Consider the following 63,813-nt stretch of genomic DNA (forward strand, 5'->3'; position numbering starts at 1 on the left):
CTACCGTTCAACTGGTTTCTCATGGTAGCTACACAATGACAATAAGAAGAGGACAATAAAGATATCTCCCTGCCTCTCTTTCTTTCTCTGCTTATTGTTTAAAGCCAAGGGCATTGCACTCTCCTAAAAACAAACACACACACACACTGGTGAAATCAATGGAATTTCTATGAAATGCTGTATGAAAGAATATCAGAGGTGGAGAAAGAGAAAATACAGACCTGAAAGTGCCTTTAACGCGCTGACACTGGGCCCACGCACCTCCTCCCTTCTCCTTTCCCTAGAGGGGTGAAGGGTGGTTGGGGAGGGAGGGTTACACACTTGGGTATCTACAGCAAAATCAGTCCCTAGTGGGCAATTATTAATGTGCAAGAAGTGTACGGGTGCTTTCTGTGGGTGGCAGAGCACTGGGTAAACGCTATCTCTCTGAGGGAGCAGCACTCCATTAGAAGTGAATCCATCACCTGCAATGACCACTTTACAAAAGAGAGACCAGCGAGGCTATCACTGTCAATATCACATCTCTCCCAGCACACAACAAGCGCAACAGTAGACATGTGGTCTCCAGGGGCTCTTGTTTGGTGCTCTTCTAGCTTTCTTTCTTTCTCTGCTCTACAGTGGGTTCATCTAAAAGCAAAAATGTATCCATGGATCAGGTTTTGCCTACACCTAAGGGATCAAAAGACCTATTAAGGACAGTAAAACCTGAAATCACTAGGGTCAACAGACCCTACCAATAAAAATGTTTAATGAACATGCTAATCAATTTCTTAATGTAGTAATGCAAAAAATAAATAAAAATGAATACAAGTGGGAGGCATAGGAGTACTGAATAGAAAATATCATTATGAAAGCAACAAAAGTCAATGAAGTCACTGCTGCTGAAAATGACTACACAAATAAATGTTTTTTTTTTTTGTTTAAATTTATATATATATATATATATATATATATATATATATATATATATATATATATATATATATATATATATATATATATATATTAGGGCTGTCAAATGATTTAAATTTTTAATCAAATTAATCAGAATTTTCAGTGGATTAATCAGGATTCATCACTATTTGCAGTTACACCTGAATCCTAACCATTTTTTCTTTCTGAAATGCATACCAAAAGATAAATAACAGGACACAGATACATAATTTTCATGTATTGATTCATCAATATGTGTTTTCTGAATTTCAAAAGTTTAACATTTACTTAATCAAATTTACCTGAGCACTATATCAAACCATGCCATTTAACTACAGATAGTGTAAGAGTTTTAGGTGAACCAGTGGTTAAATATAGCCACATATCTATTGAATTATGCATAGAGAAACTCGAAAGAATGAACTCAGAAACACAAACATTCGCCCTCTGCACTCTGGGCACTCTTGTTTTTGGGAGGTGTTCATTTGCTCTGGCACAATACTTTAGGATCGATATTTTCACGTTCTGAAGGCTTCAAGCGACAGTAAAAATGCATATGCTTTTCAAACCGCGGTAATCTTCGCTGCATTGCATGTAGGCGTTCTGCGCATGCGCAATGTGAAACACAGGACACATATATGCAAGAAGTGCATGTATATATATATATATATATATATATATATATATATATATATATATATATATATATATATATATATATATATATATATATATATATAATAAACATGATTAGGTGCCTGCAACATATTTTTCACAATGTATTTTCTTTTTGTACTCATTTTCAGTTTGCTTTTTCATTTTAATTACAGTTTTCTATATAGTTTTTTTTTCCAGTTTAAGTAATTTAGTACTTCAGCTAAACTTATTTCAGTTCGTTGCCCAGTTTTTATTGCTAAAGTTACAACTTTTTATATTTTATATAGTTTAAAATTTATTCCAAATACCAAAAATAATGGTAACACTTTACATTAAGGCTCCCTTTATAAAGTGTTTATAAAGGTGTTCATAAAGACTAATAACTAACAATAATAATTTACAAATACATTATAAATCATTGATAAGCATGTAGATTGTAGACTTGGAAGTACATGCCCACTGCTATGATTGGCTAACAGTTGTGTATGTTTGACAGCTGACATCCTTCAAAGATAGAGTGATGCATGTTAAAAATACATAAATACTCAATGCATATCAAACGATCTGTAGTAACAGACAAAGCAATTGTGACCACATAACAAAAACAGTTACTAACATTTGTTTGGTGCGACATTACTGTTGGATTCAATTTATTTGACACAACATCGTTTTTCAATCTTTCTGAAAATCCTGTGTTGAATTGTGCCTTCTTTGTAAAAGAATCCATGGTAAAATGAAGAGAACAAAGGACCATGTTCTTATTGGCATGATCTGAAACTTCATTAAAAATAAAATTAATTTCAAAGACTGTGTTTTTCTACAACTTGGCACTGCACACTGTCTTCTTGTTATTGGAGCATCTTTATCTTTTGGTTTCAGCATAGACCAGTGGGCGGGGCTAAACAGGCAGTGCTGTAGAAGCAGGAGGTGATGTTATTCTGCAGAGGCAGGGTTTAGCAACACTATTACATCATAACGTGGCGCACTGCACAACCTGTGTTATATAACCTCAACATAAGCTGTTTTCAGACTAATGAGAAAGTTTTGAGTTCTGAAACTTACAGGATGTTTTTATAGTACAATGACCTCTTACATGTCAAAAGATCAAGGGAATTTTGATTTCTCAGTTCATGACCCCTTTAAAAGCTAAACCCACACACTTTCAGACATTACTTAAAAAAACTGCCTTTTTTCTAATGTATGCTATGTGTACGTTAGCAGCTACCTGACCTAAGTGCTATTTTGTGTTTATTGGGAGAAAGTCGAGCCAAGGACTGTCAGAGAAGTGAGCTCTCCTCATGAACATTTCAGAAGCCTTCAGTGCCTTTGAAACAGTTCTCTCCGAGGCAGAGGGGCATGGATGTATCCATATTTTATTCCAGAGCCTTGGTTCTGTCAGTCACGTAGACTAAGGCGAGAGCATCTGTCCACCTCTGTTCTGTTCTGTGGAGATTTGCAGGGCAGAAGCCACCATAATATGCATTAAACTAATTAAATGTCTAAATTAAATCATTAGTCTGAGGTCCTCTTTTATCCCCGCGCCTGAGGTAAAACTAGTTAATTTCTCACTGTGTCGCACACCTGACTAGACCGCTTTGTTTCATAACCTAATGCTATGAAAGACATTGGCACTCCACCAACACTGCTTTTCTCTGCCACTTGACGCACTGAGCCATTTGTATATAACACTGGCACTTGCACAAACAATCCTGCAGTTTGATTCTGTGTGGTCTCCTTCCAATCGCTTGCATCCAGCAGAGACTATGAGCTCTTTTTATACCATATAATTAAAACTGTGGCAAAGCTACACATGTGTAGGAGTAAAAAAAAAAAAAACAACCGCCTGAGTAACACGGGATGTAAGAGCAACATCTGGTTACATCCGCTTCAGTTTTGTGTGTCTTGGTCCGTGGGTGTGTTTGAGTGTGTGTGTAATGAAGGGCAGAGGGCATTTAGGAGTGTGTGTGTGTGCTTGCCCTATATACTGCATTATAGTGGGGCACATCTGCCACTGCTGTTCCTGCCGTGCCTGGTGTCTACTCTCCAGGGAGGCTTATTTTGCCGACTTGACGTGTTCTCAGCTGGAGCAGCTCTCATCTTTGTGCTCTGACAGAAATCCTCTTTACTCTTTTGAGTCGTAAAACACACGCACCACACATACTCAATTCAAAACAGAATAATAACGCAGCCATATGATTTTGCCTTAGGTATCACTTGTGTGGTTTGAATGTGCCGCATTGTGAATCTGAAAACCGTTTTCTGCCGCTTGGTTGAATTATTTTGAGCAATGTCGAGTTCATGTGTCACGGATGGATGATGCTCTCATCATTTAATGAGAGTTAAAGAAAGGGGAGAGTCAAGGAAGAAGGGGAGACGGGAGAAAAATGTAAATTAGTATGCAAATTCATGCAAGCGACTCCTTCAGAAATCCAATCAGGCTGTCACCTCAGCAGGGGGTGTTATTATGAAGTCCCTGTGAAGTGTGGCTTGTGAGTTGCCATGCAAAATAAGCCATGTCCACAGACGAGCAGACACAGTGGGACTGGCACTGGATCTGCTGGCTGACACCAGTCACAAACACATGCACACACATTCATGTTTTCTATGATAAGAGCCATGTTGAGGAACACACTGTGTGTAGGACTGTGTGTCGTAGCCTTTGATGGAGCTCCTGTTTGCCGAAAACAACAGGCCATGAACTCCCTGTGCAAAATAGTGTAATGCTGACATTAAAATGCATGGAGAGAGTGTGAGAGCGACGTGGCATTAGTTTCTTAATGGCCCATGATTCTTGATTTACCCCAGAAAATCTGATAATACTTACAGTAAATGGGAGCTACAGTGATACAAGCCTAGGTAAATTTGATCCAACATGGTTTAGTTACCATTATTATTCTTTATTAGACTTTTTATTAGGCAAGACTTCAAATAAAAATTCATAATTTTTTATTGCTTTTATTGGAAGTACCCTTTGGAGGATTTTGTTGTTGTTGTTGTTAACTGAAAATATGTCAAAAAAATATTTGGATATTGAATATGAAATTAATTTCATTGGTATTTTTTATTGTAAATACAATAGTACTAAATAGTGTTGGGGTATAAGTATATTTCATGTATGAAGTAAACACACACACACATATAAATATACCCATATACACAAATGATCGGTTGCCTTAATCAAATTCTGTAATTTATTAGTTGATTTTTTTTTGTCAAATATAAAACTGAACAGTACTCAAGTTTTTTTTATAATAAAACTAAATAAATTATTCTTTAAAAAAAAATCATATAAATAGCACAATTAAGATGCACAATTAAAAAAAAATATTAATTATATTAAAGACTACTTGGTTAGTCACTGCATTAACTGCAAGACATTCCCTGTTCAAATCATTGCTTATTTAATAGTGGTTGTATTATATTTGGGAATGACATAGAATTGAGTAACTTATTAAATCTGAACTATGCCAGACAAAACAAACGATTAAATAAGCATGTGTAGTCCTGCAAATTATTGACACGCACTGCAGAAAAGAGTCCAAAGTTATTAATTCTGTTTGAAGTCAGACTTCCCTCTTTTTACAAACAGACTGTGAAGCATATTGTCCATACAAATCATCTGTTCTTTATATTCAAACAATAAGCCAACAGGATGTGAGAATAAAAGGCCACGGCTATAATTAAAAGATTGTGAGGTATATACAAACCTGTTTGACTGAATCACCATGAACACATTCTGGCATTCTGTATTGTATAAAATGAATCAACTTGTGATGAAAGCTGCAGTAAAATATTGGCTCATCTTGAGTTGCCGGAGCTGCTGGTCTAAAACCCAAACCTTTTACTCAGTATACTGCTGCTATACAGTATATTCAGAATTTGTAGTATCAGATATACTAATATAAGAATAACCATTAATATGAATATCTACTGGGCCACAGTTAAATATGTACAACATCACACTTACTCCCTTCATTCCCTATTATCACAAGTTATGACAACTAGTCCAGTTCAGCATGTCTACTAGCAGAAAAATATTATCACCTCACAGTAAGGCTTTTTTTTTTTTTTTTTTTGAGATCCCAACCAGATGAGACCAGATAAGAGGGGAGAGGTGAGGAATCTGCTCCACCCTCTCCCAATGGAGCAAAACAGTATGAAGTCAGTCACTCAGAGGAAGAGTAAAGGCAACAGATCCTACCTAGAAGGACATGATGTTTGCATAGAAACAAATGTTGCAAGGAGAAATGAAACAACACTATTGTTTAGATACTGTCAGGATCTTCTCACAAAATGAGTAGTTGATTAATAACATTTTTTTTTTTTTTTTTACCAGACTCCAGATTTTGAATGAGGGAACACGTAGCCTACTTTATTTCTGTGTTAATCTTCACTATATTTAATAACTTTTTTGTCCCAATATTCCATTTAATTAATATATGAAGACACCAAAAATGTCATGCGTGAAAAAAGAGGTTTTGTTTACAGTTGTTATAAATGGAGTATGGCATGTTATGTTGCTGGACATGGCAGATTCACAAAAATATTTCATGCCATCCATGTATGTTTGTAAATTTACAGGCTAATGTATTGGTTATAGAAACACAATGTGCTTTCACACATATACTTATGTTCTTTATAATGGCTTTAAAAGGAATACCACAGCTCCCCCTAGTGGACAGTATAAAAGCCCATGCTTTTGTTGTCTGACATTGGCACCTATTCTACATCCATCCAGTATTTTAAGTCATATTTAGTTACAATCACCAAGGCAACAAAGTCAGTCGGACCTTTCCTGTGAACTTTATTTCTATTTCAACAGCTCATCATTAATACAGCATATTTCTCCATCTATTTCCACATGAAAGAAGCCAAAGCTTTTTCTTCCTCTGTCTGTTTTTCTGTGTTTTTCTTCAATATCTTTCCTGACCATTTCAGCCAGGTCTTCTTCTTTCTTGTTTTTCCCTTTCTCTCTCACTTTCTTTCTTGGTGTGGTGATGTCTTTAGGATATTGCGGTTACAAAACCTAGTGAGCTCCCTGTCGAGGCTGTATTTTAAGGTATCATTGCACCTGATAGAAAAACTGTTACAAACATCAGAAAACATAATTATACTGCCTTCTAAGATACATTATTTTTTATCAAATTCCAAGGGATCAACACATGCATCTTTAGAAGAGAAGACACAGCTAGAGGGAAACTTTTACTACATTCTGGGATTTTAAAAATTCCAATAAATCCAAGATGGTGGTCAATGCAATAGAATTGCTGACTATCATTTAGTCATATAATATACACTATATATTTCATTATAGTAATTGGTTACCGTATTTTATGGAATATATTACATTTTTTATTATCTGAAATGTGCTGCGATGCATTTGGATTTGTGACAAATGAGAGAGTTACTGTATGTGAAAACAAAATATCAAAACAAAGCCACAAAATCAGCTCATTACAGACACCCTAAATGGGTTTGTGCACACCAGAGTGTGTTAATAATGCAGGAGGATGCCATGGTTTTAAGCCAACGAGAACTATATTAAAATTTGTACTACAAAAGGACCCCCTCAACATCTGGCAACACACGGGCTTCCAACGACAGTGACTGGAGTTTGGACCTTCCCACTAAGGTATGCCTTGTTTTTTATGCTGTGGTATTTTGAAGGTTGTATCAAAAAGTCATTGGTCTATAAATAGCTGTATTCTGTACAATTGACTCGTGTAAAATAATATTCTTCCAAATATGATTATTTTGAGCTTCTGGTACGATACTTGGACTTTTCCAATCTGGCAACACTGAGCAGGCAGCACACTAGGTTAAGTATCAGAGCTCATGTGTGACAGAGCGGCCTAACAGTTTTTCCACAGGTTCAGTGGGAGTGAGTACAGCTGTGAACCACATTGTCTTGCATACATGGAGAAGCGTGCCACTCGCCGCCCTGTGTTTCACTCCCTGGTGGAGAGGAAATATAATACTGGATTAATATTATTACTTCTCCAGGTTGCACTTTACAATGGCTACATTGTTAGATAGTTCTCCCTTCTCTAACAGAGCAGCCATTGAGGTTCATGCTAGGCTCACAGTAGGAGAGTATATATTCCAGATATTATGTGTACAGGGTGTGCAGAACCTTTAAATTATTTAGCATCTACATAGCTCATTCGGTTTCAAACACTGTATAGCATGATGTAGCTGCGTGAAAACGTCAAAAGATGCCAGGAAATGTGTGTGTTAAACATTCTTCTCTGTTTTTCTGAGGTTGGTGGTAGAGATGGACCTCCTGCTGTGCCCTCATCTTCCTCACTAAGCGGAGGAAGTGGGCCGGAAATGCCTTAGAGAATCACATATTACTGACCTCCTTCAAGAAATGTTCAGCTCCTAACCTGTCACATTAATCAATCCCGCGCCATTCAGTGCATCCTGGTATAAGAAAGATCAAGATCATAGGTCAAGGGCCAGGCACACAGGACATTGTGCTCCATTTATTTCCATTGACATGGTAAAAAGAAACACAAGCACATGTAAATTAAAGCTGCGGTAGGGAACTTTTGACGCTCTAGCGGTTAATAAACAGAACTGCTTGCGTCTTGCGGAAGAACATTGTAGCCGGAACTACTTTCTCTCTGTTTATGTCTATGAAGAATCACAAAGGTACTGGGTTACTCCGCCGCGGTATCCCCGAAGCAATCTAAAATAGTCCGAACATAAACACTTATTATAGGTGCACCCAAGTGATTCAGGACAAGCCAAAAACACGGTTTGGAAAATGGATTCATGGTGTACTCGCTTATTATATACATTTTTCTACATTTTGAACACAAACAAAGTTACGGACCGCAGCTCTGATTGGTTATTTTTTACGGGGAGCGATGGAGTTTCTGCAAATGGCAATAGGACCACTGGGAGGAGCCAGAGGAGCTTGATTTTTTCACAGATTATCTGTCTCATATTCTACTGTCAGGACAGAATGACAGGTTTAATAAATATGTAAAAAATATTTTTTTACAAAAGTTCCCTACAGCACCTTTAATGAATTCTTTTTTTTTTTCTTCTTCTTCTTTTTTTTTTAAGACAAAAATAATTTTGGTGAGCTCTGACTTTTGATTCAGAATTTGATCATAAGAAAAATAGCAAATTCAATTTGTTACTTATTAATTATTAACAGAAGCCCAAGAGTGACATCATGTCCTGTTGTCGACATTGGCAGTGGAGTCTGTACTTTCACATATTTAAGTAAAGTTTATTGGTACTAAAACAGCCAACCTGATCTTGTGAGAAAATATAACCATTAGTGAGGCTTAAGCAGACTGTATATAAAAATGTGAAAATGGGAATGTTCAAGTTTATAAAAATTTACCAACAACACAAAATGCAAAATAGTTATGAATTGCCATAAGAGTGTGTTAAGAACAAATGGTTTTGTAAAGGTCAGTCCTTAGTACATGCACGTCTTTGCCACTGTATAAAAACTAAAACCCCAAAAAGTATCACTGCGTAATCTCAACAAGCTGCAGCACACCATTAAATTATCTATTTAAATGAACCACATAATAAAGCACATAAACTTGCAGTGAAATCCGATTGTCTGTACGTTCTTCCCAGACAGACTATGCTGCGGTGGAGAAACCCTCCCAAATGCCTCAGCTTCTGTTGCTGCTCTAGTGCCCCTGAATCACTGCCAGCGTTTTGTTGGCCTTGCTCATAAAGCACAAGGCAAACAGGATCTTCTCAATGGCAGCTTCACTACACACAAAATCCAAACAAGCCTGTATAATGCATTCGCTGCATGGCTAAAATGAAATTAAGAAGCTGTTGTGTCTCTCTCTCCACTGTCATTACTATTTTACAAGCAGCAGCTTCATTACCAAACCATATGCTTGGTAATCATGAAAGCTGTGGGTGCATCCCTTATATGATGTGGGACGCCTAAATTATTAAACGTGCTGTGCTGGCAAGGCCCGATTCAGATGTGGCAGCGAGCCCAGTCTCTTCTCTCACACACACATACACACGTGTACACACACACACTCATGAAGGGAGATGAGGCACTAGGAGGGCAAAAAAAACTTCAAACACCTTTCCTGTGCATTTAGTGTAATTAACAATGTCTTAATTGAGATTGCCTAATTACCCAATTTAAAGATAATTAATATGATACTAATTAGCATATGTAAATGACATATTGCATAATTGAGGATCCCCAATTTCGAATTAGATGGCTCTCCAATGAACCTGCACATAAAAAAGAAGAAAGAAAGAGGAAAGATACAAAGAAGCCATTGACGTAGCTATACAACCGTCAATCACTCCTATGGAATGTTGCAGATGCTCAAGCGCATTATCAAATCCAGGCAAGTTAAGTTATGTTATCATGCATAAAAGTCTGCTGATTTAGAGTAATTAAACTACTTATGCGGTAATTACCAATGCAGGTTTTTTCAAGGTATCTTCCTGTGCAAATTTGAATGCTTTGTTCAGTATAGTGTAAATTACTAGGTAAAAGGTTTTTCTTTTCCTTCTTTATAAACCCACGTTTCACACCACACACGAAAGCAGTTTTTTTTAGTTTCCATGTTAGGTTACAGTATTTATTCTGTACTGATTTAATATCGTAAGGTTTGGTTATACAGTAGAATATTGTGATATCTTTTTCTAGATAATAAAAAATCTAGACCTCTAAACTTGTAGGCTGTCCAGTTAGCAGTTAACCAAGGTCCACCCCAAACCTAACTGTCAGTGCAAAATGTATGAATGCAACTGTACAAATTCATACTAATTAACCACTGATTTGCCTAAACATAAATAATTATGAATTTCCATAAGAAATTAAGCTGTATAAATCATGTGATTCAAGTGCATCAAGTGATTTTGTTCCATTTCCGTTTCATTCATTAACAATAATTAACATGAACATCATTTATTAATCTAAGGAAATATACATTTCACCTTTACTAATATATTTATTAAAATCAAGTTGTATCTGTCAAAATGAGTTAATTCACTGTAATCAAATAATAATATTTTTATTAACTAACATTAAAAAAAGATTAAGAAATGCCAAATGTATTTTTTGACAGGAATGAAAACAAGGCTGTGAGGGATAAGTGGATTGTACTGATGTTCAGTTGTGAGTTTTGAAAATTCTGTGATCTAGCAGCTTTATACAGTGTGTGCTATTGTAAAGACTGCAAGTCTATCCCTTACAACTTCGTTTTCATCCATTATTAATTCATTACGGTGCCTGCCCTGACTAAAGTCTAATAATATGAATGGGAGTGAATTTTGCACACCATTAACTGGCCTTAAATCGTTTCATTTTAGCTGTTCAAATGCAACTAAATCTGCTGAAATCCAGAAGCATATTTAAGAAATATGATGCCACTGTGTTGACTGAATTTCCAGTCTATTTGTCAGGTCAACAGATATTGAAGTTGATGAGACGATTAGTGTTTATGTATTGATAATCCATGAGAGCCTCTTGACTAGGTGCCGCCTGCGGGGTTGTAGAGAGCAGGGCCAAAGCGAGAGAGCCATGTGGCACCTGGGTCATACAGCTGCAGACCTCCTGAGCCCCAGACATGCACACTCACAACACTGCTAACACTCCTGTACTCCAATGGGCCTGTTTGCATTCACACATAATTCCTCGTCCATGCTCATAAGCAAGTATGCAGTGTGTCAATGTACTTGAAACAAACCCTCTCAAATGATCATGTACCCAATAGAGATAAATAAGACACAGTCCGTCAGGCACATGCAGGGCCAGATTAACACTTTGTTGTACCCTGGGCAACAATATTCAAGGGTCCCACCAATCACGACCCCAGGATCACCATAATATGGTCATATACAGAATATATTACTGTAATATACAGTAAATATACTCAATACTTCAAATTCTAACTGTCATCAGGTGTATTTTGATTTACAAATATTTAAATGCTCATAGAACTACAAATGCACTACTATGTCCCCTATCAAAGACATTCACTCACACACATATGATGCTATGAAAACAAAACACACCAGCATTTGTATAATCTGGTAAAATTGACCCACTACATTGAGGGAAATATCCTCCATTTTCACAAAAATGAATAAATAAGCAACCACTTTCAAACCATTGTTTATTTAACAACATTTATTCCCAATAGAAATGTATTGAATTGATAGTGCTATAACAGAAGACCACAGACAACACATCAAGAAACATTTTAAGCAGAAATCACCCTGACAGGGTGACCCTGTTTCCTCAGAATTCAACAAGGCAATCAAGTTATTAGTCCAACACAAACAATTTGAAATCTGCCAGTTATCCCTCCACAACAATTCGTGGCCTAATAGAGGCCTACCAATCGAAAGGTTTTGAGTTCGAGTCTCGGGCTGGCAGGAATTGTGGGTGAGGGGAGTGCATGTACAGTGCTCTCTCCACCTTCAATACCACGACTTAGGTGCCCTTGAGCAAGGCACTGAACCCAACTGCTCTACCAGATACAGTATTTTGCTCGTGCCCTTGCTGCCCTGGGCCCTTTAGAGGTCTTGGGCCCCTGGGCAATTGCCCAGTTGCCCGTATGGTTAATCCGGCCCTGGGCACATGCAATGAAATAAAACCTTTAAAATAGTGTGTGTACTTTATTCTGTTTGTCATACAGTGACCCAATGTATCTTGACACTGAAAGACATTGCGTGCAAAACAAACATCACAAGTGGCATTTTTTTTAAGTCAGCATGAATATAAATTCATCCTATAAATCCTTTCTTTCTTTCTTTCTTTTTTTAAGAAGTGTCTTATGCTTCCGTTATGATCTACAGAGCCCAAAACATAAACATGCAGGGGGAAAAAGGTAAATCGTTTACTAATTTGTTACCTCATTTTAAGTAAATCTTGTGACAAAGTGTCTCTGTCTATAACATACTGTAACATAACAGAAGCGTCAGGTTTATGAGAATGAGGACAGGAAGTAGAACAAACTATTATATTGTGTGCACGATTTATACTTAAAGAGGGAACAAATTATTATATCTAATGCATGATTTAATTTAAATGAAGGAATGAATTAGTAAATTGTGCACAAAATTTAAACCAAGGGTCATTAAATTAAATTAATTAAAGTCACGTTAATCATGTGCATGATTGACTTTTTTTTTTCTACATGTTATGTGCAGGGCTCCGTACTCTTCAGGGCTCACCAAGAATGCATTTATTTGATCAAAATACAATAAAAAACAATATTGTAAAATATTATTTACAATTTTATATAAATGCTTTGTTTTTTAATATATTTGAAAGTTTTCTTTGTCCATATTTCAATGCCCAGTGTCACATGATCCTTTAGAAATCATTATAATATGCTTATTTGCTGCTCAAGAAACAATTCTTATAATTATCCATGTTGAAAACAATTGTGCTGCTCAGTATTTTCTGGAAATTGTGATACATTTTTTTGTCAGGATTATTTGATGATTAGAAATAAATAAACAGATAAATAAAATAAAAATTTAAACAGGATTTATTTTAAATACAGATCTTTGAAAGGTCTTTACTGTAACTTCTGACCAATGTAACACATCCTTGCATAAAAGTGTTAAATTAAACCAAAACCAAAAATGCAAATGCAACTATTGCAAATATGGCTAGAAAACTGAAAAAAGCCCTGGCATCATTTGTTTGCAGATATCATTTGGTTTGACATTTTATACCTAATGCAATGAAATTACATTTCCAAGAGTTGCTGAATATTTTTAGAGACTGCTGAACAGTATGTCACATCCACTAAGTAAATATCCTCATTTTCTCTTGTCTCTAACAGCATTTGTCTTGTCATCTGGTCTGTCCTCCCTCTCTTTCCACTCTGCTGGCACCTGTCACTGTTTGGCATCTCTGTGTTGGATGCAATCAGATCTGGTGTCAGTCAGTGGCCCCTGTCTGGCCTTCAGCCCCAGTCTATCTGCCCTTCACTGTAGGAGGAAGCATTCTGTCTCACTGTCTCTCCTGCCTGCTGCCTTATCCTCTCATGCTCCCTCCTTCTTGCCACTCCAAACCCAGCCCTGGCAGGTGCCATATGGCGTCTTCTACCACCCCCCCCCCCCCCTCCGAGGTGCACCGAGACAAATTTCTCACCCCCTGAGCCACACTGTCTCACAAACCTCTGTTCTCTTTATCCTGCCATTCTCCCTTCCTCTGCACCTCTAGATCTTAGCATACTGCTATCTTCCCTCTAGGTTCACACAGGTGTTGTGTTAGTCCCTGTATGTATGTATGTATATATATATTGAATTTTCATCATCATTTCTCCAGTCTTCAGTGTCACATGATCATTCAGAAATCATTCGGATAACCAGATTGGATGTTCAAGAAACTATTATTATTAGATATAATTATTATTTTTCATGCTGCTCTTTTACATAAAATAAAAAGTGACTGGGGACAGATGCTGTCAAGCTCCAAATATCACAACAAAGCATTCTAGTAATCGTCTTTGAAAGTGATGCACTTGCTTGAATATGCAGTGTGAATTTCACCAAGATTTGACAACTATGGGGTGTGGAAGGAAGATGATGAGTTAATGATGACAGAATGGTAATTTTTGTCTGAACTGTTCATATACTTTGCAAATATCAGAAAGATTGTGTGCCTGAGATATAAATATGAGCATTTACTCCATTTCAAATAGAAAGCAATGTGCTTATTTTGTCAAATGAAAACAGCAACCATTGTGAAAACCACTGAAAGCAGTCTGCGCATGTTCTCCCTCAGAGATTCATCACTGCAAGGGTTCAGCCTGTCAGTCAGCCCTGAATGCTCGGGTCTATGCCACAAACACATCGCTATCATTAACGTCTCCGGGGTGTATTCCAATTTTTTCCGTGAAATATCTGCTTAGTTTTACTCTTACAAATACACACATATTCTCTGGCACACGGGCCACTATTTCATCTGAAGATTTATGAGTGTGTCGAATAGGAGTGTGGATCTCTGTCACAGTCCCACCGGTGGGCAGAAGTCAGCACAGGAGCCATAAACACCACTGGGGCAACCTGTAATGAAGGGTGAGACAGGGCCAGAGACCTCCCCAATCACTCACTCGCTCACTCACACAAACATATAAAGAGTAGAGCTCTGGCTCTATAAAAATATTATGACATCCGGTACTGGAGGCAGTTAAATGATGATCATTCAGTCATCTTGAATTTTTCCCATTGCAATTCATTTGGCTTCTTCACACACATAGACACACCTAGAAATACTCTCAAATTGACACACTAACAAGCTGTCCCATGACCGTTTCAGTAGCCTCACTTATCTGTATGTAACGGTAAAAGCCAGCAGCTCTGAAATGCATGTCATGTGTGCATGTGTGGAACTGTCACATATAATCAGAGCAGATCAGAGCTGTGCCTTAATCTGAAGGCTGGACAGCAGAACGCTTGAGAAGAAATGGCCTGATCAGAGTGATTTAGGGGACTCAAAGAATGACAGACTGAAGACCGCAGCAAATAAGCTTTGTCCCAACAGTGATTTTAAGCGTAAACTTCACAAAATCTATAAACTGGTTCTTCAAATCTGATTGGTTAATCACAATGTTGTTCCAGGGTCAATAAAGATGTTGTCCCAGGAACATGTCTTACTTGGTAAAATCAGGTTCTGCAATCCTAACAGGGGCAGAAGGGCAGTTTTAAGCATATTCCATAAATGAATTGTATACTGAAGCAAAGTATAAAAAAAACTAAATTAGAGATTTGAAAAAGAACTCCGATCAAAATTACAGAACACTATCTGGCACCTGGTGCTAATTTCCTTAATGACAAACCCTGTTTAACTGACAGCATTCCTCTAATTTTCACTAAGATTGCAAGGGGACAGGCCGACCTAAGGTGACTGAAACCCTGCAACAAGAGGTTTTCCAGATGAAGGACAAATGGATGACACTTTGAGTGATTGCAAGAGAAGCTGGTCATTCCAAATCAGTGATTTCTCAAAACTGCAGTCCCCCAAAAAGACTGGTCATTGAAGTAAGACAAATGCATGTGAAGACAAGATGCAGAAATTCACAATGGGGAATTGGTTCAACACTGCAACACTGTTTTATGCAGCAAGAGTTGGGACTCTTAGGCCCCGTCCACACGGAGACGCGTTTTGGTGTATACAAATACATTTTGTATCGTATACTGTAGGTGTTTCGTCCATACAGATCCGGCGTTTTAGGAGAGTGAAACCGCTATTTTTTTAAACCGAGTTCCAGAGTGGATAAATTTGAAAACGCCGCCTTTGCGGTGTGCCCCGAGTCAGACACCACTACGTCACGTAATTGCAACAAAAAACATGAACAGACACTGAACGATTTTATTTTTATTAAATAACATTAACACAGATTAATAAATGGGTTGTTCATTGTTTGTTTGTATACATCGCGCAAGGTTTATGCACATAGTCCAAGTCTTGTTCTCTGTTTTTAGTGTATCTCTGTGGCAGAATTAAAGCACCACATAGCCTGTACTAGTCGTTTTTGTGGTTTCATGTGGACGCAGATATTTCTTGAGACGAGGAAAAAAGATTGGATAGGGGAAGCTCTGGCTTCTTGTGGACGTAGCCTTATACAGATACATGGCAGGTGAATGCAAATGTTTATCAGAAACTAATTCAGCAACATATAGTTCCTTCCCTGCAAGCATCTCCCAATCAGCCTGAAATGTTCAAGCAAGAAATGTCCCCATCACACTGCAAAGCAGTTCTTTGAAGCTAAGAACACTGAAACCTGATCTAAACCTGAAAATCTCCGGAAAATTCTTGGCTACAATGTTATGGATAATAAACTCACCACAGTTACCGAACTATGGAGAAGACTGAAGAAGAGTAGATTAAGATCACAGATCTGCAGATGTGCTGAAGTCATTGAAAGCAAGATATTTGCTAAATCCAAATATTTTCTTCTTTCGTGATACAGTGGTTACTGTTCTCTACATCTGATCATTGTGTTTTCCACAAAATAAAGGATTTTTTTGAAATGCCTTGGATAATTTGTCAAACATGTTAGTAGGACAGTTGTTATTCCTTCAAATTTTTAGTTATGAAGATTAACCCTGGAGAACCCAAGAACCTTTTTCTTCTTTGGAAAATTATTAACTATGCATTAAGGTTATTTTATACTGGTGGTTATATTTTGTCTGACTTTTGCATTTAATTTGACAAATTATCCACAATTTACAAACTTCTACAGAAAAACAAAAATGGAAAAACTTACAATAAAGAAAAAAGACAATTGAAAAAATACAGTACCGTTCAAAATGTTGAAAGACATTTGCAATATTATGAAGTATTATTAAAATTTAAAATATTTGTTCATATATATTATGATATATTTTCAAATGTTTTTTATTATGGCAAACTGAATGTTCTTTTTTTACATTTTGAATGTTTACCATCACTTTACTGCCTCACTGGATAAAATTATTTATTTATTTTAATAAAATTCTTACTTACTTCTAAATTCTTACTGACCCCAAAAATGTGCAAACAAAGTGTACAAAACATTTTGACATTTTCTACATTACATTCTCAATATCAATTGTACAGTTGTAGCTACCAATCACAATATCAGCTGCCAATCAAACTTGATTAACATCTATAACATCTTTTCTTTTTTATATTCCATGTTCATCTACACAAAATCTGGTAATCTAGAGCTGTGTTTACCTTTTTTAATCCATAAAAATCTACATAAAATAAACGTTGAAATCCACGGTTAGCACTAATAAGCATTATTTCTTGTAAACATTACTGAAGATTGCATCTACAGTGTTGCATTTGTAGAACAAAGACACAGAGGAGCGGTTCAGTATATTAAGTCTAATGCACATGTGCACACACATATTTACACGCTTATTTACATTTTTCATATTCATTTATGTGATTGTGTTTACACTCCATCTAGCCTCTCTGAGACATTTTTTATTATGCCATATTTAAACATTCCCCATACTTTTGATGATACCAGAATAGCTGTAAATTCACAAGGCATCACCAAAACAGCCCCTCAAGTAATTAAAATTCCTAATTTCTCAGAAGAGAGATGAGGCCAGTACCAAAATCAAAGATTCCTTTCTTTCAGGTCTTTAATATGTTGTATGATCAACAAAGGGTGGTGGAGGAGCTCAGCCTCAGGCACCAAGCATGCCTTTACACACTTTCGCTGGATGACATATAACGCCAAGCCCTGTGTAAATTATGAATGAAGCAGTTACCAATTACCATCAACTCTTCTGTTTGATGCCATAGCATTTGATGAAAACACATCTAGGCAGGTTTGTTACCTACGAGTGTTGTCTAGATGGTGCGGCATTGTGTGTTCTTTTTTTTTTTGTTTGTTTTTTGGTGTATGGTGAGCTTTACCTCCAGACAGCTTAAACTTACCTTGCATTCGTGTCGTGGTACCTGAAGACTGAAATGAGAGCTCAGGGACCCCATCTGTTCCACTGTAATGACTGTGCTATTTGAAGGCAGGAAAGGTTCATCCGGAGCAGCTGGTATCTTTCCCCGTGACCTTTTAGCATTCCTTCCCTCGTCATCTGACAGATGTGTCAACTCGATTATTTCAAAAGAGCCCTGAATAAATAACCAATTGTGAGCACGGACTAATATGAAGCAATAGCGAAATGTGGCCGCCGCTTACTTTTACACAATAAAACACCTAAAAATGCACGCAAACGACCAGATGACTGTGTCAAAATGCTTCGGCAGACCACTACGAGAGTCGCAAAATGCACTTACCTTCGGTTCCTTGCCATGGTTTTTGACCAAATGGCATTTTTGGAATGGTTACTGGTGGGCCTCCTCTACAGGAGTGAAGGAGGACAATGGGGTGAATTGAACGCTATTGTGCACTGTTTGCCCTTGGAGACAAACTATTAGCCAGTATAAGGGGGCGGGCGAGTGAGAAGAGAGCCGGGGGTGGAGGGGTGGGGGGGGGGTGCTCAGGTGTTGCTCGGTGGCACTGAATGGATTCCCTCTCAGGCTGTAAGCACACTGCTGATGAGGGCTGCTGTCGAGGGCGGGGGCTAATTGACTCACTGAGTGATTGAAGGACTGTGAAGAGGCGACCGCAATCAGACCTGCTCTGATAGAGTTTGATGCCTCTCTAAATAGTTTTCAAATAGAGAAGCAGGTGCTGTTTTCAAGCAATCCAAATACTTGTGTGTGTGTGTGTGTGTGTGTGTGTGTGTGTGTGTGTGTGTGTGTGTGTGCCTTCATTCCCACACTGAAGGTGAAAGTGCTCACGTGGATCTAAGTCCTTGGATGCTTTGATGTTGATAGTGGTCCGAGGTGGGATAAGCCCATCCCATATATCATCCATCTGTCCTTTATTCCTGACTTTGATTCAATCTTGAGGTTTTAAAGCTGTGTAAACCCACATGTCTGCAGGACCTGCACCATGATAGGTGCTTTAACGCTGTTTTGTCAATCACAATTGCTTTGATGTATAGGAGTAAAGCTCCTCATCAATGCAGAGCACCTTCGGGGGTATTAGGGGCTCTGTCATGGCATGCGGCTTTACGGAGGCATGCACAGACAAATCCGGCTGTGATGAGAAGACTGGAATGTAATACGGTTATTCCCTGGAGACTGCACATGATGGAGCTGCACAAATAAAGCAGTTGTTTCCAGCTATAAAAGATAAACCAATCCTGCATTGTTTCTATTACCATTTCAACATTGAAATGATCTATATAACGTTTTTTCATTGATATTCACCCTGCTGTCTGTGTCTCTCAATAACATATGGATATAATGACACACAACACAACGACCTAGAAACTTGTTTTTCACTTCTGTGTCTAGTTTGGCCTTTAACAGCTTATTGTAGCTTGAGATAAAACAATACTTCCAGACATTATTTGTTTGATTAAATATGTGACACTTTACAATAAGGTTCCACTGGTTAATATTATTTTACATGATCAAACAATGACAAATCCTTCACTGAAGCATGTATTAATCTTTAAATTCATGTTAATTTAAACAATTTACATAATATACAATTTTATATATATATATATATATATATATATATATATATATATATATAATTACTGTTTTAAACATTTAATTTACAGTTTTTTTCTTCAATTCAATTCGCATATAGCACTTTTTATGATGTACATTCACAAGAGTTGTATTCAAGATACATATTCATTGTATTCATGATACATATTTTTTTTTTTTTCAGCTCTTAATTTCCCTGGGAATAAATCTCATGACATTTGCATTGTTGGCACAATGCCAAATAAAAAGAAAATTCCCATCCTTATGACATAAATGTGCCTGTATTTGATTAAACACCTTAACAAAAACACACAGTCAACCAGAACTTAATTTGCTTTGACACTGAATTACCCCAAATCATCAACACTAAACTCATTACTCTGAACTAAGTCATAATGCCTCGAGAGTTCAGCAGGTCTGAGGACCCAGGAGGAATGCAGTGATGTTGACCTGCTCTAACACGAGATCCACCCCTGAAGATCCAGAGAGCTCTGCCCAGCACTACGCCCTCTGCGCTTGTCAGCAGGGCTTCTGGTCCTCGTTTGTCATTTCTATTGATGCAGGGGAATGACAGATGGTGATTATGGGAGCCTGAGACAGATTGCCTTTATGAGAGTGGCTCACAAGCCAGCCATCTCTGCTGCCGTCTGTGCGAGGCATATGACTAGCAATCATACTGTGCATGCCCAGCACTAGGGCAAAGGCATGGTGTGACATTCTGTCATTAAGATCTACAGTCAGGCGCACACCACAACTCCTTTCCTTCTCTGCCTTTCTGCCAGCAGTAAAAGGGTCTGCTTGTACGTATTGGATGTTGATGAGTTACCTACAGTATTTCTTCTATTAAGGATTTGTCAGCAAGCACTTGTGCAATTGAATGTATTCACTGTAAATTGTTTTTATGATCATTCATCCACTGTGCCACAGTATATTCTTTTACTTTTCCTCTGCCAAAAATCGCATGAAAATGTGGGTCAGATTTTCACTCATGAAATTTATCCAGACATTGTCCAGCTGTGGGCTCTGTTAGCTAGCACTTAGCATCCTAAAAGCTATTTGTCAGACTGTATGTAATGCATATTAGATGGGCACCCAGCACATACATATTTCACAAACTTTAATCCATGAAAGATGAATTGAGTTTTACTGCAACAACAGGACCACTGGAGGTAAGATTCCTGGCTTCCAGATGGGTTAAGGAGTCCAAAAATGGGAATGAGATTTATAAAAATTGTGATAGATGCAATATTTTGTCATTCCCCCCTAAAATGTTTGCTGCATAGTTACAAAAACAAGCAATTTTCTTGCCATCTACTTCTGAATTATCATATTCAAACTGAAAATGTTTTAGAAAAGCCTTAAGCTCAAAGCATTTTCCAAACCATACAGAGAAATGGATTCACAAAGGATCATCCCTAATTATGGCCCCAATTCATCTTCTCTGATGAACCACAGTCACTGTGGTTTATTGATGAGAGAGCATATCAAAACACCCTGACAGTAAAAATGAGCTCAGTGTCACTCCAGTGTAATATACACTTGCAATTATAATGTAGTTCAATTCTAATTCCATAATAGTCTTATAGGCCAGGTTCAAATATTGATTTTTATGATTAATTGTGATCTCTGTTTTGAACAATTCCAATAGAGATGTTTAAAATCCAAAGACTGATCATTTAGCATTCACTATGTTTAAGCGGGCCGATTTAGAAATTAGATGGCAATATCACAAAGCGTTATGAAAAAATCTGAATCTGGTAAATCTGTATCTATTTTTAAGCACAGAACTTTACAATGAGGCAAAAACCCTGTCATGACCACAAAAAAAGAAACACAGTAATTTATGTTTATGATACAGCACACTGACCATAAGAACTTCTCACTGCCACCTCAATCTCATGCGCATTGTGATGTAAATGTGCTCATAAAACTGCTGAGGAAATGGGGAGCTAGTGGCTTAATTGGGTTTTATTGAGCCTTCTGGTTCATCTGAAGATGGGAGTTAAATTGTCTTGATACCTCAGACCTGCCATGTTCCCTCTGCCACCAGTCAATATAAACAATCCATCATTACCATTAATGTCCATTTAACCATATTTATTGTCTTCACACCTTTATCTTCACACTTGTAATATGGACATTCATCTGAACAGCACTGAGGATCATACGCAAGGAGAACACATTTTAAATACACACTAATAATTAGCAGAGGTGGGTAGTAACGAGTTACATTTACTTCGTTACATTTACTTGAGTAATTTTTCGGGGTAACGAATACTTTTCGGAGTATATTTAAAGATGGGTACTTTATACTCTTACTTGAGTACATTTTTTGGGAAAAATCTGTACTTTTACTTCGTTACTGTGGGCGACGCCCCTCTCGTTACTTTATCTTAATGCAATAAATGCTTCAGTTTATTCCAAACGCGCCGTCTACTTTTCTCTGGACAATGAGCGATGCCCATTCGCGAATGATTCATTCTTTTGAGTCAACTCTGTTCAAAGGCTTGATCAAACCAATTGGCAAACGAGTGAATTGGTTCATGAATCAGTTTGATTGAGTCGTTCAGTTCCATGCTGCACGCGCTGAGCTCTGAAGCGGTTCACTCAGAGTTGTAACGTTTAAGAATATTAGCAGCGTTGAAAACGGGGCTATGGAACTGCACTGAATTGAAAGCTAATCTGCAAAGGCTATTATTTGCTTGCGATGGAGATCCTTATTAGATGAACGCGTGTGCTGTCTACTGTTTAACAGGTAATAACTTGGGCTACATTCGATTACAGTACACGATACCACTGTGACATTAGTTTGTTGTACGTGTGTGGCTTATAACAGGTTGAATGCAGCTTCCAAAAGACAAAGAATAGCCGATTAAGATTTTATTAATTTTAATACAATCACACCAGTGCGAGTACGTTCAGCAAGTCATATCATCAGCTGCTAAATTCAGATCTGTGATCGCTTGCTGGCGCTGAGCCAGAGACAGACGCGTTTTTACAGCGCTGCGCATTAACCAATCACACACGGTTCTGTTGAGCTTTTGAATGCAATGGCCAATCAGAGGTGTTCCGATGAGTCATCGCTGAAATGCCGGTGCTTCCTTCACTCGCTCACTTACTGAATACCTCTTTCTGCCGAATTCTCTCGTCAGAAACAACAAAGTGCAGATGTGTGTACGAATCTATAATTAAGATATTGATTTCACAGTGTTAACAGTTTCAGTGATTTTAATGGTAGTTTCTGAGAGTGAATGAAATCTAGACTGTCAGTGAAAATTATGTTTAATAATGTAAATGTTATTTGCTCTCTTTCTGAACAATGAAAGATTAGTAGCAATATTTATATCACATTAACTTTCAATGTTAAATTCACATTTAAAATAAAGTCAGTCGTATTAAAAATATGTTATGGCATGACACCTATATTTGTTACTTAAATAAACAGACAGGGTTTTATAATAAATTACATAAATTGGATTAAAGGCTGATGAAATATATACATTTATACACACACACATACATTACATACATTTTTTGTCTATATATCTATATAAAAAAAGGCTCCGTATATATGACCCAAAGTAACTAGTAACTAACTACTTGAGTAGATTTTTTATCCGATACTCTTTTACTCTTACTCAAGTAACTATTCAAGACTAGTACTTTTACTTTTACTTGAGTAAATATTTCTAGAATTACTTTTACTTTTACTTGAGTAAAGTTTTTGGGTACTCTACCCACCTCTGATAATTAGTATGATTAGCATGAACTGACTTGCCATCCCATTTCTGGCATGTATCCGAGTGGAATAATGTAAGACGGGACTTGATGTCATGGTGATTTTAAGTATGATAGACCAACAAAAATAATAAGTTATCAAGCAGAATGTCCAAGCTGCTATTTTCCAAATAATGACTGTGATAAATACATTTATATGCCACAGATCAGAGAATATAGGCAGTGTTGGGGAAAGTTACTTTTAAAGTTACAATATTGTGTTACTCCCTAAAAAAAGTAACAAATGATGTTACTAAATTAATGCATAATGTTACTTTTGCATTATGTTCATGTTACTTTTTAAATATGAGCAGGGCTTAATTGTTTTTAATGTAAGAAGTTCTAGTTATAGCAAATGTAAAAGCCCTTTCACACCAAAAATTGTAATGAATAAACCTCAGGCTGAAGGAAAAGTTAATTCACGTCTTTACAGTACCACAGGGGAAGAAGGTTTAACACTCTTCTGCAATAAAAAACAATGAAGCACAATAAAAATAAAACACAAAATCATTTTGCTTATTAGTATGGTTGAACTGGATCATTTAAGATCAGCCAAACAGTCAAACCAAAAATTATTCAGACACCAGATAAAATTTTTGATATTTATTTACTAATGGGTGCAGGACACTACAGTTTATTTATGTAAGTGAGGATATCAAAATAAACTGTGACATATTATACCCAAAACTTCTTCATACAGTGGACTACCAGTAAAAATGATAAAACTTTTGGGATCAACAATTAATTAGACACTTTGACCTGACCGTGTTTTGCTTAAGTGTTATCTGACCAAGATTAATTTGTTCTGACACTCATAGTTTAACTAACAAAGTTCTTGTCATATTTTATTACCATTTTCTAAACTTTAGCGAATAAACTGTGATTAATGTCTGAATAAATTTGAGTTTGACTGTATGCTGATATGATATGATGATTTTTGAGTGAACTTTAAATACAGCATTTTTAAGCAGTCCTCTTTACATATTAGAATCCTATGCTGTTGAAAAGCAAAATACATTCTAATTTATAGAAAAAAAGAAAAGACAAACACAAATAAAGACAGACCTCAAAGTGACCATAATCTGTAATAGGAGGATCACTACTGCCATCTAATGTTGATCTAAAAATCAACTGAGCCTCACACTCTTTATCAACACAGTAATATTAAACTCATTTTATTTATCTGATGAAGTTATATTGTTGCTTTCACACTCAAATACAAATATTAAAATGCTTAGTGAACAAACCCTACTGCCAGGTTTTAACAAAGCATTCCCAAGAAATGCAAGCTATAATTAAACACTCATATGTTTGGCCATATTGTGTATCAAAATCATTTAAATAATCTCTTTTCTTTGGGGAAAATGCATGCAAATAGTACATGCATAATGTGGCAATACAGTAACTTTTGTTTCCAAAAACAGTATCACATTACCTTACATTCTGTCTTTATGTCTGTGTCTGATGCTTCTCTCAATCCAATTCACACAGGAGACTGCAAACATGAGAAATTGTGTATAATATACATAAGTCAGGAGAGCTATACATTTTCTGATAACTCTAAACTGTTTATTGTGTTAGTACAGGTATATGTCACGTATGACAGCACTAAATGACAAAATATCACACTCGGACTAGGCCCGTAAACATGCACAGCAAAAGACTGACATCACAACACGCACACACACACACACACACACACACACACTTTTTTTCCAGATGCAACCTTTTCTCTCCCCCAAGTGAGTGCACTATAATTTTCCGTCTGTCCTAAATGTGAAAGGATATTAATATGCGTTTACATCTGCCTTCTATTAATATTCATGCCTGAATCCACATCTCTACACAAAGCCAATTTTCTGGCCATCTGGGTTATGGCTGGTGGAGGTGACGGATCTGTTTTATTTGCAAGGCACCGATACATCATGAATTCCCCTCTTCGTCAAAGTGTTGTGGAGCACCTGACTAAAAAGTGGAGGATTTTAATTAGAAAATAAAAGACAGGTTTCATTGGGACCCCCATCTACCTCCAGTCTTTCTGTGGAGAACAGCAAAAAAATGCAAACATACCCCCAACATGAAGATATTGAAAATCACATCTGCTTTTAATGGTTTTATTGAAAGAATCTTCTGCTAAAGAGTTTTTGCTAAATATTTTTTATATACCACTTATCAAGCAGTAATGAAATGTAAGATAAAATGTAATAAGACATAATCCACTGAGAAGTTATGAAGAGTTATGAAGAATGGATATTAATTTTGAGATTACATTTAACATTTTATTAACTAATTAATAATTAACATTAAACGAGCATTAGATTATCTAAATGTAAAATCTTTGCATGAACAATACAATATCCAATATTAATAGTGATAAATTAAAACAAAATCAATAACATCACCTGATAAGCAATTTGGTGCTGATATATTCGTCATCCCTCCTAATATGAAAACATTTTGAAAGTTTTAACTATATGCATGGATTTAAACTGATGACTCAAATGTATCAAATACCAAAAAGAAGGTACATTTCCAATGTAGACAGCATTAGAAGTCACAAGTTTATCGGAAAACATTTAGTAAGGATGACGGTCAATCGAATCACTGTCATCCTGTTATTACATAAATTATAGGAATAGGCTGAGTCTGCATCTCAAGAGACCAAACCATGTCTATCAGGCATGGACACTTCTTAATGATTAATGCTGGAAGTTACTCCATGAACACCAACTTCATAACCATGGGGCTTAAAAGCCTCACAAAATCACCAATTTTACTGCAAAGCTGAGAATCAATTATGCTAACAGATTCTAACGAATGCACTTCAGGGAAACACTTGGCGATTTTATCCATTTGCATATTGAATGACATAAGGACAGTTTTTGCAATGCAAAAGATAAATACAGTGAAAATGATGTGTCTCAAGTTGACTTATAAAAAGACCTTCAATCTACTGCTCATGCCATTGCACCTCCCACCCACACACACACACACACACACACACACACATATACATTAAACCACACAGGACTGTGCAGTGTTTCTGGAGTCTGAAGTCATCCTCAATTAGCCGGTAAAGCCAGAATTCTGGAAGCACTCCAAAAGGACCTCTGTAGGGAAGTGGTAGATATTGTGTGTTTAGGAGGGTCAGTCTGTTACAGCTAAGAGGTTAATGTGCAGTTAAGATGTACTCAATTGTTTGCGTCGGTGTGATGGTCGCAGCCTTGCATTCTTACTGGCTCAGAGTTGCAGGTAAATATACAGGGTGGGAAATCTGCCTGAGCCCAATAAAGATTGTTATTAATATTCAGTGTTGGATAAATAAATTGTACATGCATGACACTTCTGTGGAGTGGGCTTAAAGGTACAATTAATTTTAAGGGTATGGAGAAGAACTACATGGCTAATTCTGATCTGTGCACTTGCTAATTTAACTGCACATTTATAATCTTAGAAGGCAATTTCTTATTCAAGCTTCTTATTCATAGCAGTAATATCACATCACACACATCACACAAGTGCCAATAACCAGGACGGGAAGCTAAGAGTACATGATACTATATAAAGAACTAGTATATCATCTGCATGTCATGATGCTATATTCAAATGACTTGGGCTGTTTTGGATGATTTTGTGAATTTTGTCAACTTTCCAAACTAAAATTCTAATATGACCACTTTTTTCCCAATTAGGAAATAACACAATGAACTACCCTCTCAATATTATGTTTATAAATATTGAGGCAAGCTGAAATTTAGTTTAAAAATCCATTATATGTATATATGGATATGCTGAGGAATATGTGTTTTATACTTATATATAGTATTTCTTTTGACAAAATGGGGTATTCTTCTCAAATCAATAAAGAGAAGTTTCTAGTTCCCCCTTTGGAAGGAATCCTAAAAGAATATGGTGATATGAAAAATATAAAATCTTTATTTGAACCTCTAACTTCATATTCTAATTTCATTCTTTAAAAAAGAGCTAACACTAGCTTGCTCTATTCTTTTTCTATTCTATCTGTTTTCTTTTTATTTATTATATTATTTAAAAGCCCTTGCTACGTGTACTGCATTTAAGCTAACTGAGGCTTGTTATAGCACTTGTGTATCATTGCACTTTTGTTGATTTTGATTGGGTCCATTGTCCTTATTTGTAAGTCTCTTTGAATAAAAGTGTCTGCTAAATGACTAAATGTAAATGCAAATGTATAAAAAGAAAGGAAAAATGTACTTTATATTTCAATGCTTAAGTTTGGTGTTCCCAACGAAACTCTGCATTCACTTGCAAAACTTCTGCATTCTCGCAAAAAAATTGGCGTTCGCAGGGAAAACCTATGTGAGCAAATGCTAAATAATATGAGATATGAGGAAAAACTATATTGTTTTGTTTTTGTGAGTGAACAAAACATCTCGGGGGAATGCAATCATTTTGTGAGAGAATGCAACATTTTTGTAAAGTAATAATATGGGATTGGAGGAAAAACTACTTTAATTTCAAAGTTTTTGCGAGTGAACATAAAATATCTTAGGGCAATGCAAGAGTTTACGAGAGTATGCAAATAAAAGTTTCTCAGAGGATCAAATATTTTGCAAGTGAACACAAAACTGTTGATAAGAAATGGGAGTGCAAAAGTTTGAGAGTGAGCGCAAAGTTTTTAGGATGACATGAACACGAAAAACTCAAAAAGCACTGAAATATAATTTGCCCCTTTTCATTATCATGCGGGAGCTCCATATTTAGTGTTGCCTACCTACACCATACATCTCGTCAATTTACCCAAAACATATGCTCAACCTGTGTTCACGGAACTGAATCATTTTTCCTGGGCAATAATGAGAAAAATGTCCAGTATGTGTTTTCATAGTCATGCCTTTTTCAAAAATGGGAAATAAAAATCTGTCAACTGTCAACTCCTATCCCCTAATGAGTTCATGCAAACCATTTACAATTCTAAGTTAGCCACACAACAGACTTTAAAGAGCCACACCACATTCAGAGATGTCAAAGAAAGTATTTTGGGATTGATATGCAATCGGAATATGAACCAGATTTAAATACACACAATGATGTAATTATTTCTCAGAGGGAACTGTCTGTATGTTAAGGAAACTATTGCATTATTCTAGATAAATTGACATCACACAGGTCAACAGCATCAGCATAAGGTGGGCCGTGCATTTTAAATGAGAGCTGAATGAAGTAGTAATCAGCAGATGGTTTTGCTCTAATTTCTTGTAGCTGCTGACAGACTCCACAGAGCACATAATGACAGAAGCAGGCACGCGTGCGGACACACTGCTGCCGGTGATTGGTGGGTTGCAGGGACTTTAGATATGACTCGACACCCTTAGAGAGCACAACAGCGATGAGGTCTCACCGGCTGCAGGCAACGGGAGCAATGCTCAGAGGCCCCGATACCTCTCTCGCTGGGCCCTAGACAGCTAAGGCTCCTGACATGTGTCATTCCCAATCTGTTCAGCGGGACAATACTTCTTTCTGACATGACCTGTCAGTGTGGCACAGCCAGCCACCAACACAAAGCTCAGAGAGCCGTGTTGATGCAACCCACTTCCCGCTAATTGGTGTTTTTGTAATAACACCATCTGTTCCTTAAGAAAGTCAGACTCTGTCTCTAAGAGGACACAATCTTCCAGAACAAATGAATACACCAACAAACAATGCAGTATTTTTGGGCTGAGGGCAACTTCCACAAGGTGAAGACTGAAGATCTAAGGGGAAAGAAGAAGAAGAAGAAAGCTCTGCTCTAAACATCTGTTCGTTCCTCACTTCATATAAATCCATCATAGGCAGAAGTACACACTTTAAATCCACCAAAACTTATTGCAATCTAATCCCATTTTATTTATTTCTTGCACTCATACTGAAATAATAATTTAGAGAAAGACACACGCATCAAATGAGACCTAATCTGTAACCTACATATCTTACAGAAAAGACAACTTTAAGGAGAAAAGGTTTATCCGAACAAAAATTGTCAGTGAGAAAGATATGAAAGATTTTGGCTGCCATCTAGTGGAAAATAAATGTTACTGATCTCCACCGCATAGATCAAAACTACCATTAATTTTTATTATGCTATACAACGTCGTGTATAGCATAAGTGGTTTGCCATTTGCATTGTTTATTAAAATTTAATATATGCGCTAGATACTGTGACTTAAATGCTGTCGTTATGATTAAACTAAGGTTGGACTACAATAAATGTGTTTACATGAGCATTTACCCTTTCTAAAATTTAGCAGAATGTGTAAACAGCCATTGATAAAAAAAAAGAACAATAAGAAACCATTTTAAGGCTTTATATTAAGACTTCTTAACTCAATGCACATGCACACAGTTAAAAGCTATGTGTTTTACACAGGCAATTTGTTGCAGTGGGATCAATTCCATGGATGATTAAGCATGATAATGAAGGTTTTTGGACATTCTCCACAGACACAGCAGCTGGTGACATTCGTGAGCGCATCACAATGAATTCCCATTACTTTCAATGATCATGAAGTCTGCTTTTGGCCATTTTACAAACCCAATAAAATTGCTAAAGTATGCCATATGTGTATGTTAAGTGGGGAATTAAAATCAAATTGCTTTATTAAAAAGGAATGCAAATCCATCAGATGATTTTGTGCTTTTATATTCAATTTCAGTTTATTTGCCAGACTCATGTCCAAAAGCCACTCAAGACAGGACAGATAAAAAACAAACAAATAACAAACAGTAAAAAAAAAAAAAAAAAAAAGCAAATAGAATAATTAAAATACATTCAGACATTTCAGCCAATGCACTCTCAGTCTGGATGTGTACCTGTAGCAACTCACTAAGGGATTTGAGAGTGCCACCATGATACTGTTAGAAGACTCATCCAGACGTTGCATAAATTTAAACATCAAATTTCTTAAAAGTGCTTTCAGTGTGGTTACTCCTACAAACATCTGACTAGCACTCCCTCCTCTGGGAACCTTGAGTAAAATTCTCATTGCATCATTGTAGGCAACTTGGAACTTCTGCATGCTAGATTTTTTATAAGAAGACATGGGCTGTATAGAGTGGTGTACAGTAAGCTTTGAACAGAGCCACTTTAACTTGAGTAGAACAGTAACTAAACTTACGTGCTATGGTGTTTGCCTGTGCATATAACTTATAACTACCCCCCCCCCCCCCCCCATTTGATATGCATCTGCTGGTGGGCATACCAATAGGCAAGAACCCTCACAATATACCCAGGGACTCCCCTTTGCTTTAGCTTAATAAAAAGCTGTTTGTGATTCACTCGATCGAATGCTTTGGAGGCATCAATAAAACACATGAGAATAGTGGAATTTTTAGACTTATACAAATTCACTTTTTCCTTAAGAGCATAAATACACATGTCTGTGCCATGGTTTGGCTTAAATCCAAACTGATTATCCAGGGAAGAGATATACCCACTCCCTCTATCAAGGAGGATTCTTTCCATTACCTTGGATAAAATACCGGCCAATGCTATAGGTCTATAATTATCCAGGCAGCCAACTTTTCCAGCTTTGTCCTTAATAACTGGGACAAGCAGAATAGATAACATTGAATCTGGAAGTATGGATCAACAAACCATTTAAGTTGATTGCTAAGAGGGAAGCACGCCTAAGACTGGCATTTTTCAGATGCTCTGCACTTATTGAATCCATACCACATGCTTTATTGTTAGGTAATTTCCATATGGCACCAAATACCTCATGTGTCAGAATACTTATTGATTCATTACTGATAGCAGAGTCATCCACGTGTGGATCATGTTTTAAACAATTAAAGAGGGAGCTATAGTGCTGTCTCCATATTTCAACAACATTATCTTCTCCGGAGACTCCTTCAACAGTACACGGAAGGGAAGATTTACAGTTATTGAGGGACCTCACCTCCTTCCAAAAGTCAGTAATATTGTTGCTCAACGTTTTGCTGGCCATAGAGTCAGCCCTCATGGCTTGCTCATTTCTAGATATAAAACGAACAGCATACTCATATCTGGCATTGGCAAGCTTTTTATTCTCAAGCTCAGGGCCCTGCGTAGGTCTCCCAGCCAGGGCCCAAAGCTTGTAAGCTTCCCGAGCTTCAGTGTGATATGGTGCTACATGCTCATTCCATCCTGGTCTAATATTATAGGCCCTGTTTCTCCTGTGTTTTTGAAGAGGTTTACCAAACTCCAACAGAGCAGCCACAACATCATCATACATGACACATAGATTACTCTTGTGCTCCTCAATCTGACAGTTGACATCCTTACACATAATAGCTTCTCTGGGCAGATAAACATTACTTAGATAATGGTCTGTATTAGTATAATAAGCCAAAAGATCCTCTTCAGAAAGAGTTGACCAGTCTAATTTAGTACTTACATTACAACTGATAGCATTGTTGTTGCTGACTGTAGATGGTAATTCTTCAATGTTAATTGTGAGGGCCAAAGGTATATGATCTGTTATTGTGACCCCATACTTAGTATCCATATTCTCTATGCTGTTGACATCATGATCAAATTAATTTAGAGAGGGCAATGCATTAAAGATATAAGCAAGCCAGGAGAAGAGAAATGCCAGTGGGTAGGTTTTAGTCATGTTTTTCATATGGACTTTCACAATTCTAAAACCTGAAAGAATGAGAATTGTGGGATGGGATGTAGGCTATGCCTTATGAATTAACATTAAAATATTGTGTAATGAAACAAATATAAATGCAAATTTTACATTCATAAACACGCCTATATAGGCTAACCTCTACAGTGGCGTGCGGAAGTTTAGGAACTCCTTTCAAAAGATGAGAGAGATCATACTAAATGCATGTTATATGTTTTTATTTAGTACTGTCCTGAGTAAGATATTTTACATAAAAGATGTTTACATTTAGTCCACAAGACAAAACATTGCTGAAATTATTCAAATAACCCCACTCAAAAGTTTGGGAATCCTTGGTTCTTAATACTGTGTCCTGTTACCTTACTTGTTAAAACTTTTGGAATTTGAAGATCAAGGTAAACTGTACTTAATTTGTGTTCTGGGAAACATACAAGTATCTTATGTTGCTTACGAAGGGCAGAACTAAATGAAAAAAAAATATATATATATATATATATATTTATATATATATTTCAACAAAATAAGAAAAATTTGGATATCTTCATCGTGTTCAAAAGTTTTCACCCCCAACTCTTAATGCATCTTGTTTCCTTCTGGAGCATCAGTGAACGTTTTAACCTTTTTTAATAGTTGTGTTTGAGTCCCTCAAATGTCCTCAGTGTGATAAGGTGTATCTCAAAATCATAAAGTCACTGCTGGAAAGGGTTCAAATATGCAAAGATGCTGGAAAACTGAAGAATCTGCAGGACCTTAAAGATTTTTCTGAAGAACGCTGCTCAGTTTAACTGTTCAGAACAAACAAGAGACTCATGCACAACCATCACACAAGAGAAATACAGTTGTGGATCATCCAGGTAACAGCACACAGTATTAAGAACCAAGGGTTCCCAAACGTTTGAATGGGGTTGTTTTAATAATTTCAGCATTTTTTTGTGTTGTGGACCAAATGTAAACATATATATATATAAATATCTTACTCAGGACAATACTAAATAAAATAAAAAATAAAAAAAAATAACATGCATTTAGTATGATCTCTCTTATTTTGTTAAAATTATTCACATTTTCAATGATTCTGCAAGGGTTTCCCAAACTTTAGCATGGCACTGTATTAAATGTTGGAAATGGAAATGTTGGAAATATTTTAAAATATAAAGTTGTTGTTATCTTAACATATTGTTGGCCATTTTATTATTATATTATATTTCTGCAAACATTTATCGTAACATATTTTGGGCCATTTTATTAGTGCATCTAGACAAACTATTCTCATTATTTACTAATTAATCACATATCGAGAAATATTTTTCAGAATTTAATTTAATTTTGTTTTTCCTTCATACACCTGTAGAGGGCGCGTCTTTGGCTCCATGGTAACGGCACGGCGTTCTTCCATGGCGATTTCCTGCTGCCGCTTTAGCCCAGAGAATAGACACAACGCTGTTTTAAGCTTTTTTAAATAAAGTAACGGCAATATCCATATAGCTTGAGATTTTATTTTTAAATAATAAATATATATTTGTTTTCGAGTTATCATGAGCCGCACTCCTGATGCAAGAGCGAGGTAAAAGTTGTCCAGATTTGTGATGACGGCTGGGAAGCTTGCTAGCCTGCTAAGCTAAATACTAAATATAGTGCGTGTTTTATGATGTGATTGACTGTAAATGCATTAGCAGAACTTTAACCTTAATACCAATATATCAAAACAGAAACTGTATAATTATCTGTGTAGCATGTTCGCACGTTTCCGAGATGCAGGATGATAAAAGATGCTAACTTACTTATGAACCGTCCTCAGTTAAAGTATATTATTAAGACATGTCTGCCTAGTTTTGTATCACAGTTTCTCATACCAGATAAACGTTTTGTCTATTTTTTTTTTTTTTAGATAAAAACAGGATGCGAAAGCGTTTTAAAAACAAACTCTTACCTGAGAGACTATACATCATGATAGTCTTGTAATACTGACTGTTCCTCTCTTGCACAATAAATTTGACATTCAACCCTGTTAACATGCTGATAGAGGGTAAAACCTGTAGTCTGATTTATTTGAAAAACTTTCCCTCAGTCAGATAATGTTTTTCTTTCTTTGTTGGACATTGCAGAGACACCCAGACCAAGCAGATCCAAGAGAACATCACCAATGTAGAAAAGCACTTTGGAGATCTCTGCCAGCTGTTTGCTGCTTATGTCCGTAAAACTGCACGACTGCGGGACAAAGCCGATCTACTGGTTAAAGAAGTCAGCCTTTATGCTGACACAGAGACTCCGAACCTGAAACTTGGATTGAAGAATTTTGCAGATCAGTTGGCTCAGATCCAGGACTATCGACAAGCAGAAGTGTGTTTAAATCATGAAAACATACTTCAGCATATTTGTGTTTCCTATTTATATAAAAACACATACTGTTGTTCACAGGTGGAGAGGCTGGAAGTCAAAGTTATAGAGCCTTTGAAAGCATATGGGAATATGGTCAAAACAAAAAGGGTAAGATTTTTCTCCATAAGCAACCTCAGGTAAAATGATTTATATTTAATAGTTCAAATATACAAATGTCCTTTTCCCAATGATCTCATGAGGGCAGCATTGCATCACTTTCTGACTAAGCATGACGTACTGTGACTGTGTCATAAGTCAAAACCTACTAACTAGAGTGCTCTTTTCTACCAAGCTTTTATGATTTCATCAAATTTTTGTACAGGAGGACATGAAGCAGACGCAGACTGCACGGAACAGAGAAGCCAAGCAGATGCAGCAGCTGGAAAGGATGAGGCAGAGAAACCCCTCAGACAGACAGATTATTGTATCCTTACGGCCCAGTGCTTTTATTTTAGAGTAGGTCAGAAGAGTAGGTCTCTTTAGGATCATTGCTTAAATTTGCATATCATGCAAGATGCCATAATTTTCAAATGACTTTATAGATTATGGCTGTCAGTCAATTAAAACAAATTAATAGATTTAATGGCATCAATAAATTTATGAAGTGCAGATATATCAATAATTGCTGAGAAATTCATCAAATAAAAATGCATTATTGTGTCAGATTAATAAATGAATAGATATAAAAAATGATGTTAAAAGTCAATACTGACTTGGGATGTGTTTATTTTTTTTGACACGTCATTTTTAATACAATTAGTAACAAGAATCAACAGCCCTGCTAGACATAATGACAAATAATCTTAAAGATATTTGTTGTAAATCACAATTACAGATTAACCTTAACAGCCTCTTTCAGTCACAGGTGGGCCTTGTGTGCAGCAAACTGTAATATTATCTCGAAACTTTTTTTATTTTATTTTATTATAACCAAGTAGGTCCAACTCAGCCTGGTACTAATATGTCAGTTATACTCAACCTGATGTGAGTCTTTACATTCTTCTCAATTCAAAACCTCTTGGTGAGCTGATGTGAATGTCTGTTACTTGGGAAAATTTTATGCATTTTTTTATTAAAAATTTTTTTCTGTTGTGTCACGAAAGGCCGAGAGTGAACTCCAAAGAGCCACGATGGAAGCCACACGCACAACTCGGCAACTGGAGGAGACAATAGATGACTTTGAAAAGCAGAAGATTCGTGATATCAAGGTCCTTCAGACTGCACGATTAGTCATTTAATAAGTAATATCAATTTATTTTGTAAATGGATAAAACAACCTTTAATTTTAGACTGTCTATTATACAAATATAAAAAATTTACATTTATATTATTATACAAATATAATCTAATATTATAAGAAATTCAAACAGCGTCCCTGAAAACTTTACTTTGTATAAAACTAAACCCACATTTAAGTAAAAAAAAATTTTTTTAATACTTTTATTCCACAAGGATGTATTAAATCGATAAAAAAAAATGAAAGTAAAGATTTCTATTTTTTTTATTTCAATTTCTTTTTTAATTGTAATAATATTTCACAATATGACTGTTTTTATTGTATTTTGATCATATAAATGCAGCCTAGATGAGGATAAGAGAGCATTAATTACATTTTTGTGTCTCATGTGTTTAATGCAGAAAATTTTCGGTGAATTTGTAACAGTGGAGATGGCATTCCATGCCAAGGCTTTGGAAATTTACACAACCGCATACCAGCACATTCAGAATGTGGATGAGGAAGGAGACCTTGAGGTGAGCGCTGTGCTCCAGCACCGCTGCTCTGGCAGTCCTGCTGGTTCCAACTTGTCTGTCTGTGTTCTTTCTCTTCCTGAGATCCCCCTGCTGTCATAATGATGAAAGCTCCTCCAATCCTGATGCATAAAAGAACCAGAGAAGCATCTTGCTAAGCATGTTCAGTCAGCTGTGAAATGTTGGCACTGGCTAATGCATTTATTTATGAATTCATACATTGGCATGCCAAAACTTATTTTTATTCAAAACTTTGTCAATATTTCCTTGACTTGCCGGGGAAGAAAATCACATAAATATTACTTCATCAGTGATTTTCAGGGAAACATTTCCTTGTTCCTGTCTGAACATTGCCTGTAATTGGATGTGTAAACTTGTAATAGTCACATATTGGCACATGGTGACAAGTTTATGAAGACTCAACTAAACCATAGAGATAGGTCATAAATATCCTTCCAGTAATATTTAACTGGAGTTTATAAAGTTGAGTTGACAATGTTTGTTGGCACACCCTCACCAGGAAAGAGTATGTAAATGTTTTTTTCCCCCAATCTGAATGACATGGTTCTCTGTTGCTACAACACAGTATGTGGTATTAGTTTGTGTTGACTCATTTCTGTTTTTAATGTATGCTGTTGGAGCTTGGCTGTACTCGTTATTGTTTTATTATGTGGTGGGTGATAAGATGACATTGGGTTCTTGGCGGTCTATATGTAGAGTAGTCTACAGACTTTATTTTTTGTCTTGACAGGTTTTCAGGAACTCACTGCACCCCCCTGATTACCAGTCACGGTTAGAAATAGTTCGCGCCAATTCTAAACTGTCCTTAAATCGAACTGGTACATCAATGAGTAAATCAGGAACAATGCAGGTTAGTGCTTCCCCATAACTCATGCCAAAGATAAAATGACTTTCTATTGTTAAATGGATAATTCATGTAAATCCTTCTTATTTTTATTAGTTCTTTTGAAGAATGTTGGTAACCAAACAGTTGCTGGTCCCCAATGACTTCGATACTATTGGGGTAAAAATCCTCGATGAGGAGGAACGATTGGTTGCCCACGTTCTTCAAATTATCTTCTTTTGTCTTCAGCAGGGTTACAACTTGAGGACAAGTAAATGATCTTTTGAAGGGCAAGTAAATTGTCCTTTTAAGGCCCATTCACACTAGATTGATAACTATAAACATAATAATGATAACTGTATTAGCGTCCACACCATCAGAAGATGACGCTCTGTTTATTCTAAGAGTGTGCTGCAGTTTGGTCTTCTGCCACTTGAAATGCTCAAGCTCTTTGAAGCTTTTTAAATGGTGGATTCTGATTGGCTGCCAATGTTTTTTTTTTTTTTATCACTTAGGAAGATAATCATTCTTAAAGTGATATCAATGATTTAGATTGGAATTTTATATTTATACTTATCATCCTTGGTGTGATGTATCCCAAAACTGAAAGATTCTGTTTCTGGTGTAGTCAAGAACGTCTAGCAGACAGAGGAAAAGGGATGACGAAGAAGATGAAGAAGAGGAGGAAGATGACGAGGATGATTTGGAGGAAGTGACTGATGATGAGCATTAAAATATTTTCAGACAGTGGCATTCCTAAACTGTAGTTAAGAGTTTTTGAATTGAGATGAATGACGTTATAAAACTAGTTTGCATCGCCAGCAATAAATGTGATGTAATGATAATTATGTTAGATAAAGGTGAGTGCATGGTTAGATGTTTGCTCTCTTGTAAATCATATACTATAAAATTATATATATCATAAAAAATCACCTTCAAAGAGAGTGTTAATTTTTTTAATATATATATATATATATATATATATATATATATATATATATATATATATATATATTAAAAAAATCTCCCAATATTTTGTGTGTGTGTGTGTGTGTGTGTGTGTACAAAGTGCCAAGCAGTTTCTGTGATCAATATATTTGGTAAGAATGTGCCTTTGAGCATTTTGGTGTACCAATAAAGCTGGCTCTTGCTTTCGCATAATAGGCCATTTTCCTAATCTGAAATGTCTGAGTGTGTATTTGTTCTTCTGTTTACAGTGTGTGCATACCAAAACACTCACTGTACGTTATACACACAAACAATAGTGAACCCCTGGAACTCGACCCACCCTGTGCTCGGCATCATTGTGTCTCATAGCTTTTATGTCAGTCATGAATGAGTCAGAAACAGTAACCAGTTCTGCTGGTGTAATTATGACTAAGAGCAGAAGTGTTGAAGACACATAATTAACATTGAAATGCTATATACATTGTTGAAATGTAAGCTATGTTTCACTGTATGAACCAAGAATCAAGTCTGCTGAAAAAAAAGGACAGGCACTGTTTATAACAAAAAAAGAAATCACTTTTTTTTAATCAAATGCATGCATCTCAACTATCTACAGTACACATTATTTTCAACGTGTTTAACATTAGTAAATATTTTATTAATTTAAAATTCTAATTGGATGCACCTTTGGATTGTGAACTGAGTTATCTTAGGTCTTTGTCTCCAGGTGTGCGGATACGTGGCATTGCATGACAGATGCACAAAGTGGCCTTTCATTTAGTGACATTGCGGATGACAGTATCTAAGGAAAGGATTCCCTCCTCACCCATATGACTCATCCATCACAGAGGCCATAATGGGAACCAGTGTGTGTTTGTGTGCGCTGTAGCGCCTGACTGTACTGAATATTAACACGATGGTTGCCTCGCAGCGTTTTTTTACAAAAAAAAAAAGCATAGCTACAGCATGAGTCAGAGAGAGAGAGGTGCTGCGGGCTCTGGGTAAATGTTCCCCAGTATATACACTCTCTCCATCTATCAAGCAGATGCAGAGATTTGGTTGTCACGAAAACACTCTCTGACCTCTGCAACAGCGTGATTTTGACATGCATCATCTCTGAATTACTGCACATCTGAAATATTTTTGATGTGATTTGATTGATATGATACATTTTGTTGCATTTTCCCCTTTCATAATTCTTTGGAATCATGTGTAATGAACTGAGTAACTGTTGAAACATGTTGAAAGTCGAGACTTATTTACTAAGAATTAACATATTAACAGAAAAGTCATTGTCTCTGCATCAAGCGAATTCAAATGAAAGCAAAAAAACTGGTTAATCATATATTATGTTCTCAGAAGAAGTACCTGCACAGGTTTGTTCTGTCACCCTGTGCTTATTTTTGTTAATGGATTTTGACATCCGCTTTCAAAAGCATACTGCTGCCACATATAATATTTCGCAAGTGCTTATCTGAGTGGAGGATGATATAATCAGCCAGAGATGCCTTGGGGTCATAAGCTACAGCAAGCAGAAAAGAAAACAGGCATCTGTCTTTGCTGGCTCTGACCAACTCAGCTGTGCAATGAGGATATGTAAATCCTCATGGTTGGATAAGTATGTTTGTAGAAATATCTATGCACATTCCATTATTGGTCTTCATATAGGTTTAAGTCAGGAGGATCAGCTTCCCTCGGTTTTCAGAGTCAAGATCTATATGATTCATTGGCGAAGCATGTTGTATGAAGCACCAGACCCATCCATTCTGCTCTAACAGTTTCAGAAATAGGGATTGGCTTTGGGCGCTTCTCCCTCAAACAGAATTTGGAGATATGATTCAAAAATGCTGATTTAAAGTGATACTTGAAACTGTTGAGTCAGGGTGAGTATGTGACACACATCTACACTGCTTCAGAAAGTATGAATGGCAAAATAATAAGATTTTCTGATGGGTTTTAGACTCAAAATCAATGCCAGTTCTGTGAGGAAATGAAGGTTCCACATTTTTTTTTCCTCTTCTTTTTTCAAGATTCATTTTGGTTTCCCAAATAATTTTTCAGACCTTTTTTTTAATGTGAAGAAAATGTTAATAATCTAAAGAATCGTTTTCCACTATAAAACGTTTTGTTCAATGAAACAAGGTAGGTTCCATGGATATTAGAGGTTCTTCATTAAACCAACATTACCAAAAATAACTTTTATTTTTAATAGTGTAGGGGTTCAAGAAATTCCCACAAGGTCAAAGGGCAGAACGCTAGACCCCAAGGGGCTTGTCAACCCCTGAGGAACCATCGTTGGTCTTGACCTCATTGGCATAAATCCTCCTTGTTTAAATTATATGACATGCAAAGACCTAGACTGGGTGCATGATTAAGCTATACCCTGCAATACGACAGGAATTCATTACCCACAGTATAGAGCCAGTGGTTTTACTAATGTCTGAAAACCGCGTGCTAATTGGGAAAATCCCATTGGATTTATACAACAAAGAGGAATGTGTCCCATTTCTTTTATGACCACACATGTTGTCAGCCAAGCACATTTTCTCAATTTCCATCAAACGTGCCAACTTTGTGCTGGATCCAAAGAAACAGAGTGTTTCCACAGGTGAGACTTTGAAGAAAAATGTATTATATTGCACTAAAGGATTTATATTCTTGCAAGGCTTAATAGCGCTTTCATTAAACTTCCATTAAACTAATGAAACTCATGTCATAAAGACTGCTTATTTGATAAGCAGTGTCTTATTTCATGTAAGCAAAAGCCCAGATTACCTTATCAAGTGACATATGGCTCCTCAAACTCCTTACATGGACTGCTGGGCCATGTGTCATCGGAAATAAACAAAATAGGCAGAGACGAACAAGTGGTGGCTGTCTCAAAGGAACGGATAAGAGAGACAGTCACAAGGTCTTGTTTTGGAAAAAGTGGAGAGGTTTCCATGGAGCCACTATTTGATCCCATGATAATTAGCTTAGTTCACTGATTGCACAACATCCTCTCCATTGGCTGTGAGGTGGCCTCATCAACAGGAACGTGCCTCTGTTTATGCTTTCGGTCGCCACAATGCCTGACTTGAGTTTAAAACGTCTCGTGATAAACACAGGAAACACAACAGAGAGATGTTTGTTGTTGGACATCCGCTCTTGTTTTCACACAAATTACGTTTAATGGTTATTGCTATAGCTGTACGACAGTGTTGCCAGATCTGCATAACAAATCCAACCCTTTTCCCAATCAAAACCAATTAAAGTGGTCCAAAATCTATAGTAGCACATATATTTAAACTCAAAATATGTCACTTAAGAAGAACCTAAATATATATTTTACAGTTATGCTGGAAAATCATGGTAGCATTTTAAGATCTTATTAGTTACTAATATAAACTAATAATTAACAATATATTTGTTATATTGATGTATTTATTAATATTTGCTAATGTTAGTTAATAAAAATATAACTGTTCATTGTTAGTTAATGCTAACTCTGGTCCATTAAATAATATTATTACATGGCTCTGTGAAATAATTACTTAACAGATAAAACTTTTGATTTTAATAATGTATTAGTAAATGCTGAAATGAACATTAATAAATGCTTTTCGTATTTTTCATTATTAGTTCATGTTAACTATGTAATGTAGTTAACTAATATTAATAAACGGAACCTTTGAAAAAAATCATTGTATAGGGATCATAAACACAGTCTGTTTTCATAAAAATATCTTACTTTTAGATTTATATCTAGAAAAAAAAAAAAGAAAAGAAAAAAAAAAATATATATATATATATATATATATATATATATATATATATATATATATATATATATATATATATATATATATATATATATATATATATATAAATATTTCTGTAAAATAACAGAGGTAGAGTAAAATATTTCATTACAAGCTTTTCTGTCAAATTTGATGTATGTAATTTGTCAAACCTTTAACCCTATGGGGAAAAACTTAACCCACGGTAACATTATAAAAGTAGCCAACTTGGCAACCCTGGTGTAGAGCAGCAGTGCAATCATGACTGGTTTAAAACAGGCCTTTGTGTATCATTTGCCAAAAAATTTAAATCCTTCATAATTTACTCCACAGATATCACTACTCACAATCTTTGTATGTCAAAAAAGAGCAGCTTGGACATTCTGTTAAATTTCTCATTTTGCACTCAGTTCTATCTCATGGTTTTGGAATATCAAGATGGTGAATACATTTAAGGACTCAGCTTCAGTATTCTCCACATCCCTTAAACCACACCGGCCTTTGGATAGGAGTTACAGTAGTAGAGTATTACAGCTAAAACCAGTGTAAACCCATGCTATATTAACCCTTCAATATCCAGTCTTTTCCACTGAAGAAAAGCTTATACATTTTGCAGATTTGTCTTATGCAAGACAATGGTATGTTCAAATATATGGGTTTCATTGGACTTTCGTTATTTCGTAATTAGACTGTTTCCATAGGCTGCAGCTCTAATCTATTATTTGCATCAGAGAGTGGCTGGGGTTGAAAAGTTGTGTTGTGTAAGTGTGGCGAAAAGGGGCAAAAAGGGTCTGTTTGAAGGGTTGGTGGTGGGGTGGATTTTGCAAACCGGCACTGCTTGCTTTTGTGCCTTTTGTTTACAGCAGGTTGTTGTGAGAAGCCGTTTGAACAGCATTGGTAGAACAGTTGTGCAACTGGCCCATTTGCCCAGAGCAAATAGCAGCCTTCTGAGAAAGGGGGCGAGACCTCATACAGAGCCTCTGCTTTTTTTTTTCTCTCTAGTGTCATCGCTTTTAATCTTCTTGACTCCTGCACAATTCTTTTCGAATTCTTATTGTGTAATGTGTTGATAAAGGTTTCACAGAAAAGTAGCACACAAAACCATTACAGACAGAGCCGATGTTTGCCCATGACTCACACTGTGCCTATTATGATCTTATTATGCACAATCACATTCCCATTTATGCACTGTCTCTTCATGAATAATCTCAGACATCGCATGAGAACTTCTAAAGGTCAACACCAACAATCGGCTTTTTGAATAAATGTGTATATACGTGGACAAGAAGTCATGTTGAGTAACAGGATGCTGGCTTGTAAAGACCTGCAGAGTTCATACACAAAAACACCTTAAAGAGCTGCAGATAAGAAACACTGTAGATCATTGTATTACATTGAATTGTAATACATGGGGGGTCGGGGGGATTAAACTACTACTGAGTTCATGGTTTGGTGTCAGTAAATATGTTTATATTTTATATATTTTTCAAAATTGATCAAATTTAAATTGATCCAATGTAACAGTAAAGAATTTTATAATGTAAGAAAAGGTTCCTTTTTCAAATAAATATAATAAATATAAGTATATACAAATTTAAAATATACAGTTTTGCAAACACAGGAATGAATTACATTTTACAATATAAAACAAAATGGAAAATAATTGTTTAAAATTGTAACAATATATTTTTGATCAATTAAATGCAGACTCCTTTCAAAAACCTTAAATATCGTACCAACCCCAAACACTAGTGTATGTCAATTATAATAAATACATTTTTAAAAAGATAAATAATTGTAAATAATAAAAATTAATAAAAATAAAATAATAATAAAAAATAATTGTATATAAATTAAAACACTTTCTTTATTATTATTTCTTCTGTATTAAAAAATAATAAGGTTTGAAAAAGTTACAAAATTCAGAAATACTTAATATTCAACAGAAATTATAGCTCAGTAATCAAATAAATAATGTTGTGACAGCAATCTTTTTTTTTTTTTTTTTTCTTTTTTTTTATGCAGACAGTCAGATATTCTTGTTTCCACTGATACACACAATGCTTTTAGGAACATTTTTAAATCATGCTCAAATGGTTTTACACACAATAAAATTTGTAAAGACAATGTATGCAAGCATTTTCACTGGCGTATATTCCATATATGACAGATATAGGATGTAATGATGCAAGAAGCCCATAGAATGCCCAGTGGGGCTGAATTATCATCTGTTCTGAGCACAGCCAACAGACAAAACAGGAACAGCTGGTGTAAGAAGTAGAAGCAAATCTGACCTTTCCACAGAGTGGGTCCCTTCTTTATTAAGAACAAACACTGGGCAACAGAGCAAAGACAGGAAATGGTACGTTTGTGTCAATATGTCTGAGGGCAAACACACTCATATAAACAAGCGTCCCATCAAGGGATGTTGCTCGTTGGCCAATGATAAAGGGAATGCTGAATGGGGACTACTGGGAATCCTGTGTTTACTGACCGTCCAGTGATCTTATTCAGAAGTGACCATCTGATTCAGAGCACAGTCAATATTGCAATGCAAAATTTCCTTTTGTTGCCACTTAAGCAGGTTTCCATAAAGACTCAGCTAGGATTCTGAATCATGGATGTGAATATGGTTTTTGTAACGGGATGAAAAATATTTCTTCTATTGAAAGATCTTCTAAAACACTGTTATGGTGGCCTATTGAGACAAAGCAGACCATGTACAGTAGGATGGAATTCCTCACGCTAATTTATCATTTTGAGTCATGCTGGATCTTACTGACAGAAGCCGCTAAAACTTCCCATAAACAGAGCTGCCATTGAAAAACAGCGAATTTGAAATGTAAAAATGTTCTTTTCAGCTGGCGCTGCGATGAATGCAGACCACACACTCAGTGGGTGAACAAGCAAAGGATTTTTTCCTTTTAATGAGCATCTCAGGTCATAACAAGCAGTTTCATTCATATTCATGTCTTACTGTCTACGCAACCAGCCTAATGTTATTTCACATCAGAGGCATTTCTTCAAAGCTAACAGGGGTGTTGCCAACAGACCGTAATTCTCTAACTTTAATGATTTAAAATGAAAGAGCTTCTTAACATTAATAATTATCTCTTCATATTCCAGTGGGTCCATGTGGTTGGTTGGTTGGTTGATTAATTGTGGAGATGCAGCAACTGTTGCGTGATTATAAACATCCGTGATGAGATAATAACCCAAGTTACCATGGCAATTGCATAGCAACCATTTTTCTTTCCAGTGTTTTTGGAGTGTTGCTAGCTAAAACTTTTCATTTGTAAAGAAACAAGTCCATTACTAAGTCCTTTTAACTTTAAACTGTCGTTCTAGCCAAAATACCAGTCCATAATCTACTGTATAACAAGCACTTCCTCCAAAAGTCCATCCCCTGTTGTCCTCTCACATCAAAATCCAGCAACATAATTGTTTTTGACCATTTTGGACTATCTTTGCTCACAATCGGGGCTTGAGCTGTCCATATTTCTCTCCTGATTCAGAAAAGATTACATTTCCACTTGAGAAAGCAATATTATGGATAGAGGACCATTTTAGCCAGAAGCAACGGTTTGGATTTAAAAACATTAATGGATGGATTTGTTAATTACAAACACACAGCTTTTTACTTCACAAGATGTTAATTGATGGACTGGAGTCCTGTGGATTACTTGTGGATTATAGTGATGTTTTCATCAGCTGTTTAAACTCTTATTTTGACGGCACCCATTCACTGTAGAGGATCCATTGGTAAGCAAGTTAAATTTTCCAAATCTGTTTTGATGAAGTAGTCTTGAATGGCCTGAAGCCTACTATTCCTTTAAATAAACAAAATAAATGTTTTCCTAAACCATTTGCGTTGGGACTACATTAATAATTTTCTTTGCCACTTTTGTAGCTGGGCAGGGGATTTCCATTTCCATGCAAAGCAAAGCATGAAGGGAGTACATGTTGAAATTAACTGTTATTTTGTATGTTGGAAGAAGAAAGGGTTGAGAATGGTTCATGTCTAATGTTCTATAATGCTGGGATTTAGACAGGTTTCTGTTACGTTGTGGTGAAGAGTGGAGCTTTTTCTGCTTTCAGGATGGGCTTTTGTGCGTGAAAAACTATGCCGTATGTTGCTTTAATCAAGGAGCAATTACTAAACAAATGTCTTCCAAGTGCAAACACAATTGATATATGATTGCTTATTTCTTGTTGGGTTACATGCTAATCCTACAGCGTGACATTCAATTCAGTTTCACAAATTTGAGTTCATAGCTTAACTGAATGACCAAAAAAAGAAATAAAAAATAAAAGAAACTTTTCTCACAATGAACCATTGTCCAACTGAATTAGGTTCAGCCAAATAATTTTTTGGCTGCATATTTGAGAAAAAACACATCCCACCAACAGGAGACATCTAGTAACAGATAGACAGTAACTGAGTGTGCTTGGCATCAGACCTGAAGAACACAAGAGAACAGGGAGGACACAATGTGTAATGGAGCACATGCAGGATCCCTGCTTTGTGTCCCTCTGCCTTTATCCTGAGTGTTTGTTTGAGTAGGACAGGATGTAAAAAAGACATCAGGAGGAAATCAAATATGTCAAATATTCAAATACGAATATGTCAAATCTAGGTGATATCTCCACAGCTTGGGATAATACATGACCCAGAAATAAAAAATACAATAAAAAAAATATTATATATTTGTTCCATCAATGAAAATAGTTCTAAGTAAGCCACAGCAGAAATGCTGCACATAGTAAATGAATATGTTGGGTCAGTGATTCAATGACTTACTAATCAGTTGAATTAATGATTTACTGGCTCATTACCTACAGGTGGTTTTAAGTTAAGTATTTAAAGTATAATTTCATTTTTAAATAATTTCATATTATATTCCAAATTTTATATTTGAAACATGATTCTCATAACCTTGTTTATGCAACTATAATCGCAGTGTAAATGCATTCATGCCATCTCTAAACTGCAATAAACATCAGAATGGGTTGATTTTTCCTTTTCTTTACTTTTGTGTATTTGTTATTGACTAAACTAGCAGTGGATTTAGAAGTCTTTTAGCAGGACTAACAAAATAACGTGTTCTTTTGGTGTAAACTTGTGAGCTTCTATCTTTAAAATGTAGCTTGCGAAGCAACAAGATATTTAGTCCTTTCACTAAAGAAAACAGCTAAACTACTATCACTAATATCAAGCTCTTGTTGATGAGTCATGCCACAACTTTAGTTAGTTTGCTTCTGTGAGCAATGGTGAAAGTCTTATAACAGAACATTAATCTAATAAATCTTTACATCTTCTGAATATGATCCAAAAGGTTGCTGTTACTCATACAGACTAAGACACAAGTACGGTGGTCTATTACGTTAACTCACTTTCTTCCATCACAAGTGTTGCAGGAGCTGGCATGTTACACTGCCTTCTTCTCTCACCAAGCAAGTGTCAGAGAAGCAGCAGGGGAATGTCTCTCCTCCTCGGCCAGCTCCGGCTGTTTCCATTTACCTTCCAAACTGATGAAAATATTTACTCCTGAAAACCTAGAGGATAATTTTCCTTCCCTGACTCTGTTCCAAAGGCATCTGGACTGTGTTAAGAGCTTTTGTGTGAGGTGGGAACAGACTGAGTGTGAAGACAAAACCTGAAGAATGTCTGCGCAGTTAACTCCTGAACCCAGAATGACCCACCATGACACTGAGACATCATTGTTTGCTCTACTTTACCAAGAAATGGTGCATATAATAACACAAACACTGTGAGATGTTCATAATAGGCATTGAGCCACCAATATTCCAGTCTTCAATATCAAATGATCCTTTAAAAATCATTCTGATTTACAAAAAAGATACATTTCTTATTGTTATCATCATTCTGCTTAACATTTCGATGGAAACTGTAATAAGTTTTTTATAATTCTTTGATGAAGAGAAAGTGTTCAAAAGAACAACATTTATTTGAAACAGATATCCCATGCAAGAATGTAAATTACAATACTGTCACATTTGATCAATTTAACATAATTTTATGATAATTATTTAAACCAAGATAATATGCATAATAATACAAACATCAAGAGATGTTCATAGATGGCACTGAGTTGCTTTGAACACAAAATTAATTGCGTTGGATTACTGAATCATTAAGAACACACACGAAATATAGGGTTTATACTAAGTTCAGTAACTTGTTAAACCATGCAAAACACGCTCCTGATGAGCCTTTTCTCTGTTCTCTTTTATCAAGTACAGTGTGTTCAAAAACACACAGGCCTCGTCCCAGCTCCAGACTGTGCATACTGTATGCCAATTCTCCTTTGGACTGCACAGCAGCTGATATTCAATCTAGTTTGGTTTGTTCCTCTCAGTATGTTGAGATAGAGTCTCATTATCCATATAGGGCTGTGCTCGCCTTTGTCCCAGCTTGTTCAGTTCCCAGGAAGATTTGATTCACAGCCTCATTTCATATCATATCATTTCCCCTTTGTGGGAAATTTGGCACTCTGTAGCCAGCGTGTTGCAGTCAGAGAGGCAATTTACATAATGAGTTTGTTTTTGGTGTCAGCAAGAGCTGTCTGAAAGCTTTCGTCATCCTGTTTATAGTAAAACTACGCTAATCTCATCATCAGCTTTGGCTAGTTTTGTCTTTACTCCTCATATGACATGTACAGCTTTGTGTCCTGAGAGAATCACGACTCAGCTAAGATCGAGGGCTCTCGATTTGCTGAGTGAGAGTTCTGACAGATCCAGGGACAACAGCGGGTACATCAACATGCTGGCGACCCAGGGTGGAAGGCACAACAGATCACGCCGCAGCATATTATTATAACTCATTAGCATTAATAATGCATGTTTCCCTCTCTTAATTACCTCCGTCTACATGTTAACTTAACACCTTCTTCTCAGCGCTCACTCAATCCATACTACCTCGACAAGTACAAACCAGTCACTGACCCTGAACAGAGCTCTCACGAGTCCACATTTATGGAAAAAGGAGTTGCGTAACCTCTGCACACCTCTAAACAAAGCTGACAGGGGCACTTCTTTTCTAGTCAAGCTGAGAAAGTGCTCCTGGGGTAAAAGCACTTTAAAAGTGATATTAACAAGCCTTTACTAAAATAAGACTTGACTCCAGGGTTTGCCGGGAATCTCTTGACATTGATCCAGTGTCAGAAATCAATGTTTAAGTGCTAACACAGGATCACAGTTATATGTATTAAATAAAAAATATGGTTGTTACATAAAAAATTAAAACATTTTTTTTTATAAAAAAATTAAATATACACTACTGTTCAAAAGTTTTAAAGTATCTTATGCTCACCAAGATATATTTTTTTATTATAAAAAATACAGTGAAAATAGTATTTTATGAAATATAATATTATTCCAATTTAAAAAGACTGTTTTCTATTATAATGCATTTAAACAAAAAATATTATTTCTGTGAAGCAAAGCTGAATTTTCAGTAACCATTACTGCAGTCTTCAGCGTCCTTAAAATAACTCTAATATGCTGATTTGGTACCCAAGAAATATTAGTTATTATTATCAATGTTGAAAATAGTTTTTTTTTTTTTTTTTTTCAAAACCGTGATGCATTTTTCATAGAATTCTCAGATGAATTGAAAGTTCAAGAGAACAGCATTTATTTGGATTAGAAATTGTTTGTAATATTATAAATGACTAAATGACTGTCACTTTTAATAAATTTAATGCGTACTCACTGAAGTAAACTTGTTTGTTTTTTTTTAAATCATACTTACTCCAAGTTTTCAAATGGTAGTATATATTTATTTACCAATTAAATAATTTTAAATAATTGATTGGTCCATTTGTTAGATTAAATCAATATATGAGGACATATTTTTTAAATATGTTGTGTTTTTTAATCACTTTCCATGCCATGTTTGCTTAATCAGGAGACATAGAGCAATTACTATCAAAATCTGAAAAGTAACACAGGTATTCCTTCGCTTAAGCATGTTCTCCAAACCTACTACAGCAATTTTTCCAGGCCTTCCCTTGCATCCTGCCATAATGCCTGTGAAATTATTGCTTTATCCTTTCATGGTATTATTGGTGTAAATCTCCCCTGTTGCAGTACAAAGCTGAAGGCCACTGAAATCCTGTTAATGTACCACAATTTAATTATTTTTGAAATGCTAAGCTCTCTCTCTCCCTTTGATAATTTAAGAACAGTTGACTCATTCTTGATGACTGAAAGGTTTAGAAGGTTTTTTTTCACGCTAACAGACTCAAGACAAGTGTAAACTGTATAGGTCTGCACTTAAGTGGCATTAATGCGTTTTTAAGAGGTTCCCCTCCTCTGTTTCTTCTCTAAATGGAATTAAAACCAGCTACTTCATGCTTTTTGAACCTGCAAGAGACTATTAGCAGAACTCAACGCGATATTACGGCAGACTTTGTAGTGGTCGCTCTCACCGTTTAACCTCTCACTTAGGCAACATCTGAGAATCTCAACACAGATCCACATTCCAAACCTCTTTCTTAAGGTCATACAGTTGTAAGCAGCGGCACACTTCCTCTCAGAATGACTGTACTCAACTGAAGTAGGAGACTGGTGTCTGGGTGGTGTGGGGAACTGCCCTTAGCCACCACACCACTCTTTATTTCCTCAGGCTGACAGTATGAGCTCTTACTCATCATGATAACACTTACCATAACAAACACTTGGTATTCTCTAGTGTAACTGGATCCTGAGAAACATGGTAGTAAAAAAGACTTTAAAAAAACACTACAGCGCATGGGAAAAGTTCTCAGCAGAAATACGCAGAAGCTGCGTGGAAGCTGATTCAACTTGGCCTGTTTGAAATTTGATGCTGGTTAAACCGTGGAATGTTTACAAGAGCATTTTAGTGGTGCTGAATATGAGCCAATGCGCCTGAATGTATTATGTCTACTAAACCATGAGGATTTCAAAATCTTGCCACTTGAGGTTTTACAAGGCTAGCCGTAGATGTCCAGGCACCACTTCAAAAGTGCCTGCACACATCTGTGACCAAACCACAGCCGCTGAAGAGGAAAGACGCGTGACTGAATTACTGTGGGGCTGTTTGTATCACAGTCTCCTCACGTTAGCCCCAGACCCTCTCTGACCTCCTGACTCCCACACTACATCAGCTCCTAAGACCACTGTGTCAGGCTACACCATTACGATCAAGCCATCTGATGTTTTTTCATAACATTTTTAATAGGATTTTTAATTCATTCATAATTGTTTATTATTATTATTTTTTTATTTAAGCTAGTTTCTACATTCAAGAAACAATAGTCTTGCAATTTTATTTCTCACAAATGCTTCTTTCTTTCTCAAAAGTGTAACCTTAAGGGGATGTTTGATTTGTCATTTTATAAAGTGCACATTTTAAAAGTGTACTTAAGAATGTATAGTCATTAAAGTGCTTAATATCTTTTCAATAATATTATATTATCTAAAAAAAGTTCAATACAAGTGTGCATTCAATACAATTAAGCTTCGTTCTTTTTCACAATGATATCCCTTTAAATCTCCCAATTTTATCAACCCGATCTCACGGCAATTCATACATTTTTCACAAGGTGGCTTATTCGTACGAATTCGTACGACCACACTCGTACAAATTCATACGATTGTTGCCAAATAGTACGTATTTTACGTGTTGCACAGTTCGTATGAATTTGTACGAATGACCTACACCTAACCCTGCCCCTAAACCTAACTGTCACAGGGGTTTAGACAAATCATACAAAATCGTACGAGTGAGGTCGTACAAATTCGTACGAATAAGCCACCTCGTAAAATACGTACGACTTGGTCGTGAGATAGCGTTGAATTTTATCAGTATTTCTTATTTAACTTTTTCTCACAGTTACCGTATTAATTTTTTACTCTGAGGCAGAGATGGGCTTCTATAAAGAGCCTTATCATGCTTTCTTGTGCGGTTAACCTGTAATTGACTTTACACCTTTTGGGCTGTGTGTAGTACTTAGAACTTCCCTATTTCATGATTGCTTTTGATAGTCATTCGCATGGTCAAAGTTCAGCCAGACGCATGATGTATCATTCCTGTCAAGGCCAAAATCACAGGTATTTTTTTCTCTCTCTCTCTTCCAATCCAGCCGGTGTATGTACAGACCATCTAAGTAGAACGTACCTGTTTCTGGCTGAGCTGTTGAGTGCACACAGTGATCAGTTCCCTTTGTCTTTGCTACTGGCAATGAGTCAGCTAATTACAGTGGAAAAGAGCTCTGTTAGGGCTCTCAAGCGAGAATGACCTCAAATAGCCAGGTTCTCTGAATCACATGCAAACATAACACAAATAGCGTCCAGTGTGGTCTCAGTGACACCTGTTTATGTCATAACAAAAGAGAAGTAGATATTTCCCATGGAGAGTAGGGTGTTTTACACTAAAGGGAGAGGAAGAAGAGAAAACCTGTTCTGTTCCTGCTTAACAGCATGACAGACACACACATCAGATACTGAGTCATCAGAGAGATATTTTACAGTCAAAGAAAACATGGTTGCTAAAAATAATTTGTCTTTAATATTAAATCCTCAGTCCGACCACATTTACTCCAAACCTGCAGGCCGCAGCTGAACCATCTATTTTACACATGACAAATTCAGGCAAGCAGGACAGGAATGTAGTGTACTGAAATATTCCACACTTCTTTTTTGGAACTGCAGGAACCTTTGTCATACTGGTGTTCTGCTGAATCACCTCTGAATACTTTTATTCCGCACATATTTGACTTGACCTTGATCATTAGCCCATAAAAATACAAATTTATCTTTCTCATTAACACCGAAAAATCTGATAAAGCTCTGGTATTTTAAGCATCAAAAACAGCCCATATTCCCTTGAGTCTATTCTAAACGGGGCTTTCTTTTTCTGTGTAGTGAAACAGGTGCTAGTTCAACTACACCCTTCCAAATTAAGAGCGGTCACAGCCAATGAAATGGACAAATTTGTCAGTAGTGACATACTCAACATTCTGTGTGGGACGTATAGCCATATGCAGCCAATTAGGAACTGCATCAGATTTTATTTTGTCACACAGCTGATGTTTCAAACACAATGTGGAAGTCGCTGTCTTGCGTGCCCTGGAGGTTTGCTGGAGTAGGCCCTATGCTAATAGGTCAAATGGCACGGTGAGAAACAAATATATTTTGTGCATCATATGCACACATTTTTCAGCTCTTTGTGCATTCCCCCTTTGGTTAAATTAAACAAATATCTCCCTCCTAGAAAGATCTATGGTTATTCTACACAGGGCACCACCACCACTCCCCTGTCTTTCTCTTTTTGGCGATGACTCATCAGCATAGCCTAACAAATATGAACTATAAAGTAAACCCACCGATTCCTCAGACACAGACCATTTTTTTAAGTCAGGTGGGATAAATATGCAATTTTGGTTGATATATTTGCAGGAATATGATGCATCTTAAACATAATAAGAAAATAGGCACATGAATAGTGCAGCAGGCTTAATGAGTACAATAACCCTCTGAGCCCTGAATGTCGAAATAAGTTAATCATTGCCTGGCCATGTGTTTTGATGAAGAATGAAAAATATGAATGCAACTTCCTTGGATTTCACAATGCCGAACATTTGGAGTTCATTATAAACATTTGAAAAAAAAAAAATACAAAGGCGGCAGTTTTACATGGGCTAAGTGTTACATAAAAGCTTCGCTTGCAGATTTGAAAGCTGAGAGAAAAGGAAAGTTGATTAAACCAGCGCTTTACTATTATTCTGGAAGGTGAATGGCATGTGGCGATTGCTCAATCGTCGAGACTGCAATGAATGTGTCACTAGAAAGAGTCTGAACCGGGCGGAGTTCCAGCTTTGGGAAGTCCGATTCATTTTAACGAAAAGCTTCGTTCGGACGAAGTGATTCAATAAAAGCGATTCAATGATTCTTTTGAGTCATCACTCAAAGTTGTCCGCTGAAGTAGGTACATGCGCGACATTATGTGCATCATCATGAAGTAAACCACATTTAAGTTTGCCGATATTATCGCTGTGTTTCGTTTCTGCCGTATCGATCGTGTTGTTTGTGGATCCAGCACGTCACCCACTTCACAGTTTTACAGCCAATGTTTTCCATTCGGGGGAATGATCAGAAGAATCTTCCGAATCGATTTAAGTGAATCATTAAAAAGAACCGACTCGTTCGAATCGGACATCAGCTGAAAGTAGAGCTCAGAAAACAGCATCAGTAGTTCAGTGAGTCAGACAGCCCTCCTCTCGGGCTCAGATCTACACCGGGAATATTTCACACCACACAGCTGCCTCATACAGTATCTTTTGGGCTTCAATTTTGTTCAAAAAGCTTTAACGGACTAATGCAAAAAAATAAAACAAAAGCTGAAAAACAATGGATAAGCGAAACAGGCAGCAAACCTATGATAAAGAAACTTGCGTTTCACATTCATTAACGAGTAAGTAGGAATTTTTTTTTTTTTTTTGCTTTTTGCAGCGCATGTATAGTTCCGGGATATGCTTGCGTAAAATCAGACTTACATCAGTTTCAACTAGCCTACTGTAGTTTGTAAGAATGAGCGTTCAGTGGCTTCAGAAACCGGTACCGGGAAGACACGGACACAAGCGCTTTGACACAGACGAGCCCGTGATCAGATGTCCGCGGCTCAGCGAGTCTTCTGCTGACGTGGGTCTCCTGGGCTCCTCACCGGGATCCCCGGTAAGCGGAGCACCTCTGAGCCTCACCTCAGCCCACCAGGGTCCCGCTCGTATCGGCCAGTACCTGCTAGTGCCCTTGACCGACCGACCGGGGGTGCACAGCGCTTTAGACATGGACACAAACGAGGAACTGCTCTGCAAGGTAAACCAATGCATACTATAATATACATGACCCATATAATGATCCACTCTCTTCAACTAACACGTTTTATGCATCTGAGACCCAGCACTTTTATTTATTTTTAAACGCAGGTAATTTTTAAGTTTCAATAATACGCATCATCTTTAACAACAACAACAACTAAAACAAAATTATTATTATTATTATTATTATTATTATTATTATTATTATTATTATATTGTGTCTTATTTATACTTATTGTATAAATAGTATAATATTATATACAAATATGCAGTTGGAACAAAATAAATACTGCAGGATTAAAAACAATGGCGTGTACAGTATGATCTCAGAGTTATTATTAAAATGATCCACTACAGAGGATAAAGTTTTGGGTCTCATAATCTGATTTCTACACATTTTTAAAAAAAAATAGCAGTACACTTTCAGTTAGGAAGGGATATCAGAATTTGTGTTCAGATAACATGGATGCCATATTATTTATATTTATAAATTAAAATATGACAGATGTGTATCAATTATTTATGTATCTGCATCTGTGTGAGAAATATGGGGCTGACATGACACTCAAAAAGACTGTTTTATTGCTGCCACTCACTTTAACTTTTTATAATATGTTTGTGCTTTAATCTTAGAGTATCACTTCCATTCACCTCTTGTGAACTGACTTAATCAGGTCAGCGTTGATGTTGTCTTATAATACTATACGGAACACTATTTTTTATTTCAATTTTTTTGCCATCTGCAGGTGTTTGATATGGGCCAATACCAGGAGAAAATAACAGCCTACAGCATGCTCTCAAGTCATAAGAACATTGCACAGATAAAAGACATAGTTCTTGGAGAGAGCAAAGCATATGTGTTCCAAGAGAAGGATTTTGGCGACATGCACACCTTTGTAAAGAGTAGCAAGAGGATTCCTGAAGACCTGGCTTCCAAGCTTTTCTACCAGGTGGTATCTGCAGTGAACCACTGCCACCAGGTTGGCATCATTTTGGGGGACCTCAAGCTCCGCAAGTTTGTGTTCTCAGACGAGAAAAGGTGAGAGTTATAGTTAGTGAGCAGGAGTTCTTATGGAGCACACCAGGTGCAGTACTGTACCTCATGCATCAATGCCGTGACATCAGCAGTGTTATACTGGATGAATAGTGTCAGTTTTAGTTTTATTCAGTTTTCACTTCCTCGCAGCAATGTGTCACATTGCAGGTGACTGGTGCTGCTTCCCAAAAGATTCAATGGAACAAACCTATTATGTTCCTCTGGATTTTTCTTTAGAATACGAGAGTCCTCTGAATTACGGAAGTGAATTATGTATAAAAAAAAAAAACATCATTGATTGAATTTAAACATTTTTATCCACAATCCCCAATGAAAGAAACACACTGAAGATATATATATATATATATTTTAACAGAGCTGTTTTAATTAGCATGCTGTGTTTCTGCTGCTAGACAATAAAACGTTGCACTTTCAAAATAATTGTGTGTCAAAATAATCCAGTTTATACACATTGCTACAGATTTCTACATTGTGTTACATTACTTAGTGTCTAAATGTTTTTGAAAAATACAATGTAAATGTTCCTTAAAAATGCATCCGTTAAGCCTCAAGTAAATTTAAAACTAACCTAAAGGGCTTATACAGGGCTTCTTTACCAATAAGCAGATTTAGCAAATATGTTTTTTTTTACATGCTTCAATACATACATTTAGTTTGCCATTTCTGGGCCAACGTTTTAAGCCTGACCTTTGGGCATCGGTTTTCATTTGAGTGAAGCAGACAAGAACGTATAAGAGGACGTAGTCACCCTTCTTTCATGGCAGCCAATGGGTGCAGCAAGATGAGTCATAGCAATGCACACAGAGGGGAAACTCACCATTCAGGATCATACCCACACACTCGACACTCCACTCCTGAATACAGCACCGCTCGTAGGTGAGGGGTTCCGGCTCCAGCCATTGCAACACTTACAGATTGGTCGGTCTGGCCTAGCAGACGCGTCCGTCTGGCACAGACGTGACCAGGGCATGCTGACATTTAGTCAGACGAATAGAGCATTTGTGTTTTCTTTCACTTTGTTCAGCACCAGGCAGCATAGTGACAGATTATGCAAACCTGCTGTCTGCACACACTTTATCTTTCCGAATGCAATTTCCATAGCTAGAATAGCTTTTGTAAAATGCAGTAATGATGAGTGATGGATAAGCAACAAAAAGGTTGAAGCCCTGTGATAACGCTGAGATACGGTGTGTGATTGCATACAGAAAGACACTCAATGACCTGGAATGCGTCTGTAGTTCGATTGTGAAACACAAACACGCACACAAACAGGCTGGTTGGGCAGGGGCTGTTCATGCGTCACTTGATGTGGGTAATAAGGCTCTGCCAGATGCCGTGAGCGTACAGCACAGGTGCAGGAAGAACACAGTGGACCTACAGCACAGCGCAGTGCATTTCATATGTCCACAGTCTCTCTGTCTGTCACACACACAGGTCTATGACTCATTCTCTCCACCTCTCTGGCAGAATGCTGTTGTGTCATCTGCAAACCCCCCAAACCAAGGCTGATAGCCAGTGATGAAACACAATAGCATGCAGAGCAGCTCATGTTTTACTGAAAGGGATACCACAGACTCATGGGTCATCAAGTCTACATCTAAAGTCCACAGGGATATTCCTAGAGTAGTAGGGGATTTGTTTCTATCGGAAACTGAGCTAAACTTAACCCAGTGTTTACAAGAATACATTGCAGAGCTCTTTGGAATGAGAGGAAGTGTGATCATTTTGCACACGTGCGTTGTGGAAACTCTCGTGCATGCTTTTGTTTAAACGAAGGCCGTAATTAGATGAGGATCTGTCCTATATTTGTTGTAGCAATGGTTTCCGTGGTTTCCCTTCACAGCAATCTGTGAGCTCAACAAAAGGGATGGAGAGTTATTTCAGATCAATGCACAATGAAGGAAGGCTTCAATACATCACTTTGTTTAGCAATGGAATTGAAAGATACTAAATCTATCATCATCAGGCCCACAAGGAATCTGTGCCCACGGAGTCCTGCGTAGATTTCCACAGAGCCGGATCACCTGTCATTTACATCACGCCACCCTCTGTGTTATATCCTGGCTAATTTTATTATGCTTTATGCTTTGTTAAAAGATTGATTCCCATGTTTAAGATTTGAACTTGCTCTCTGATGGCAGTTTATTAAGAGATAACAAGTTATGACAATGCATTGATACCACGGACCAAAAGAGGGAAGTCTCCCCCTTCTTACAATATAAATGCAGCTTAATATTTTAATCTTAAAACAATAACCGGTTATTGTTATTGTACTAAAGCAAACTGTTAAAATATTTAAATGATCTTGACTTAATCATTGCTGACCTGTATTCAGGAAGCAACATGAAATATAATTTTTAACAAATCTGGTGAATGTCAGTAAAAATCATTACATTAATATTTTCATATTTATATACGAGTGCACACATCAAATATGATTGCCCTAAAAATACACTACCGTTTCAAATGAATAAATGCTGTTCTTTTGATGTTTCAAAGAAAAAAAGTGTCAGTTTCTGACACTGAAAATCCAGCTTTGCTATCACAGCACATTTTAAAATATATATTAAAATAGAGAAGCTATTTTAAACTGCATTAACATTTCACAGTATTACTGTTTTTACTGTATTTTTTTACAAAGCATTTTTTCCCACAGGTTTTGCATCAAAATTTGTGTGTAAATGTGAAAAAAGACCTGATTGTTAGTGCAATGTAGCTGATTCTGAATGGAATGTATACCAGTCATATCATATTGTTTTTTTTTTTTTACAGCCAAAACACAGTAAATAGTACCTGATTGTACTAACCATGATGTGTTTATTTTAGGGCCCAACTGAAATTAGAGGGTCTGGAGGACTGCCATATTCTGCGCGGAGAGGACGACTTGATGTTTGACACACACGGCTGCCCTGCTTACGTGAGTCCTGAGATTTTAAACGGTGGAGTGTGTTACTCAGGCAAGCAGGCGGACGCGTGGAGCCTCGGCATCATGCTGTACACAATGCTGGTGGGCCGCTATCCTTTCCATGACCCGGACCCCACAACCCTGTTCTCAAAGATTCGACGGGGCACATATTGCCTCCCTGATGGGCTATCTTTAAGGGCGCGCTGCCTACTTCGCAGTCTGCTCAGAAAGGACCCGGGCGAAAGACTGACCACAGCGGAGGTCCTCATTCACCCGTGGTTTAATGGCAACACACAGGACACAGGAAATGCAGAACAGGAAGTCAACCTGAGAGAACAGACAGTGCCCCAGATAGAAATTGAGCAGGATGAGGATTTTTTCTCCTGAGGAAACCATATAGATTGAATATGGACCAAAACTGTTCGTGAACTTGGTGTTTTGTTTTTATCATTTGGTTTCTTATATGGATTTTGTAATAGATTCAGAAGTATACACTCAGTGAGTATTCACTCAAAGTACTGTATCACGTGTGTCAGGTTTTTAAGGCCAGTGTGAATTCGTTTTGATGTCTTCTGCTAGTGAATCATTCTTGTGCTGTATGAAGTGAATGAGACTGGGCATTATGGGTCATGTGATAACGAGAGAATGTGAGAATGTGTGCATGGTGACTAACCTCGGCCTATGGGGCAGACCTTTGGCTTCACTTACTGTCAAAATGAATTGTCACTAAGTGAATACTGCAGTACCAAAGGTACTTGTCTCCTTTTATAAGGAGGAGAATGAAAACTAAAGGAATCTGACATACGCATACATATGGAGGACTAGAAGTGCAGCTTAAAAATATAATAAATAAACAATTATCAGTATATTTAATAAAAAAAAGTAAGAATTGTAATAAAAAATATAGACATTTTAACCTATTTAATTAATGTTTAGAAATTTAGTTAAATATAAAAACAAACAGAAAAATAGTTTTTAAAATGCAACTGGTTTAAAAAGCTTTTTTTAAAGTGCTCTTACAAAATAAACAGTGTAAAAAAAAAAAGCACTTTTAAAAAAGCAACTTACCAATGCTTTATTAGATACAATTTTTAAAAAAGCATTTAAAGTGATTTTAATATTTAATATTAATACATATAATTAATGTTTTACTATATTTACCATTTTAAACATTAATTAAATAAACACTGGTAATTATGTTTATATTTGTGAATTTTTAAATGGCAATTTAGCTGCATTTTATTTTTATTTTTTTTTAATTAATAAATTGATAATTGATTCATTCATTTTAATTTGAGGTTGCACTTCCGATTACATGCTATAAACTGTTTTAAATCACAGATACTGTTTGCTATTCTGACTTATGCCTCTCAAGATTTGCCAAACTGTACAGAAAAGCCATTCAGAAGTTAAATGTCACATATTGACCTTTAACACTCTGTGACATCTAAGGGGTTACCATTACATACAGATTCTTAAATGTTCAGGATGAGCCTCTTACAGACTGATACAAAGTGTTCATTTATTCTGCTGTATCCTGATCTCTATAGTCTTTCTAGACACAGTTCATTTACTTGAATCCAAGCAACCTCATAACAGCATGAGGCTTCAGTATGGCAGGCAAGTTCATACTGCGAGTAAGATATAAGATGACTCAACAGCGGGGCGTTGGTGTAACGAAGAGGAAAGGGCTATGAACCCAGAATAGTGTGCTCAGTATGACTACAAACGCATATCTTTACTCTCGCTTTAAAGAAAGGAGAACAGTACTACTGTAAGGGTTGAGCATCCTATAAAGGTCTGTTTTCTGCTTGCCCTCTTGCTGGGGATTTTATGTTACCTCTAGATCCAAGAATAATGGTGATACATGACGTTTATGATTTCTGAAAGGCTCTTTATAAGCAAAGGCTGGAGGGTTTGCAAAATGTCGTTCTTATGCATGCAACACATGGGGAAAGCTGACACGAGTGCACAGAGTTCATATTGCTCTGTGAATTATGTATTTGTGACACAAACCCCAAGGTTTGACCATGAGGGTTTAACGGTTAAAATCCATTGTTCAAATGAGCATCTGTAAATATGTACATCTTAAGTGTGTGAACAAAATTTAATAAACTCTTTGTTATTTATATCTGTGGTGCATTCTGTGAAAAACGTCTCTCTAGAAAGATTGCATATGTTTTGTATAAAGCAAAACTGTAGCACAGTACATTGCATTTTATTCCTTGTGATTTCTTTTTTTAATTTTCAGACCATCAGAGATCACTGATAATTTTCTCAATCCAGTCTCAAGATGTCAAAATAACTCTTGTTAACACAAAAGGTGTGCTTAACTGTATTGAATGTGCACTTTAGTGTACTTCAAACCTTAAAAGTATACGTGTATAACTGTACTTGCAGGTGATAGAGTAAAAGGCCACTTAAGTATACATACAGTAAAGAGAAAACACTTACATGTCTGTAACTTACACACTTAAGTGCACTTTTAAAAAAAAATAATGATTTAGGAAGTATACTTTCTAATTTGGATGTGTTAACTAAAACCTCTAAAATAACTAACAAATTTTTAAATTATATTTTTAACTGCATGTTATTAAATATTACATTTAAAGTTAACATTTTTTTAATTAGTAGCTTCATTATTACAAATGTGTAATATGTTAAAAATACATTTAATTTATTACAAAAATTAAATACACAACATACAAGTTCCAGAATAAATGACTTTTTTTTTACCATAAATGCTTGTCAGTGCAGTATATCCAGCAGTTCACTTTAACCATTTAACCAAGACAATAAAAATATTTATGAAATTCAAATTCAAAAAAGCACACTAAACTGTGTTTTACATTTTTATTTCATTGCAATTAACATGCAGTTAAGATTATGAAAACTTTACATTTAGTTTGTATATACTGCAGTATATTATTTCCGTAATATGAATCTTTTCAAAAGTATTCTAAACATGTGCTTCTTTCTCACCAGGGAACTAAACCACTGGCAGCAATAAAACGTCCTCTTGTGCTAAATTCAGGACAGACTGAAAGAGAAAGCTTAATGTGCATTTTGACCTGAGAGTCGGGTTGCTCCGCCCTCTATTATGACTTCACAGAGGCTTGCGTAAGCGGCTGATTGGGTATCAACAGAGTAGCTGGAGCGTCTCTTTTGTTGGGCGGCTGCCAGACAGCGTTGCACGCCATGGGTGCAATTGCCAAACATGTCGGCGCCAGCCTTGGGTGACGCTCTGATAAAAAGTGCCACTGTGCTTGTACGACCCATATTATCTTGACACTAGTCTTTCTGAGTGACATTATGAGTCACTACCAAGTGTATGAAGTTGTCTCCAAATCAAAGAAGATGTGATGGGATAAGGTCATATTTAAGGGCCTGTTAGCAGCTTAGTTGTGATATGCAGTCAGGCTTTAGACGTGATAAAGATATATAGATAAAGAGGTGTAAAGCGACTCTGTAAGCAACTTGTGTCACTACATGTCAACTGCACCGACTATTACTCTGCTTGCTTCAAGTGAAGGTAACGCCAACAGCCATGAACTTAAGTCTACAGAGACTTGATTTCAAGATTTACAAGAGCAAGAGCCGGAGCCATTATGATGCACAGCGTATCACTGTAGAGCATTTCATCTTCTGTCAGGACCATTTAAACACAAATACTGACATCACATTTGTGTCAGTTACACAATCTACAATCCCACACAGAAACAAGGAGCAGAGGTACACTCTGATGATCAGATAATAATCCAAACAAATTGTTTCATATTGCATCATTTTGGAGATCTTCTATCTAAAACAACTTTGCAACATTACCCTCATTTCAAAATGGCACTAATTTGAGGTCGAGGGAAAGAGGGCTGACAGGGTCAAAGAACATAATTTGTAAGATGTTCACAACATCAGTCAGAAACCAATACACGTCTGTTTTGGATGTCTGCACTGTTAATTATTCATTATTAATTTTATGTATTATTATACATTTATTAATATTTTGAATAAGCTTTTATGTTCATATTTTCTAGCTTTATTTTTATTTAAATGTTAGTTTTAGTAGATTTCAGTTAGTTGCCAGAGCAATAAGATTTAACATTTTCATTTAAGTTTTTCATCTAATATTTAGCATATATTTTATTTTAGCTTATTCAGTTAACCAAAAACTGATTTTTGAGTTTTAATTTAGTTACAGTAACAATAACAACACTGTCGGCAATGGTTTATGAAAGATTTAATAAAGTTACTTGAAATTCTTTGAGGGCAATATTTGATTAGCAGTGTTATGTCACACTCATGTGGAGATGTTTGGTACTTCAACATTTACTTTTTCCAAAGAAAACATTTCCTGTTCCTGGAAAACAGGAACATAATTAAATTGGATAAAGGAAGGAAAAATCACTAGAATTCACAGAATAATTCAAGCCTGTTTCAGGAAACACATTTCTAAATTTGTTAAAAAGCCGACTATTCCTAATATATATGGGAATGGTTAACCACCAGAGGCCAGTATTTCAGCAAAATACCGATACACTTCTCGTCAGGCCTGTTGAACAGATGGTTTGATGTTCTCCGTGCTGTGCTAGCATCTGTTTCACTGTTTCAGTATGTTAGCTACATGAGAGCTCACATAAAAATAGAGATGCTTTACCTTTACCTGTCCCATCAGCCGTTTTACTGCGCTCGTGGCGCAAGCTCTATATCACTTCATCATAAATAACCCCGCACAAGAAACTGTGAGCATACATTCAGTAGTCTAAATAGTTCTGTCATCATGAAGGCAAATTGTGCATACGCAGCACACAAGAACGTCTCTCAAATGCATACTGAAATATAGTTCTGCATTTCCAGATTACATAAGGTACAAGCTAACATGCATTTTTTATTTGTCATTTAATGCATAATTTGACAAATCTATTAGAAAATATGCGAAAATGAAAATGTATATGCATAAACCGGCCTTTTTCACATTTTTATCACTATCTGCAGGTCTCATCCATGAGTATGCAATATTGGAGAGCAAGCATTTGGGAGTTTTGAGAAGTTGAATGATCAATAAAGCTATAGTGGACCCCTTTATTAAAATACCTGGAAGTGAGGAATAATATAAAAAAAAAGTCATATTCACTCAGTATTACTTGATCTAATTCACGAAAATCTCAATTGCATTTAGGAAGAAATGAATTGTACTCAGTTGTGTTTTAGACACTAAAACAGTCCAGTACATTAGTCAAACACATTTTTAT

General features: G+C 36.4%; 2 protein-coding genes across 2 annotated transcripts; both read left to right on the forward strand.

The window, feature by feature from the left end:
• Positions 1-33,403: 33,403 nt before the first annotated feature.
• On the forward strand, positions 33,404-38,189 carry LOC113091873 (protein FAM92A). Its single transcript, XM_026257543.1, has 9 exons — positions 33,404-33,604; positions 34,146-34,380; positions 34,459-34,527; positions 34,742-34,843; positions 35,279-35,284; positions 35,523-35,627; positions 36,058-36,171; positions 36,920-37,039; positions 37,641-38,189. The coding sequence occupies exons 1-9, from the start codon at positions 33,576-33,578 to the stop codon at positions 37,743-37,745; spliced, it is 885 nt and encodes a 294-aa protein (XP_026113328.1). The 5' UTR covers positions 33,404-33,575; the 3' UTR covers positions 37,746-38,189.
• A 15,738-nt stretch (positions 38,190-53,927) lies between these two features.
• LOC113091857 (tribbles homolog 1-like) lies at positions 53,928-60,693 on the forward strand. Its single transcript, XM_026257523.1, has 3 exons — positions 53,928-54,600; positions 55,349-55,641; positions 58,486-60,693. The coding sequence occupies exons 1-3, from the start codon at positions 54,316-54,318 to the stop codon at positions 58,949-58,951; spliced, it is 1,044 nt and encodes a 347-aa protein (XP_026113308.1). The 5' UTR covers positions 53,928-54,315; the 3' UTR covers positions 58,952-60,693.
• Positions 60,694-63,813: the final 3,120 nt, after the last annotated feature.

This window comes from Carassius auratus, unplaced genomic scaffold, assembly GCF_003368295.1.
Source record: "Carassius auratus strain Wakin unplaced genomic scaffold, ASM336829v1 scaf_tig00214327, whole genome shotgun sequence".
In the NCBI taxonomy this organism is placed as follows: Eukaryota; Metazoa; Chordata; class Actinopteri; order Cypriniformes; family Cyprinidae; genus Carassius; species Carassius auratus.

Excerpts from the sequence above, each read along its gene's own strand:
- LOC113091873 (XM_026257543.1), top strand. The coding sequence starts at position 33,576 with ATGAGCCGCACTCCTGATGCAAGAGCGAG. Across the intron at positions 34,381-34,458 it reads AGGACTATCGACAAGCAGAA|GTGGAGAGGCTGGAAGTCAA; the intron begins GTGTGTTTAAAT and ends TGTTGTTCACAG. Across the intron at positions 37,040-37,640 it reads GTAAATCAGGAACAATGCAG|TCAAGAACGTCTAGCAGACA; the intron begins GTTAGTGCTTCC and ends TTTCTGGTGTAG.
- LOC113091857 (XM_026257523.1), top strand. The coding sequence starts at position 54,316 with ATGAGCGTTCAGTGGCTTCAGAAACCGGTACCGGGAAGACACGGACAC. Across the intron at positions 54,601-55,348 it reads ACGAGGAACTGCTCTGCAAG|GTGTTTGATATGGGCCAATA; the intron begins GTAAACCAATGC and ends TGCCATCTGCAG. Across the intron at positions 55,642-58,485 it reads GTGTTCTCAGACGAGAAAAG|GGCCCAACTGAAATTAGAGG; the intron begins GTGAGAGTTATA and ends TGTTTATTTTAG.